A 72089-nucleotide genomic window follows, 5' to 3' on the forward strand; every position below is an offset into this window, starting at 1 on the left:
AGCTGCTGCCAGTATTCTGCTCCCCCTCCCCACACACACCATTTTACAACCCAGATCATCAGTCTGTGAACATCCTAGCCAGCCATTGGTCTGCTTGTCAGCCTGTGAACATTCTTGGCAGTCATTGGTCCAGATTGTTAGCCCGAGAACTCCCTAGTCAGTCATTGGTCTGTTATTAGCCCGCAAAATTCCACTGAAGAATAGCTCCATCACCATTGTCTCTCTCTCTCCCTCACTCACTCTCTCTCCTCAGTCTCACTTGCTTTCTCCCCCCCCCCCCCCCCCCCCCCCCGCAGGCATACACTCTGCCTGTCTGCCTAATAAAATCTCTTGCATGAGTTCCTGCATCTGGAGTGGTTTTTTGGGTGCTTTCAGGGTGTGTGTCCATTTTTGCAACTTTACTCAGACAAGAGGCACAGTCACAGCATGACACAGTTGTTGAAGGTCTAACAGAAAACCAACCAGGCTTCTGGCCTTGGAAACCAAACTAAACCAGAAATGGGGATAGAGACAGACGCTGAAAATTGAGGAAGGGAATTGGCTTAATAGAAGGTTGCATATTTCTACATAAAGAATTGTTTATAATATCATTTCATGGGGGCATAGCTAAGTGGTAGAGAGCTTGCCTAGCATGTACCAATTCCTGGGTTCAATCCCCAGCAATGGAAAACAAACAGGTGACTTAAAATAGAAGTTTTTTTTTTTTTTTTAATCTTTAAAAGGTAGAAAAGAAGAAGCGAAAAACAAAATCAATAAGATAACAAATAATAAAATGGGACAGCTAAATCCAACCATATCAATAATTACATTAATTTTATTTATCTATTATTGTACTTCCAACATCTTGATCTTGAACTCCAGTCAACAGAACTATGAGAAAATAGATTTTTGTTGTTCAAGCCCCCCATCAGTGGTATTTTGTTATGGTGAAACTAGCTAATTAATATGTATATATTCAATTCAATAAGCCTAATAGTTGAACTCAACAACTCTTTATTGAACATTCCCTATAGCACTCAACTGTGTCCAATGCTGGCAGACCAATTAAGGCATAAGCTCTTGTCCTTCAATGGCCTCTATGTTAGTAAGCCACACACATTGTGGTAAGGAGTGGTTATGCAGAAACTCAGCAATCTGTATGAGTCACTGAGATACATTCCTCTCCATACTTTACTCTGCAGAGGATTGGCAATGTGCATACACTATTAGGGCACACTTTTCTCCATAATTTACCTAACAGGAAGATATGTTTGACACAATTTTTGCACCTGACTGAATGACCATTATTTTAACAAAGGTTTTTTAGTTGCAAGTAACAGAAACTAACACAAAATTTGAAGAGAAGGAAGTTTTTTTGTTTTGTTTGTTTGTACCTTTTGGGACTACAGCTGGACCACAGAAATACTGAAACCAGTTCCTGGAGAGTCATCAGGAATCAAAACCACTCCTCTCTTTGACTGGGGTCCCTCACCCTTTATCTACCTACAGGCCTGTTTTCTTCTCATTTTCTGTAGCCCACATTCTTTGTTTCTCTGTGGAAATGGTGAAAATTGGTATCACCCCAGCCCTATTCTTCAATACTTCATATTTCCCAGACACAGAAGCACTAGCAACTGGCTAGTGACATTGTCCTGGCTCTCGTTTGAGAGAGAGTCTAGTTGTCCACTTAGACCAGATGTCCACTGTTTGTTTCATTGACTTTGGTTAGAGAGGTAGGATAATAGTCACACAGGTCCACTGGAGCTGCAAATAAAAGGAAAAAAAATCTCCCAGAAGGGCAGTGTATATAGAACCTATATCCCAAGAAGTTCCTTTCATATTAGTGTTGCTGAAAGTTGGGTCATTGTCTCCAATGCAAATCCAATAAGGAGGACATGGTTTTAAGAAAAAGGAAAAAGACTTATTGCTTTGCTAGTAAAGGAGAAATACAGGGGACTCCTGTCCCAAAGGCTGTGATTCTGCTTGTCAGTAGGAAGATATATATATATATATAATATATATATATATATATATAATATATATATATATAATTTCTAAAAATTTGTTCTAATTAGTTATACATTATAGTAGAATGCATTTTGATGCATCATACATAAATAGAGTACAACTTCTCATTCGTCTGATTGTACATGATGTAGAGTTACACAGGTCATGTAATCATATATGCACATAGGGTAATAATGTCCAATTCATCCTACTATCATTCCTACCCTCAGGTCCCTCCCCTCCAAATTACCTCTAGTCTCATCCAAATTACCTCTATTCTCCCTCCTGCTTATTGTGAATTAGCATCCGCATTCCAGAGAAAACATTTGACCTCTGGTTCTTTGTGATTGTCCTATTTCACTTAACAAGGTATTTTCCAGTTCCATCCATTTATCCACAATACCATAACTTCATTCTTCTTTAAGAATGAATAATATTCCATTATGTATATGTACTACATTTTCTTTATGAATCCATCTGTTGAAGGGCACCTAGGTTGGTTCCATAGTTTAGCTATTGTGGGTTTTTTTTTGGGTGGGGGGGTGCTGGGAATTGAACCCAGAGCCTTATGCTTGCAAGTCAAGCACTCTACCAACTGAGCTATCTCCCCAGCCCCTAGTTTAGCTATTGTGAATTGAGTTGCTATAAACAGTGATGTGGGAGATCCAAGATGGCTGATTAGAGGGAGACTGCATTTCTTGTCACTCTGTAACTTGGGATTCAAGCATAGGAAATACTGTTTCTCTGTGAGGTAGTCGTCCCTGCCTACTGATCCTCTGCTGTTTACCCCCATTTATCCACTGTGATCCCCCACACTGTGCCAGCAAAAGGTCTGCCTTTTGAGTGCAAATTGCTCACTGACCACTGCCTATCACCCGCCATTTGCCTGTTTGTCTTCTTCTTGCCTGCCCATTGCCTGTCTTTCACCTACCCACCACCCACTGCCTGAAGTGCACCCACTGATCATCCTCTGTTAGCCTGAAGATCACCCGCACATTGGCAGTGGATCACTTGCTGCCCATTGTTGCCTGGAAGTCTATTGTCACAGTACATGCAGGTTTGGTTATACCTTGGTCTGGGGACAGGCCAGGGCCTGGGTATATATTGGGGTGCCTGCAGGTCTGATTGCACCTGAGGTCTCTCTGCCTGGTGTGGTAGTGGCTGCCATCTGGCTACCTCATTGCAGGTTTGCTCCTTTGTGTGAGCACATCCCTAGTGGTCTCTCTGCAAGTTGGAAGGGCATTGGGATCTTGGGACTACAACAAGACATAGGCCTGGGGAAGTTGAAGCCCAAGTCCATCAGATTGCAGCTGGGTTTTTGTGGGCCAGTCTGGGTCTAGAAAGCCTGTGGAAATCCGGAGCCTAGGGGCAGTTCCCCACGGGGAGCACAGTTTGAAGAAACTGGAAATAACTAGGCTCTCTCCAGCTCAGTCAGTCCTGAAGTGTGCAGGGATGGAAGGGGCTGGCTACTATGGGTGGAAAAACTGGAAGAGGGTGTGAGGGCATTTTGCTATTGGCTCACTCACCCAACTGGCCTGGCACCCACAGGACTGGAGCTAACATCAAACTTCAGACATTCCCACCAATCGGCAGAAAAGGGAAGCTGAGAAAATTTTTGAAAGCCAATGGAAGCAATCATTCAATTTTCCATTCAGACTTTCCTTCTTTTTTCTTTTTTCACCCTCTCTCTCTCTCACCTTTATCATCTTTGAATCCAAATATTTTTCATGCATCAATTTATTGAAGAATGAAATGTCTCAATAGTTTTGTTGTTGTGCATTCTTATATTTTTATTTTTTTTTAAATTTGTATATATTTTTTTGCTCACCTGTCTCCCTGGACTCTCTTTCTCACTTCTCTCATACTAACAACCAATCTCTATTAATTCCTCCCTCACTCTTACTATAAATTTTTACCTGTATCTTCTTTCCCTCTCCCTCATAAACATCACATCTTACACTACTTCTGTTCTCTCATTGTTTATCATTTGAAATGGTAAACCCTTTTAGCAAACTTACTGTTATTGTAGACAATAATTGCTTAAAGCGACAAAACTGTAAATGCCTTAATAGGAGCCATTTGGTTTAAGGTGGTGTATCTTTTGCATTGGGTGCTGCTAATATTGGCCTCCCCTCACCTTAAAGGTGAGATATTGGAAGGCTTCAGGGACACTATGAGACTACAGGGTAGAATCTGTACTGCCTCAGCTCCATATCACTAGATGAGAAGATACACAAACATGAAAAAACAAGGGAACAAAATGCCTCAAACAAACCAAGATGTTCCAACAATAGAATCAATCCACAGACAACATGGTAGAAGAAATGTCAGAGAAGGAATTTAGAAAATGCATAGTTAGATTGATCTTCAAAATAAAGGATGGTATTGGAGAGAAAATGTAGGAAATGGAAGATCACTTCAATAAAGAGGCAGAGATTATAAAAAGAATCAAGCAGAAATCCTCAAAATGAAGGAAACAATAAACCAAATTAAAAATTCAATGGTAAGTATCACCAACAGACTGGCCCACTTGGAAGACAGAACCTCAAACAATGAAGACAAAATATATACTCTTGAAAATAAAGTCAACCACACAGATAAGATAGTAAGAAACCATGCACAGAACTTCCAAGAAATATGGGATAACATGAAAAGACCAAATTTAAGATTTACTGGAATAGATAAAGATCTAGAGATACAAACCAAAGGAATGCACAATCTTTTCAAAGACATGATGTCAGAAAACTTCCCAAATCTAAAAAGTGAAATGGAGAATCAACTACGAGAGGCTTACAGGACCCCAAATGTACAAAATTACAGCAGACCCACACCAAGGCACATTATAATGAGAATGACTAACACTAAGATAGCATTTTAAAGACTGCAAGAGGAAAAAATAATCAAATTACATATAGGGGAAAACCAATTTGGATCTCATCTGATTTCTCAACCCAGACCCTCAATGCCAGGAGGTCCTGGAATCACATATATTAAAGTCTGAAAGAAAATGTATGTCAACTCAGAAGTTTATATCCAGCGAAATTAAACTTCAGGTTTGAAGATGAAACAAAAACCTTCCATGATAAACAAAAGTTAAAAGAATTCTCAGCTAGAAAGCCTGTGCTATAGAACATTCTCAGCAAAATAATCCATGAGGGGTCTGGGGATATAGCTCAGTTGGTAAAGTGTTTGCCTTACAAGCACAGGGACCTGGGTTCGATCCCCAGCACCAAAAAAAAAGAAAAAAAAAAATCCATGAGGAAATAAATTAAAAAAAAAAAAAAAAACAGCAAAGGGAAGAACTACACTAAAGGAAAGGTCAATCAAAGGAGAAACTTAGTCAAGTTAAAAAGCAAAAATAAACCAAAATGATGGGGAATACAAATCATATATCTATAACAACCATGAATGTTAATGGCCTAAACTCATCAATCAAAAGACAGACTGGCAGATTGGATTTTTAAAAAAGACCAACAATATACTATCTTCACTCTTGAAGTTCTAGGAAAAGACATCCACAAGTGAATGGTTGTGAAAAAACACATCACTCACATGAACTATGTAAACAAGCAGGGGTTTCCATCCTCATATCAGACAAAATGGACTTTAAACCAAGGTTAGTCAGAGGGATAAAGAAGGACATTTCATATTGCTTAAAGGAATCATATACTATCAAGACATAATAATGGTCAATATATATGCCCCAAACAATGGAGTATCTACATATATCAAACAAACACTTCTCAATCAAGAATCAAAGTGGCCGCAACACAATAATACTGGGTGACTTCAACACACCTCTCTTACCATATATAGACCTTCTAAACAAAAACTGAGCAAAGAAACTATAGATTTAAATGATACAACCAATGATTTAGACTTAATGGACATATGTAGAGTAATTCATCCATCATCGAGGGAATACACTTTCTTCTCAGCAGCACATGGATCCTTCTCTAAAATAGACCATATGTTATGCCACAAAGCAACTCTCAGCAAATCAAAAAAAATAGAAATAGCACCTTGTATTCTATCAGATCATAAGAGAATGAAACTAGAAATCAACGATAAAATAAAAAAATAGAGGTGCCACTTCAGGACCCTGGCCCACTGATGCCCCATGTGGACTCAGTGCCCACACTGCCAGTGCAGCCATCTCTGATTATCACTGAAGCAGAAGCTATCATCTTTAGGTGGGGTAAACTCCCATCCTGCGACTACTGCTGGAGACTGGAAGCTCATTGTCAGGTACCTCTCATGCATCAAGCTACTAAAGACTTGGGGGGTTTGAATAGTATATGACTGTTATATTGTAGATTTTTTTCCTTTCTAAATTTTTAATTTTTAATTTTTTTATGTTTCTTACTCTATTTTCCTTTTGTTTACCTGTTTCCTCAGAGTCTTTTTCTCCCTTTTCTCATGCTAAAAACCAACTTCTTTTGACTCTGCTTTCACTCTTCCTATGATCTAGTACCTCTGTATACTTTCTTCTTATCCCATTAACAGTTACATCCTACACCCCTCCCCATCCTCTTTGTCCACCATTAGAAATTATAGACATCATTGCTATTGATTATAGCAATGATGATCAATGATGATTATTGATCATAGACTACTGATTATAGTGTAGATAATAATCAAACTCATCCTATTTATTATGACAATACTGTTAATGTCTTTGAAGGGGCTATTTGGCTTAGAGCTAAATATTATTTGTACTGGGTACTGCTAATATTGATCTCCCCATTAAAGGAGAGGTATTGGAAATCAGCAGGGTCACTATAAGCCTATGGGGGGATATTGCAATACTTCAGATCCACATTGCTAAAGGGGAAGTTACAAAAACAACATGAAAAAACAAGGGAAGAAAGTGTTCCAAATGAACCAAGATTCTATATTAATAGAATCCAATGACAGCATGGTAGAAGAAATGTCAGAAAAGGAGTTCAGAATGCACATAATTAAAATGATCTGTGAAGCAAAGGATGAGATAAGAGAGCAAATACAGGCAATGAATGATCACTCCAATGAACAGTTAAAAGTGCAAATGCAAGAAGCAGAAGATCATTTCAATAAAGAAATAGAGATTCTGAAAAAGAAAAAACCAAAACCAAACAGAAATCCTTGAAATGAAGGAAACAAACAAAATTAAAAACTCAATAGAAAGCATCACCAACAGACTAGATTACTTGGAAGACAGAACCTCAGGAAATGAAGACAAAATATTTAATCTTGAGGGCAGGGGAGATAGCTCAGTTGGTAGAGTGCTTGCCTCACAAGCACAAGGCCCTGAGTTCAATCGATCCCCAGTACCAAAAAAAAAAAAAAAATTTAATCTTGAAAATAAAGTTGACCAAACAGACAAGATGGTAAGAAATTATGAATGGAACCTCCAAGAACAATGGTATGTCATGAAAAGACTAAACTTAAGAATTATTGGGATTGAGGAAGGCACAGAGATACAAACCAAAGGGATGAACAATCTGTTCAATGAAATGTATCAGAAAATTTCCCAAACCTGAAGAATGAAATGAAAAATCAAATACGAGAGGTTTACAGAACACCAAATGCACAAAATTACAACAGATCCAACACAAAGGTACATTATGATGAAAATGCCTCACATACAAAATAAAGATAGAATTTTAATGACTGTGAGAGAAAAGCATCAGATTACATATAGGGGGAAACCAATATGGATGTCAATATATTTCTCATTCCAGACCCTAAAAGCTAGCCTGGAACAACATATTTCAAGTTTTGAAAGAACATGGTTGCCAACCAAGAATCTTATACTCTGCAAAACTAACCTTCAGATTTGATGACAAAATAAAATCCTTCCATGATAAACAAAAGTTAAAAGAATTTACAAATAGAAAGCCTGCACTACAGAACATTCTCATCAAAATATTCCATGAGGAGGAAATGAAAAACAACATCATAATCAGTAAAGGGAGGAACTACCCTAAAGGAAAAACCAATCAAAGGAGAAACCAAGTCAAATTAAAAATAAACCAAAATGATCAGGAATACAAATCATATCTCAATAATAACCCTGAATGTCAATGGCCTAGACTTATTAATCAAAAGACACAGACTGGCAGATTGGATTTAAAAAAAGACCCAAAAATATGCTGCCTTCAAGCGACTCATAAAAAAAGACATCCACAGATAAAAGTGAAAGGATGAGAAAAAATATACCACACACATGGACTCAATAAAAAAAAGCAGGGGTTTCTATCCTCATATCAGATAAAGTGGGCTTCAAGCCAAAGTTAGTCAGAAAGGATAAAGAAGGACATTTCATACTGCTTAACAGAACTGTAAATCAACAAGATATAACAATTATATATATTTATGCTCCAAACAATGGTGAATCCATGTATGTCAATCAAATCCTTCTCAATTCTAGGAACCAAATAGACAACACAGTAACACTTTAACATACCTCTCTCACCACTGGATAGATCTTCCAAACAAAAACTGAGCAAAGAAAACCATAGAACTCAATAACACAATAACTTAGACTTAACAGAAATATGTAGAATATTCCATCCATCAAAAAGTGAATCCATTTTCTTCTCAGCAGCACATAGATCCTTCTCTAAAATACACCATAAGTTATGCCACAAAGCTACTGTTAGCAAATACAAAAAGATAGAGATACTATCTTGTATTCTATCAGATCATGATGGAATGAAATTAGAAATCAATGATAAAATAAAAAACTACTCCAACCCCTGGAGACTAAATAATACACTATTGAATGATGCATGAATAACAGAAGACTTCAGGGAGGAGATAAAAAATATTCTTAGAGGTAAACAAAAATGACAGTACAACATATCAAAATCTCTGGGACACTATGAAAGCAGTACTAAGAGGAAAATTCATTGCATGGAGTGCATTCAATAAAAGAATAAAAAGTCAACAACTAGATGACCTAACATTACATCTTGAAGCCTTAGAAAAAGAACAGAACACCAAAAGTAGTAGAAGAGAAGAAATAATTAAAATCAGAGCTGAAATAAATGAAATTGAAATGAGAAGCAATTCAAAAAATTGACGAAACAAAAAGTTGGTTGTCAGGGACTAAAAGGAAATTCTTCTCTTAAGAACAGCCTGACCTTTACAGAGAAATAGTCTAAGGAACATCTTGTGGTTGGCTAGTTTCATATGGCGCACCCCCTCCCACCTCCCGGCTAATAGTTCTGACGATATGGCGCCGTCCCTGCTTCTCTTCCGGGATTTTACCTTCCCGCCAGTGCGAACTTGCACCCTATCAGGAGCCCAATAGCAGAACACAGCCAACCAGCCTGCGCCTCTTCACACCCCTCCTTCCCTCAGCACATAAATACCCCAGTGTGAACAATAAAAATTTGCAGCTTGATCAGAACTCCTGTCTTGCTGTCACTCCTTGTGTCTCTTGTCCCTTCATTCTTTCTCTCTTAGGTTCGCCGTCCTCATTGATGTCCCGCAGGTCGGGACAGTTGGTTTTTGAGAAAGTAAACAAAATAAATAAACCCTTAGCTACACTAACGAAGAGAAGGAGAGAGAAAATTCAAATTACTAGAATTTGTGTTGAAAATGGAAATATCACAACAGACACCATTGAAATACAAAATATAATTAAAAGTTATTTTGAAAATCTATACTTCCAACAAAATAGAAAATCTCGAAGACATCAACAAATTTTTAGATCCTCCCAAATTGAATCAGGAGGACATACACAATTTAAACAGATTAATTTCAAGCAATGAAAAAGAAGAAACCATCAAAAGCCTACCAACCAAGAAAAGCCTGGGACCAGATGAATTCTCAGCTGAGTTCTACAATACCTTCAAAAAAGAACTAATTTCAATAATCCTCAAAGTATTTCATGAAATAGAGAAGGAGGGAACCCTTCAAAACTCATTCTTAGTATCACCCTGATACCAAAACAAGACAATGACAGATCAAGGAAAGAAAACTTCAGACCACTACCCCTGATGAACACAGACGCAAAAATCCTTAATAAAATTCTGGCAAATCACATACAAAAACATACTAAATAGGTAGTGCACAATGATCAAGTGAGGTTCATCCCAGGGATGCAAGGTTAGTTCAACATCTGGAAATCAATAAATGTAATTTTCATCACATTGATAGACTTAAGATTAAGAATCATATGATTATTTCAATAGATGCAGAAAGTGTTTGATAAATTACAGCATCCCTTCATGCTCAAAACACTAGGAAAAAATAGGGATAATAGAAACATACCTCAACATTGAAAAGGCTATCTATGCTAAGCCTACCGCCAACATCATTCTAAATGGAGAAAAACTGAAAATATTCCCTTTAAAAACTGGAACAAGACAGGATACCCTCTTTCACAACTTCTATTCAACATTGTCCTTGAAACACTAGCCACAGCAATTAGACAGTCCAAAGAAATTAAAGGAATATGAATAGGAGAAGAACTCAAGCTATCACTATTTGCTGATGACATGATTCTATATTTAGCAAATCCAAAAAACTCTACCAGAAAACTTCTAGAACTAATAAATGAATTCAGCAAAGTAGCAGGATATAAAATCAATGCCCATAAATCAAATGCATTTCTATTCATCAGTGATAAATCCTCTGAAGGAGAAATTAGGAAAACTACTCCATTCACAGTAGACACACACACACCAAAAAAATACTTGGGAATCAATCTAACAAACTGTGTTTATTTATTTTTTCAGTACTAGAGATTGAACCAGGGTGCTCTATCATTGAGCTACATCCTCAATCCTTTTATTTTGTATTTGGAGACAGGGTCTTGCTAAGTTGCTGAGGTTGGCCTTGAACTTGCAATGCTTCTGCCTCAGCCTCTGGAGTCACTGGGATTATAGGTGTGTGCCATTCTGCCTGGCCCAAATTACTTGTTCAGATGTCATAGTAGTATAACTTAAACTTCAGACTTTATGATTTCATATTTTGTTCTTTTTTAAGTTTTTTTTTCTTGTTTCTTTGACGTTTCTTACAAATCCTTTTGTCGAGGGCTGATTTTCGATAGATCACACAAGGGAGCTGCTGTGCTATGTAGGAAATCCTGACCCAGAAGCAGGTCCTCTACGAATGGTTTACACCAGTTCTCCACAAATGTGCGTTGTATGTCCTATTTTATTCTTTGAGAATGTGTTTCAGCTAAAACTTATGGCAAAATTATTATAAAGTATTTTGGGGAGAGAAGAGCTTCCTCTAGGAGGATTGTATTAATTTGAAAATAGCTAATAATGTTTCTGTGTGATTGGGCTGTGAACAAGTATATCATCAGATTGCTTGGAACTTAACTGTCTTCTGGAATAAGAAACTTAGTGCCAAAGGAAAAAAATAATTTAAAAAGGAAAGAAACTTAGTGTTTCCCAAACATCCATGGGGTCTCTGCAATGGAAACTGATGATGTTCTCCACTATCTTTTCAGCTTCCTAGTACTGTTTCTGTGCTTTCCTCTGGGTTTCCACGTGCTGTTGCTTCCAAGGTCCACATCTGGGACTTTTGCTGGAGACTTTCTTTGAGCAACTAAACCTTTGTTTGCCCAAGAAAAGAAGCAGGAAATACATGAGAGTCCACTCCCTGTGGCCCCACCTTACTGCACCCCACCCCTTAGACTAGCAGGAGAGTACGGGAGCCAGGCTCCCTAAGCAGCTCTCACTGTCAGGTTTCCCTGCAGTTTCAGGGTGAAACCACCCTTTGTCCTTCAGGGTTTCTGTCCTACTTGTAAAATAAATCACTTATATGTATGTGAAAATATATCACAATGAATCCAAGTATTATGTATAATTAAAATGCATCAATAAAAATCAGGAAGAAAGGAAGGAAGAACTTCTATATCAATTCTGGTCACAAGTATGCTTCAGGGAATCTCAGTCTAAGACAGTCATCTTTATACAATTTTATTCCTTCTGTCTATATTAAAATTCAACACACACCTGTTGTCCAAGCTACTTGGGAGGCTGAAGCAGGAAGATCACCAACCTGTGCAAAGAAGCCAGACCCTGTTTCAAAATAAAATAAAACAAAAAATGGCTGGGGATGAAGCTCAGTGGTAGAGCACTTGCTTAACATGCTCAAGACCCTGGTTCAATTCCCAATACTGTAAGCAAAATTAAAATAAAACTCAGTATGGGGCTGGGATTGTGGCTCAGTGGTAGAGCACTTGCCTAGCATGTGTGAGGCACTGGGTTTGATTCTCAGCATCACATATAAATAAATAAAATAAAAGTCCATTGACAACTAAAAAATATTTAAAACACCTCAATATGACTTTTAATAATACTATTTTATAATGTTTGGAGAGTGGAAAACCAAGACTTCGTATAATGCCACTCTTAGAGAATAGGGAAGTACCTCTTACTAAATCACTGAGTCTGTTTCTCAGGAAACTTGGGAGTTCCTAGGGAGCAAGAGTTTGGTGGTGTGAAGAGGTAAGTGGGGCAGTGGCTGACAGGGGGATGTAGCTCGGTGGTAGAGCCTGCCTGGGTTCAATTCCCAGTACCCCCCACCCCGCCACACACACAAAAGTGCACTATATAATAAAATTTGAGACAGGCTATATGTAGTTTTCTGGCTGCACAGAATTCATGGAGGCAGGCGTGACGGCGCCACAAGGTGGTGCTCTGACTACATTCACAGCCACAGACTGACTTTCTGGGTGCTTTGCATTTCCCCACTCAGGCACTCAGTCTTTCAAGGGCTCTAACTAGAGGTCTGTCACACTCCAGCCACAGTCAGCCAGCCTATCATTAGTGCCAAGTCTTCCTCCTGGAGCAATGACAGTGTAAATTTCGGCAATGGCAGAAAGGGGACAAATACAGCTGTTGTGCATTTTAGAATAATTGCCACAGACCATTTGGAGACAGTGTTATAATCACAGCCCTTATACAAACTTATACAATATTTCACTTTCCTATTTTAGACCCCCTGAAAATTCTGTATCATTAATTTGTGAATCTATTCAACACACGGGAGTCAAGAATTATCTGCCCCCAGTTTTACAAAGTGAGACTTGTACTCCCCTGGAAGTCACCATGCTCTTTCATCTCACTATCCTGCCATTACTTCAGTTGGCAACTCTTCTCACCCCACTGACTGAGCTCAGCACAAATGCCATTTGTGAAAAGGCTCTTTCTACTCCTACCCCAAGTCTGGGCTCCTTTATTCACCTTCATCTTCTCCAGTTCATCCATGTGTTGGCATTTCTCCCGTGTATTCTAAGTGTTTCTTATCTGTCTCTTCTACCCCAAGTCCCTTGAACTTTCTTTTTATTTTTTGGGTACCAGGGATTGAACTCAGGGGTACTTGATCACTGAGTCACATCCCTAACCCTTTTTTGTATTTTATTTAGAGACAGGGCCTCACTGAGTTGCTCTGCACCTCGCTTTTGCTGAGGCTGGCTTTAAACTCTGGATCCTCTTGCCTCAACCTCCTGAACCACTGGGATTACAGGTGCACCACCATGCCAGGCCCTTGAACTTTCTTATCTTTATATCTTCAGTGTCTATCACAGTCCTCCAAATTGTGATGGGTGGATGAATGAATAAATGAATTCTAAAAGATCAAAGACCCAAAGCAGAGATGGAAACATCCCGACACTGAGATGGCAAACCAGAATGTCTTACTAGCTATTGTGATTGACTGTATCTAGGTCTGTATTTAGAAAACTCTTAAATGGCCCTAAATGGAAAAGTCCAGGCGTTACAGTGAGTCACAGATCAGGAGAGATTTCCCATTAAGACTCCATAGTCCCCAATCTGCATGTAAGTTCTGAACAACACAGCTTATGAAGTGAGACTATCTGCCATATACTGTAGTCAAATAGCTTCTTAGAATGGATATAATTGGAAATATAATAAATAGAAAGACAAACTTCGTGTTCCTCCTAATTTCTTGTATATTCTGTCTTTTTCTGGTTTTGTGGGGGACATCTTTTTTTTTCCATATAGTAATGTGGTTTTTGCGTTACTGGGGATTGAACCTAAGGCCACTGAGCTATATCCCCAGCCCTTTTGTTTTTATTTATTTTGAGATAGGATCTCACTAAATTGCCAAGGTTGACCTTGAACTTGCAATCTTCCTGCCTCACCCTCCTGAGTAACTAGGATTTCAGGAATGCACCACTGTTCTTTTTTTTGGGGGGGGGGGTGCTGGGGATCGAACCCAGGGCCTTGTGCTTACAAGGCAAGCACTCTACTGAGCTATCTCCCCAGCCCCTACACCACTGTTCTTGGTAGTGATGTGTTTATTTTTAATTTACTTTAATTGAAAAAATAAAATTGTATATTTTTGGTGTGCAACATAATGTTTGAAGTATGTAACATTGTGGAATGACTAAATCAAGCTAATTAACATGTGCATTACTTCATGTAATTTTTTGTGTGTGGTAAAAACAATTAAGATCTATTCTCTTGGCAGTTTGCAAGAATATAATACACTGTTATTAACTATATTTATACAATAGACCTCTTGAATAAATCCTAAGTAAAATATATACTTTTTGACCAATATCTCCCCAACTGCCCCTGCAGCCCCTCAGCCCCTGGTAATCACTATTCCACTCTTCAGCTTCCGTGAGTCTACCTTTTTTAGACTTCCCATATGAGTGAGACCATACTGTATTTGTCTGTCTGTGCCTGTTTTATTTCACTTAACATAATGGGAGGCATCTTATTCCCAGGGACTGCAAGACCCCTGAACTTAGAGCAGCCTCTGAGAAAATCAATGGGAGGCAGGACCCACCTGTCCCTGTATCTTGGACTTGTCCTTTCCAATGGTTGCTCAGTGGTCCTGGAGACTATCAAGCAGAAGCTATCCTACTCTGAGCCCAGGCTGTCATTCTCACCCATCCTTGGTGAGGTAGGTGGTGAAAGGATGGCATCTGAGATGTGGTTGTGAGAAAGTTGGGCCCCCTTTGGTGTCCTCTTTCTTGTATAAGCCAAAATTATTTTCTGTTTATTTGTTAACTCTGCCTTCCATCCTTCTGAAATGTTTACTAACATTCAATAGGTGCCAAGCTCTGTGCCAGAGATAAAAAGATGAACATGACAATAGCGTTCTACCTTCATGGTACTCGCAGAATTCTTAGAGGAGACAGAAAAGTGAACAAATGCCCACAATACTCTTGAGTATGAGTGGTAATGGAGGCGTAGATCAGCCTTGTAAAATCAAGGGAGTGGCTGTGGTATATTATTAGATATTTAGTAACCAGCTAGTGGGAATCACCCTGATTTATAGTGTTTGCTGATCTCCATGTAGCAAATTCTTCCATCATGGCCAATTTTAACCCATAGGGTTGGGAAGAGGTGTACACAGTTTGCTCTTTTGATGCCATCCAAGAGCTGGCTCCAGCACATTCCCAAGATATTGGTCTTGTGTGTCCCTGAGTAGAGAATCCACCTAAGTCGTGCCTGGACTTCTCACCTATAGAACTGTGAGCTAAGAAGTAGGTTCTGTTTTAAGTCACTTAAGTTTGTCATAATTTGCCACACAGTCATAGAAAATGAACTCAGTGCTGATTAAACTCCTTTTACAGATGTGAAAACTGAGGCTTAGAGACAGTAAGGAATTTGGTCAAGGTCATGAACATCTAGCAAGTAAGGCTTGGAGACAGTAAGGAATTTGGTCAAGGTCATGAACATATATAGCAAGTAAGGGAGCTGAGAGACAAAACGAGGTGTGTCTGATTCCAAGGCCTGGGACTAAGCTCCTTTGGTCAGTGACTTCCCACAGAAAGCCATGAAGAATCAGAACCATGGGAAACTCTTCCTTCATTCATTCATTCATGCATTTATTATTTATTTAGGACCAGAAAATAATGAACATTATTATTAAACATGAAATTCTGATCTAGAAGAAAATCATATGTTGAGTGTGGATTTGAACTTTGAAGTGCCACCTTTGTGGTTAGCTTGATATTTATTTCAGAGAACAATGCTACAGAGTAACAGAAATTACATATGGGACTCTACTCATTAAATGTTTGAGTTTGGCTAGAGTGTCCATTTCTGCTTTTCTCCTCCAGCCTGACCAGATGTGCTCAGAAAATTCGGTTCTTCCTGAATATGTACATCTGTCAAAACTCCTGTCAATTTTAGCACGAGTGCCAAGGGAGTGAACAAAGAGAGTTAGCGATTAACTTCAAAGAACTTTGTTGGAGAGGAATAAAGATATTTAAGGCCTATTTTGTGAACTAATTGCATTTGCATATTTATGGGATTTACTGATATAGCAGTAATTAAAAACTATTTAGTAGTCTTAAAGGACACATAACTCAGTTGCTGTTTGCATAATAAACACTTCCTTATTATGTTTGCATAATAAACCCTCTCCCCCGGCTTCTTCCAAAAGACATTGGTGCATCTAAGAGATGCCATATCTCACTTGAAAATAATGAAGAAATATAGTGCAGTGCACAAGCTCACAGAGCTGCGGAGAGGAGCTACTGAGAGAACTATACTTCTAGGTATGCTTAGCCATAGGCCTGGCCTGGGCTGCTGTTAGAGAATGCAGATTCAAACCTCAGATGAAGTCTCTTTTTATTTTGCCCAAGTGACATACCTTAAAAGGCCTGAAAGCATAGTCCCTCATGACTCCAAGTTTTTGTCTTAGATATACTAATCTGTTTGAAAGGCCTGAATGAGATTCACTCCAATACTCATCCTTCCTAAAAAGATGTGCAAGGGAATGATCAGACACAATGTGAATAAAGGAACTTTCTCTGGATGAGAAATGCTGCATTTAAGGAGAGTGAGAAAAGGCAGATTTCATGAAAAATTAAAGGTTGCGGTGAGGGAAGATACCTAATCAAAAAGTACTGAATAAACAAACTAAACCCAGGCAGAACAATAAGATTAGGAAAAGAGAGCTGAGCCAGCGGATGGTACAGAGCAGGGCCATTAAGAAAGGACCAGGAAGCATCTGAAGACAAGTCACACAAAACCTTTCCCATCCGGGCAGGATTAATCAGCCATGAGCTGTAATGGGCAGGATCACCAGACTGTTGTTAAATTAGCTAATGAAGGTCGTAATGTACCTGTATTACACATCATTAGCAATGGCCTTCCAGTAGCAGATGGGCATATGAGAAAGTGCGAAGAAAAGGGAGGGGAAGCATGTCCTGGAAGGTTTGACTTAGAGTCATAGCTTACGAAAATGCGTGGCAAGAATACCTTGTCGATCATCGTCTCAAACTTTTGCATAAAGAGAAGCTTCTGCATTCTTTTCCCATAAAAGCGCTACCTACATAGCTTTGCTGCCTGGAATTTGCCTTTATCTTGTCTTGATTCATCTCATAGGTAGATGCTGACAATTTGGAGAACTGATACAAATGCCGGGACTTTGGGGACCAGATCAATCCTTTGTGAGTTTATCTCTTGATGAAGTCCCATTTATCTGCCCACTATCTCTAAAGGGAATTTCTCAAATAAATTTCCCATAACTTTGTATCAAAGTTACTCTACCAGGTTACATTTAAATTTCTTTTTCACCTGAAATATTTTCAAATGTACAGCAAAATGAAAAGAACAGTAGAAAGAACTCCTGCTTCCCATTCCTCCCTGTACAACCATTTGAGAGTATGTTCCAAATAAGGACATTCTTTCACATAATCTCGATACAATCAAAATCAGGAAACCAACATTGTCACATTATATTATCTAATTCACATGCCCCATTCAAGCTTCGTCAATTCCTTCCATAGTGTTCGCTGTAACAAAAAGATCCAATCCAGAATCACATGTTGCCCTTAGTTGTTTTCCAGTCAGTTTTTTCACTGCTGTGACTAAAGGACTCAACTCAACTGTAGAGGAGTAAAAGTTTATCTGGGGACTCAGGGTTTCAGAGGCTCCATTCCTCAAGTCTCGAGGTGAAAGAGTGTGGCAGAGGGAAGCAGCTCACATGGTGATCAAGAAACAGAGAGAGAGAGCCTCCACTCAGTTACCACTCAGTTAATCCCATCAGGGATTAAGTCACTGATTAGGTTAAGGCTATAACCCAGTCATTTCTCCTCCAAACCTTGCATTGTCTCACAGGTGAGCTTTTGGGGGACAGCTCACATCCAAATCATAACAGCTGTCTTGTTTTTTTGTTCTCCTTTTGTTTGACAAAATTCCTAAGTCTTAAATTTCACAACCTTAATTTTTAAAATATTTCATGCCTGATTTTTTTGTAGAATGCCCCACAGTATGGGATTGGTTTGTGTTTCCTGCCAAGTAGATTCAAGTTAAGAATTTTGGGCAGGCCTGCAACAGAAGAGCTCCTGTGTCGACTCAATTCATTCTGCCTCTTGCCACACATGACCAACTGTTAATTTTCATCATTTGATTAAGGTGTTGTCTGCCAGCTTTCTCCACTGAAGAGTGTTGTTTTTTAATCTTTGTAATTAATAAGTGTTTGTATGAACGTGCCATTCCTCATCAAACTTTCCACCAACTAGTTGTAGCATCCATGGAAGTTTCTTGGTTGAATTAACTATTATCACAATTCCTTTATGCCTTTTACATTTATTAATTGGCATTCTCATCTAATGGAGTTATTTCTCTTCTTCCCATTCACTTGCTTATTTAAATCAGTATGGATTTGTGGATTGTAGTTTTATCTAGTGGGTAACAATATGTTATTATCATTTTTAATTTTGTGCTCAAATTGTCCCATATTTGGTCAGTGGGAGTTCTGTCAACTGACTTTTATGTCATTTTGTTATATCCCTATCATTCTTTTAGTACTTTTTTGCTTTCTGGCACATAAGATTTTTTGGGTTCCTCTTATGCTTTTCTTGCATCATCTCAGGCATGAGTCATTTCTCCATTTTTTCCTGTGAGTATGGTATTTAGAAGCTAAGATCTGGGTACCAAGTGTGCTCATTACTCTTGAGGTGTCACTGCTCCCAGGGCCTCTAGTGCACAGAGTCAGGGAATATATATGTGTATGAACATGTGTACATATATACTTACATTTGTATTTATTTCTATGTTTAGCTAAATATATACACTGAAAATCATCAGTTCACACTGATACTTCCAAAACCAACTCAACTCCATCATATTCCTTTACTCTCTTTCATCTTTGTAACTTCCTTCATCAATCGTAGGAAGCCTGTCAGGCTATATTTTATTGGTAGATAAAATTAGGTAGAGAACCTCATGGATTCCAAAAAATGGACTGAATATTAGAAGAACAGGAATCCAATATATTCTGCCCCACCCCTCGTTTTGCTCTATAAAAATTTAACTCAAATTTGTTCCTCTACAATTCCATTTAAAATTAAAAAAACAGGCAGATGTTGGAAATGGTATGAAATTTGTTGTTTCTAGAGCATTAAGTAAGTCTACCAATGGAAGACAGAGTTATCATATATAATTATGCATTCTTTTCCTTAATAATGAAGTCAATGAATATTCAATAATTTTTTAAAAATCCTTTTATTGAATGATGTTAAACTTTTATAGTTCTCATCTTCAATAGGCCTAGAAGCATCCTCTTCTAAGTTGTTACTCTCTGAATTGTGGTCAGTGAAAACATAGAAAGCACTCCTATTTATCAAAAGTCAATGTTTCTTTTAATTAAAGGGGCTTGGGAAAAAACAAAAAGCACTTTCACCATTGTAATGTTTGCAGTTGTTCCTCATTAGACAATAGCAGGTTTCCATTAGCTTTGTGTAATTCAGGAGTCTAATAACCACTGTCAAATGCTGAAGATGTTACTGTATAAGTCTGATTTAAGAGAGCTATTTGGATCTCAATTATTAATGAAATTAGTGTCCTGAATGTCAGCAAGAGCATTGCCTTAGGTAGAGGCTGCAAAGGAAATCATATTAGTGTGGAATTTCCTCTCCTTAGGGGCTCCTCCTATATTGCATTACTCACTTAGCTGTCTCTTGTCAGGGAGATGGAACTGTTGGCCATCATTTGATCTTGGGGCGGGAACCAAATGGAGAAGTTGCAGGGTTTCTGGTGTCATCAATTCCAAAATCTTAGTGCGGTGCTGGTGTCGCCTTCATCCAATTGAATGTTTATAAAATAGCGTCAGGAAGTATAGTACACACTGGCAAACAGAGAAGAACAGAGAACTCTGCCACGAAAAATCGAGGAATATTTTATCCTGTAGGCAAGTTTGCCTTTATCCTTTTTGGGACTTGCCCAAGAACATTGGCAAGTATGATGGCTCCTCTGTGGCCCTGCATCCTGGTGGCTGCCACAGGTGAGTCCTATTAATGATTTTACTAGGCATGAATATTAATGATTAGAGAGACAAGGGATACAATGTGCTGTGAACTCCTTACAATTGTTCGTTTTAATTCATTCTCTATAAAATGTCAGTCCTGTGAGGTTACAGGAAGAACAATGATTTGTTTCTAACTTTGTTCCTATAATCATATACATGTGTATACTGTTACATGATAGGGCTTTTTACATATAAAGTATACTCCAAAATGTTATAATTATTTGATAAATCTCTCTTCTTCCAGAAATCAAGCTCTCTGCAGAAATTTATATTGAGTTTGGGGCATTCATTTTCAGATTCACCTTTATGTATGATAATATATTTTAGTTATCCAAAATGTTCTTGGGTTCATTATAAGTTTTTAGCATCCCAAAGAAAGAGTCCCCTGGATTTGTCGTGGCTACAGATGCTGTGTATCATTTCAGTATTATATTATGTATGTAAACATCCAGTCTTATAAAATCTACATAGAGATGAGTTTATCTCTAAAGATGGTACAAGTTCTGAGTATACAATTCCTCTTAAAAAGCACTTAACAAACTAATATCTCTTTTCTAAATTTCTCAAATTATACTTCCCTGGTAACATTAACTCTACTGTTTTGAACTGTTTAAGTTGTAATACAATAGATTCTTTGTATGTGTACACAAACCCAAGAATTTGTTTATGCTGGTGTTTTCCAGCATTCCACTTTCTTGAGGGTTTTCCTAGAGCTTGTGTCTGAATTTTCAAGTTTTAACAAGTAACTGGAAGTGAAATGAGTCAATTACAGAGATGAGTAAGTAAGTAGCCATGAAGCTGGAAATTTAAAAAAATAAGCTGGGAATAGTTTTGCTGTTGGTTAGAGAAGAAAAATAATCTCATGAGAGTATGAAAATTCTGGATGTTTAACTTAAATGATAAAAGGACATCTCAATTTAAAAAAACGAAACAGAGGAAATTTCACTGAATGCCAAATGGATTTCCTAGCAAAAAATAGCTGTTAACATTAAATTAAAATTAAGACAAAATAGAAAAATGAAGGAAAGAAACAGAAGAAATTCTTCTTGATACTTCTTTGTAATCTATTTCTTTGTATTTATGCTTAATTTTTGTTCTAAATATAGCAGAAAAGTGTTTTAATAGTAGCACTCCTATAGATTGTGGAATTCCTAGCTCAAGATTGTTGTGGATGTTAAATGAGATCACTCATAAGATTTAGCCTACTGCCTGCCATACAGTAAGTATTCAGTTAGCACTTGGAAGACACGAGAACCATATACCTAAAACTCTATTTCCTTGTAAACTTTCAGTTGTATGTGTAACTCTCAGAATCCTAAAGAATATACTAAGTCAAGAAAATCTCTTTTCCTTAAAGTACCCCAGACAGTTTAATATATGAGTGCATGTGAGGGAGTAACTCATTAAAAAAAAAAAAAAAAAAAAAAAAAAAAGAATACTTCTATTGTATTCTTATCTTCTTTTTAAATCTCTTCACTGTAAGTGCTTCACAGTTCAATCCCCAACACATTCTACTTTCTAGATATCATACAAGTGAATTATTTGAAGTGATTATTAGCATTCAGTGTTAGCGAGAAATCTTTCCTGGGTCTGTTGATAGCTTCCATCAGTGTCTGTTGAAACATCACTGAACTGTGAGTCATTTAGTGCTTGTGTGAATGTCACATTAGCTTTCAAGGGGCATCATTTACTGTTAATTAATGGTCACTTAAATCCTTAATCTTTCTCCTATAATTGATCTTTCTCCACAGGCACATTTGCATTCATAGTAGAAATGTAATTTATTATTTCTTCTCATCTTAAACAAAGAACTCTTTCTCTTTTGGTTTATTTAAACTTACTTCCATTGCTTATTATTTTTCTCTTTTCATTACTTGTTTCTCTTTTGTTCTGAGTCCTAGCTTCCAGAACTTTCTCTTTTTACCCAAAGATCTTGACACATTTTTGAAAATGTATTTATCCACAGGGGACCCATGGATTGTTTCCAACAAAAGACAGCAGAGGGAAATTTGAGTCTTTATGAGCAGAGGGTAGAGGGAACATGCACACATTCATTTCTCAGAATTATGTTTTAACTCTGTTTCAGATAGTTTCCTATATTGAATCATGTACATTTCAGCATTTCCCCAACTGAGACTTGAATTGGGAGCTTCCAAGCGAGGTAAAAATGAAGCTGCCCAAAGCAAAGTTTGTAGGAAGAGCATCAGGCCAGCTTTGCTTTATGTTCCTGACTTCCCTCCCCTGGGGTACGCCAGTGAGAAATGTTCTCAGGTAGAGAGATTCACAGCACACTTTTTGACAATAACCGTTCACAAAAACCCTAAAACTGAGGCCCGATGCAAACCACCCACCTTAGTCCTGCATGCCTCAATGACTGATGCCATTTTAGGCATCTTATTGGGTGGATAGTTAAGAAGTTAAAATGCTCATTAGAGTCTCCATTCTGATGGTAATGAAAGTGAATATTCCACTGCCCACGGTGAGTCTGCGATTGTACCTCCAGCATTGTTGTTAGCATTTTGGTCACACTGACATTGATAAATCATAGAAATTGCTGCCTGTGGCGGCAAGTGACACAACATCATTCATAAAGAAATGGGCATAAACAGGATTGTCGCACAGGGAGAAGCGATCTCATTTACAGTTTCCTGCTGGATTCCCTTATACTTTCAGCAGCTCATCAAAATAACCATCAAAACCACTGAGAGCCCAGGCAAATTCACACGCAGGACACTACAGATAGATTTCATCACGCACTGTGTCAGGAGGTGTGCAATTTGCTTCAGTCCAATGACTTGGCGAAGGTTTGAATTCCCTAAGGGCTGGTGAAGCTTGTGAACAAAATATCTTTTTGCAATTCAGTGAGAGCCCTCACAAATTTGTCACTTCCAATTGTTGGTGTTCATTTCTTTTGCTTTCTGTCCCCTGGCCTCCCTTACCTCACCACCAATCACTGCTCCTCTACAAATCAAGATTCCTGGGCCAGAGGAAATGGTTGTTTCCTGGAACCAGAGAGAATTTTCCCAAAACAAAGATCTCATTTTCTGACAAGTGCATTTTATTTAAAGACCGATAGTGTGAGGAGAAGAGATTTTTGAGGCTAAAAGTATGAATTGAAATCTCACTCATTCCATTATCTAAAAACTCATACATATTTCTTTGGGTTCAATGGTTTGTCCATTATAAATGGAAAATCAAAAGCAAAACACCAGGGTGGGAGTTAAATTTTGGCTATGCATATAGGTGGGTGTCTGCTGTATGACAGGAGCCAGTGATACAGGAATAAAGAAAGAATTCTGTCTCCGAGATGCATGATTGCTATAAAATGGAATTGTGGGTACAGTTTGCATTCTTGGAGATGGGGTTGATTTATTTATCTTTTATTTATCTTTACAGTGAGATTTCTCTATTGGGCACTTAGGAAATCCACTTACTTTAAATAAGTTTCTGCCAAAGAGACCACCAGCTAGCTGTGAATTTATGCAGACCGGGTTGAGCTAAGTACTATATTCCATTAATAGCCAAGTTCTGAACAATCTGAAATCTCCTAAAGATGTTTCTTAATTTCATTTTCATAATGATCGGAGTTTTTTTTTTCCACCAGGAATTCTAGCTACAGATACACCTCATCCCAGGGATTCTGCTCTGCACCATCTCACCCAACACTTATTACAGCAATATCACAAGGAAGTGAGGCCTGTTCACAACTGGGCCGATGCCACCACCGTCTACCTGGACCTATTTGTCCAAGCTGTATTGGATGTGGTAAGGACCATCTTGCCATTTCTTATTTTTGTTTCCCTCTTGTAAAATCACCTGTGATTTATGCAGGAGCCTAGATGAGGCCTTATTCTTGAGACGGTGATTGAACTGTTAGGGAAATTGTTAGCATTTAGCATAAGGTAAACTATTTATTTGATAAATCATGCTTTCTAGACCCCTACTTATATTGTAAAAGGCAAACAGGCTAGAAATACAAGTTTCATGGAATTAAGATTGTTTAGGAATCGTGGTCATAGATCACAGTATGTATTTATGAATATTGCTGACACTAAAAATGGTAACAGGTATCTTCCTGTGGTTCAGATTTGCTAGTGATAATAATATATTTATGAAAAGATCCACTACTTATTACCTGAAATTTGAAAGAGGGGAGAAAATGCCTAGGTATGATGAGTTTATAAGAGGGCTTTTATATGTAAAGTTGTTTGCTAAGGATGAAGGGAGGACTTGCTTATTAATGCATTCTTTTTTAAAAATATTTTTTTTAGTTGTAGATGGACACAGTATCTTTTTTTTTTTTGGGGGGGGTGGGGAGCTGGGGATCAAACCCAAGGCCTTGTGCTTACAAGGCTGGACACAGTATCTTTATTTACTTTTTAATGTGGTGCTGAGGATTGAACCCAGTTCCTTACCCATTCAAGGCAAGTGCTCTACCACTGAGCTATTAATGCATTCTTTTCTTCCTGTTTCTGAGAGATATGTCACGGGAATGAAATGAGAACATGCATGTAAAGCAGTTAGCAGAGTTCTCAGTAAGAATTGACCTTTCCTTCCTCTTCCCTAATTACAAAGTTTTAATACCAAGAGAGCCCAGGTTTATTCAGATTTCTCTATTTTATTTATTTATATATTTACTTAGGTGAGTAGGTATTGGGAATGGAACTCAGGGGTGCTTTATCACTGAGCTAAATCCCAGTTCTTTTCAGTTTTTATTTTGAGAAAGGGTCTCATTAAGTTGCTGAGACTGTCCTTGAACCTGCAATCCTTCTGTCTCCGTTTCCTAAGTCGTTGGGATCACAGGTGTGCGCCTTTGCACCTGGCTAGATTCCTCTCAAAAAACAGACATTAGTTACAAAGCTTTGCTCAAGCAGTTTAATACTGTTTTCCAATTTACTTCTCGTAACTTTTATATGTCCGTCTTTCCTTTTGTCCTTCTTTCCTTCTTTTGTGTGGTGCTGGGAATCAAACCGAGGGCCTTGTGCATGCTAGGCAGGCACTTTGCCACTAACTAAATCCCCAATCTACTTTTTAAAAGTCCAGAGGTGTAACATGCTTGTATTGGAATGTACAGATCCTAGGTGTAGAGTTTGATCGAAGGTTTTGATAATTACAAACTCTTATAATCCATAGCTACATTAAGATAGCAAAGATTCCTTTCGCCTCAGGAAGGCATCTCATTTCCGTCCTAGTTCATCCCACACAAATATTGTTCTGATTTCTTTCATCAGTGATTAGTTTTATCAGTTCTAGAACTTCATAGGACAGATATTCGGTTTTCAATTTTTTTCTTGAGTAGGCTCTTATTTAGGGGAAGGGAGGCTGAGGATTGAATCCAGAGCTACCCAGATGCCAGGAAAACACTACCTGGCAACATACCTTACCAGTCCAGTAATTTATAGGGGTTTTTTTTTCCCGTTGTAGTTGTTGTTAAAGGAATTTGATTATTTCTCATCCAGTTTGTCATATTTATTGACTTAAAGTTATTCATAATTTTCCCTTTTCATTATTTCAAATGTCCATAGAATTTCTGGTGACATAGCGTTTCATGCCTCATATTAGTAACTTGTGTTTTATCTTATTTTCCCTTGACCAATCTTGCCTAAAGTGTATCAGTTTTTTTTTTCCCAAAGAATCAATTTGAGCTTTGCAATTTTCTCTATTATTTGTTTTCCAATTTTCTGATATCCGCTCTTTATTTTCTTCTACTTACTTTGGGTTTAATCTGTCCCTCTTTATGTAGTTCTTAAAGTGAAAACTTGAATAAATAATTTTATACATTTTTCTTTTCTAATGTGAGCATTTGAAGCTATAATTTTCCCTCTAAACACGACTTTAGTTGCACCCTACAGATTTTGATGCATTTTTAAATTTAAGATCACATAGAATGAAATTCATCTTTTTTTTAAAGTACTTTTTTAGTTGTGGATGAACTTTTATTTTGTTTATTTATACGTGGTGCTGAGAATCAAACTCAGTGCCTCACACATGCTAGGAAAGCACTCAACCACAGAGTCACAGTCTCAGCCCTGAAATTCATCTTTTTAAAGTCAATCTCGTTTCTCTAATCCCTGTCCCTGGCGATCACTGGTTTTATTTTTTTTTCCCCTATAATTTTGAGTTCCAAGAATGTCATACAAATTGAATCATATAGTATTTTTTCTTCTGAATATGATTTCTATACTAGAAAATTGACATTGGTACAATCCACAACGATTGTTCAGATTCCTCCAGTTGATGTATATCAGTGTACATTTCTATGTTTACTTTTAGGTACTTTTATCATATGTGTATATGTGTTAAACAGCTTTCTGTCACTATTCACAATATCTGAGATAATTAACTTATAAACAGAAAAGGTTTATTTTGGCTTATAGTTTTGGATGTTCCAGTTCTTGATTGTTTGGCCCCATGGCAAGGCAGCACATCATGCAGGTGCACATAGTGGAACAAAATCACTCACCTCATGAGTGGGAAGCAAAGAGTGAGGAGAGAGCTGGGGTCCCCTAATCCCCCATAAGGGCATGCTTCCAATGGCCCCGCCTCTTAAAGATCCGCCACCTCCCAATAGGGCTACCCGGGGAACAAACCTTGAAAACATGTGGGAGCCATTCAACCTCCAAAGTACAGTGGTCTAACTTTGTGTAACAACCACCATAATCAAGTTATACAACTCTACTCCTTTGCAGCTGCATCACTTTCTCCCCCCTAATCCCTAACCTATAGCAACCATTTATCTAAATATTTATGCTTTTTCAAGAATGTTGTATAGGGCTGGGGAGATAGCTCAGTTGGTAGAGTGCTTGCCTGTCAAGCACAAAGCCCTGGGTTTGATCCCCAGCACCGCCAAAAAAAAAAAAAAAAAAAAAAGAAACAAATGTTGTGTAAAAAATGGAAGCATATAGTATATAACCTTTGAGATTGACTTCTTTCATTTAGCCTAGTTTCTTTAGTTCTTCCATGTTGGTGTGCATAGCAGTAGTTCATTCCCTTTTATTGCTGAGTAGTATTCCTGGCTGTTGCTTCATTTAACTGGTCTGAAAATCTATGCATTTTAATTGAAGTATTTAGTTCATTTGCCAACACCATCTTGTTGTTTGTTTTCTAGTTACTCTGTTATTTTGTTCTTCTGTTCTTTATATCCTGCCGTATTTTGAGCAAATTTAAAGATTTTAATAAATATTGAAAATAAAATATTTTTTAAACGTTTTCAACCATAGTTCATCTGTTGGTTTTTTAAGATTTCCTTCTTCATATTATTATTATTTTCATTATCATTGTTTTTAGAGTTTGCCTTTGGAAGTTCCATATTCATCATTGATTTATTCCAGTGTACTCAGAATTAACATTATGATACTTTTCAAAATGTATGAAACTTATAATAATAATCCATTAACCTGTCCCATTCTTTGTGCTACTTTTAGCTTCAATTTTATATTCACATACATAATATACCCCACACTATAATGTTAGTGTTTTAATGTACTTTGTTAAAACAATTTAATGATTTCTCTTTAATTTATTTTAATGGAATTTTTTTGTGTTGATATCTTAGTGCTATATGGTGAATAATAGCATCTGGATTTTTTGACTGATAATTAGGCATTGGAATTGATGAAAAATAAATTTGAAGCAGAGTATAGTGTTTAAATTTTCTTTTAACTGATTCAGATTGCTTTAGTGTAATTTTCCTCCAGTTTAGATAAGTACCTAATCGTTTTTTAGTAAACAGGAATATTTAAGTGGTACTACCCAAATTCTCCCTTAACAACAAATTGTGCTTTTCTTATTTTTATTTTCCCACTCACGCTAGTAAAAGTACTAGCCTTAAGATCTTAGAAAATATTGTTTAATTTAATGCTAAGAAATACCCCCACTAAAAGGCCTAGTCTCACACATTTTAATAGAAAATTCCTTTAGTCTCTTTTTAATTGAATACTGAACTAGAATTTTGGAGACTCAATTTCCTGAGGCTGATTCTTCACCTGGCTAAAAGCGATATTATTCCTTGCCATCTAGCTAGTTGGTTATCATGACTGTTCTGCTCACCTGAGGTTGTTCAGTGGTGAAGACATTTTGAGTAGACATGCAATATGAAGTGTGTCATGTGAAACCCCAGGGTAGAGGGGTAATCAGCCTTGAGCTGGAGATGAAGACAACCTATAGGGCTCTTCTTATCCTTTTACTATCTGCTTCATGTTGATTAAGATAAAATAGAATTGCTTAGGTTTTCCTTTAGAGCTTATTTGGAGATAAATATAGGAAAGAAGTAAAGTCTTCATATTAATATTTTTCCCTGGAAGAAGTGTATCAAATTGAAAATTTTTATCTTTCTTCCTATCTTGATAAAAGAAATCAAAATCAGATTCCATATGGTAGATAAGGAGAACACTATTGTTTTTTCAAGAATGTGTTTTTTCTCCTGTTGTAGAATATGCTTGTTACTAGAATATGTTAGATATTATATTGTATATATTGTGTATAGCAGTGCAATATTGCTATATACAATATGTATTTATTTCTTCTTTTTTTTTTTTTTTTGTGCAGTGCTGGGGATTGAACTCAGGGTCTGGTACATGCTAGGCAAATGCTCTACCACTAAGCTACATTCCCAGTCCCTGGAAAACTCTTGTATCCTATCCTTAGAGTTTCATTGCTGTATATTATCTTATCTTTTACATATACTCAGTATTACAAGGAACCGGGACCCATCGTTGTGTCTTGCCTATATGCTTTCATTCCGTTTCTTCCATGAGCATCCTCCTCTTCATTCTCCATCTGTGCAATATCATAGTCAAATCTCAGCTCCTAAAAGAAATTTCCTCAAGATAACAGTGATGTCACCTTCCTTGTAGTTGGCTGAAATCCTTTTTTTTTTTTTTTTTTTTTCAGTACTGGGAAATGAATTCAGGAGTACTTTACCACTAAAATGCATCCCCAGCCCTTTTTACTTTTTGAGATAGTCTCATTAAGTTTCCAAGGCTGGCCTTGAACTTGCAAATTTATGATCCTCGTGCCTCAGTCTCCTGAGTCTTTGGGATTACAGACATGTACCACTGTGCCCAGCTTTTAAAATCTGTTTATTTTGTTTGTTTGTTTCTCTCTTTCTATGCTGAGGATTGAACACACATAGTACTTGTTAAAATGTCACGTTCCCTAATTTATTATAAACTACTGGAAGGCTTCTTTTTTTATTTTTATTTTTCGAGTACTGGAGATTGAACCCAGGGTGCTTAATCACTGAACCACAGCACCAGCCCTTTTTATTTATTGAGACAGGGTCTCACTAAATTGCTTAGGGATTCACCAAGTTGCTGAGGCTGGCCACAAACTTGGGATCCTCCTGCCTCAGTTTCCTAAATCACTGGGATTACAGGTGAGTGCCACCAGCCCTGGCTACTGATATTCGTATTTCCCAAAACATGCAACCCGGTATATTTTACTCCCAAGACACTGGATCAATACTTGTTATGTGAGCAAATGCATTTAAAAATACAATATCAATTCTAGTATTACTTTTATCTCAGGCTTGTTTACTTTGAATATGCTTTGCGAAGTTCTCCATTTCATTTAGGTGGGCTAAGCCTAAAGTGAGTTCCAGAGGCAGGGACAGTTTTGAAGGACTTGATAAAATCATTCTCAGATTCTGCAGAGACAAGGACACTCCCGACGTGAATAGATAACTTGTTGGACACATCTGCCAGCCGCTGAACTGCTGGCAACTTGTATCTGGAATGAAGAGCTTCCAGGCTCGCTCTCATCTCTGCTCCTCACTTCCATTATAATGTTTTGCCTCCTGTTTTGTTTATATAAAAGACTACAGTCTAGTCTTAGAATTTCTGGGTATTATGAGTACCTTAGGGAAATCTGATTATAGAGATAATCTACTCAACAGTGAAGAGTTTCAATTTGTTTCTATTGAGTTTTGTCAATTCCGAATCCCAGATACCTTTGTATTCCAGTCCATTGACTAGAGCCTCCCAGCCAGACGTTGAGGCATCTGTTTCTATAGTCTCCGGAACTGGGAGAGATAAATAAGAATGTGGGGGAATTATCTGTATATTTGCTAACCACCAATTTAGATCTAAATAGACTCCCTCTGTTAGGAAGACTAATGAATTCCAATTCTCTGAAATATCCTTTGCTTTTAACAAGCAAGATGGAAGGTATCTAAAGAAAAAGAGAGAGAGATACACAGAGGGAAAAGCTGTGAATAATGCCACCAGAGAACCAATTATGTTCACCAGCTGGCATTGAGAAACTTGTTTCCTTTGACAAAAAAAGATTTTAGTTTTAGCCTCAAACTACTTTTTGACACTGTGTTCTTTAGGGCTGAATGACGAATCCCCCCAGCTACCCCAATAAGATGTTAGGAAAAAAAATTCTTAACATTATTATTATATATGATATGACAGAGAAATGGGTGAGCAGAGAAAGGCATCAATATGGCAGTTCATAAGAACGAACTGGATAAGACAGTAAGTGAAAACGCATCGTTAAAATACAGACCCTCTTCCCAACCATCTGACAGAATCAATGAGAGACATCCATAGCTTGGTAGGACAGTGATAACAGAACTGGTGAGGACAATGAATAGATATAAAGACATGCTTCTTTTTTTCCTTTTTGGTGCTGGGGATTGAACCCAGGAGCACTTTACCCCTGAGCTATATCTCTGGCCCATTTTATTTTTTATTTTGAGGCAGGGTCTCACTAAATTGCTGAGGTTGGTCTCAAATTTGAGATTGTCCTTCCTCAAGCCTCCTGAGTTATTGGGATTACAGACACACAACACCATGCCTGGGTTAAAGGTACAATTCTTAAGCATAGTTAACTGCTAGATTAAGTAATGTAACTGCATTTTGGACCCATTTTCCTCCTATTTGTAGGGAATTCTCACAGATGGTAACTAGCCAAAAACTGAACCTTTTGTACTTTGGTGAGAGAAACATGGTATATCTCATGAACTCTCAGCTAGTAAAATTTGCAAAGCAGTGGTGTCCCCTAATCTTAAACTCTCAATAGAGAATTTTTTTTTCTCCACTGCCAGGACCCCTGCTGAGCCAGTTTTGGCTGGGAGTCTCCTCTGGTCCTCCTTGAGGTGTTCCTTAGGGAAATACTTGTGAATTCAGTCTTTTCACTTTGCCTATCACTTTAAAACCTGCCTTTCCCAAGTATCTACGTAAAGTCCATAAAAATCTGTAGAACAAGTTCATTGAAACCTCCTTTTGCTCAGCGACCAAAGCAGAGTCACTTCACATTTGCTCACCATTTCTTTTTCTTTCTCAAGGTAACTAGAAATGCACATACAGTAGCAGGCAGCAATTTGGTTTTTTATTTTTATTTTTGTTGTACTGGTGATGAAATGCTGGGTGCTTTCCCCCTGAGATACATCTCCAGCCCTTTTTATTTTTTGTTTTGAGGTAAGTTTTCACTAAGTTGCCCAGGTTGGCCTCAATCTTGTGATCCTCCTGCCTCAGCCTCCTGAGTTACTAGGATTATAGGCATGCACCACCATGCCCAGCTCAGAATTTTCTTCCTAATGTTGAATAATATTCCAATTTATGTATATAAATTTTGTTTATTCATTCATTGATGGACACTTGAGCTGTTTTCCGCCCCTCGGCTATTTGTGATTAATGCTTCAGGGAACAGGAGTTGTTTTAATCAGCTTTTTCTCTGCTGCGACTAAAAGACCCAACCAGAACAATTGTGGAGGAGGAAATGTTTATTTGAGGGCTCATGGTTTCAGAGGTTTCAATCCATAGACAGCTGGCTTCATTACTCTAGGCTCCAGGTGAGGCTGAATATCATGGTACAAGAGTGTGGTGGAGGGAAGCAGCTCACATCATGATCAGAAAGCAGAGAGACTCCACACAGCAGATACAAATATATACTCCAAAACCACACCCTACCACTTCAATTACCATTCAGTTAATCCCATCAGGGGATTAATTCACTGATTGGGTTAAGACTCTCACAACCCAATCATTTCTTGCATTGTCTCACACGTGAGCTTTTGGGGGACACCTCACATCCAAACCATAACAGGAATGTACAAACACATTTGTCTGACTTTGCTTCATTTCTTTGGGAATATGTACAGAAGTGGAATTGCTGGGCCATATAGTAGTTCTGCTCTATTTTTAAATTTTTCTTAGGAATACCATACTGTTTTCCCACAGCAGATATACCATTTTATATTCCCACCAATAATGTGCAGGGGTTCAGATTTCTCCACTTTCTTGCCAACACTTGTTATTTTCTCTTTTTTTAATAGTAGTCATCCTAATCACCTAATGATTATTAGGTGGTAGCTCATAGTGGTTTGGATTTGCATTTTCTTACTAGTGATTGTCTTAGTTGGTTCAGCCTTCTGTAACAAATGCTACAGGTGGAATGACTTACACAGCAGAACTTTATTTCTCACAGTTCTGGAGGCTGGAAGTCCAAGATCAAGGCACTGACAGATTTGGTCCTGATGAGGGGTTTGGGACTGACTTGCTTCATTTAGCATGATATTCTCTATCCATTTACTGGCAAATGCCATAAAATCATTCTTCTTTATGACTAAGTAATATTCTATTGTGTATATATACCACATTTTCTTTGAAGGGCACTGAGTTTGGCTCCATAGCTTGGCTACTGTGAATTGTGCTGCTATAGACAGTGATGTGGCTGCTGGTTTTAAATCCTTTGGATATATACTGTGGCGTGAGATAGCTGGGTCACATAAGTGATTTCATGCCTAGTTTTTTGAGGAAACTCCATACTGCTTTCCAGAGTGGTTACAACAATTCGCAGTCCCACCAGCAGTGTATAAGTGTACCTCTTCTACATCCTCGCTAACATTTATGGTTACTTGTATTCTTGATAATTGCCATTCTGTCTGGAGTGAGATGAAAACTACTCAGTGTAGTTTTAATTTGCATTTCTCTAATTGCTAGAGATGTTGAACATTTTTTCAGATATTTGTTGACTATCTGTATTTCTTTCCTTTGAAAAGTGTTTGTTTAGTTCCTTTGCCCATTTATCGATTGGGTTATTATTATTATTATTATTTGGCATTAAGTTTTTTTGAGTTCTTAATATTCTTAATAACTTGGATATTAATGCCCTGAGAAACAGGTAGCAAAGACCTCCCATTCTATGGGCTCTTTCTTCATGCTTTCAATTGTTTTCTTTGCTGTGAAAAAGCTTTTTAATTTGATTCCATCCCATTTATTGATTTCTTTATTTTACTTCTTATGCTTTAGGAGCCTTCTCTTTAAGGATGTCATTTCCTGAGTCAACATGTTGGAGTGTTGGACCTACATTTTCTTCTAGCAGGTGCCAGGTTTCTGGTCTAATTTAGTCCACTTTGAGTTTTGTGTAGGGTGAGGGATAGTGGTTTAATTTCATTTTGCTACATATGGATTTCCAGTTTTGCCAGCACTTTTTGTTGAAGAGGCTATCTGTTCTCCAATGAATGTTGTTGGTATCTTTGTCTAGTGTCAGATAATTGTACTTATGTGGGTTTGTCTCTGTCTTCTATTCTGTATCATTGATCTATGTGTTTGTTTTGGTGCCAGTACCATGCCATTTTTGTTACTAAGGCTCTGTAGTATAGTTTAAGGTTTGGTATTTTGATGCCTCCTGCTTCATTTTTCTTGCTAAGGATTGCTTTGATTATTCTGGGTCTCTTATTTTTCCAAATGAATTTCATAACTGCTTTTCCTTTGTTCTGTGAAGAATGTTATTGGAATTTTGATGGAAATTGCGTTGAATCTGTATAGCACTTTCTGTAATATGGCCATTTTGACAATATTAAGTCTGCCTATCTAACAACAACTTGTTTGCTATTTTGTTTTTTTGTACCAGGGATTGAACCAGGAGTGCTTAACCACTGAGCAACATTTCCAGTCCTTTTTATTTTTTTAAATTTTTAGACAAGGTTTCACCTAGTTGCTTAGGGTCTCACTAAGTTGCTGAAAAATAAATCCCATATCTGTAAGTTAAACAGTATAGTCTCTTTCAGTGTCAAACTAACTAGAGAATGGAGAACATATTCAACTCAGTTTAGGAAGTTAGCATAACAGTATACACATAAAAACCTGTCAACAACAGTAAGAAAAAGAAAAATATTACAAACTCATACATGATCACAGAAATGATAAAACAAAATATTAGGAACAATTCAATAATTTTATTGTCATTCTTTTTTTTCCCCCTCTCTGGGTACCAGGGATTGAATCCATGGGCACTTTACCACTGTGCTACATCTCCAACCCTTTTTATTTTTTATTTTGAGACAGGGTCTCACTAAGATGCTGGGGCTGGCCTTGAATTTGCAATCCTCCTGTCTTAGCCTCCTGAGTCACTGAGATTATAGGTATGCACCACCACACTCAGAATTTTTCAAGATATTTTAAAATTTCTCTTTTGATTTCTTTATTAACTCATTGGTTATTGAAGAGAATGAATATAATTTCCATATATTTGTACCAGTTTTATAGTTCCTTTTGTTGTCGATTTCCAATTTTATTCTATTGTGGTCAGAGAAGATACATGCTATTAATTAATTTTTTAAATTTTTTGAGACTTGTCTTATAGCTAAATATATGGTCTGTCCTAAAAACATTCCCTGTGATCCTCAGAAGAATATGGGTACTGTAACTATTGGGCGAAATGTTTTATAATTGTCTATTAGGTCCATTTGATTTATAGAATAATTTAATTCTGATATTTCTGTGTTGATTTTTTTGTCTTGATGATATGTCTGTTGATAAAAGTGGGATGTTTAAGTCCCCAGTTTATTGGATTAGTCTATCTCTACTTTTAGATTAATAGCATTTGCTTTATATAATTGGGTGTTCCAGTGTTACATGAATGTGTGTGTGTGTGTGTGTGTGTGTGTGTGTGTGTATTTTTATTTACAATCTTTATTTTCCGCTTTTGAATTGATCCTTCTATCATTATATATCGGCCTTCTTTATCTCTTTTTATAGATTCTGACTTTAACATCTATTTTACCCAATATAAATATAACTACTTCAGCTCATCTGCTCACTTTTGGTTTCTATTTGCATGGTATAGCTTTTTCCTTCTCTCCAGTTTTAGTCTTTACTGGTAAAGTGAGTTTCTTGTAGGCAGCAGGTTGTTGGGTGTAGTTTCTAAAAATTTTTTCCTTAATCCATTTAGCTGATCAAGATATTTTAGCCAGGGAATCTAATCCATTTACATTCAAGGTTATTAGTGATAAGCAAAGACATAATCCTATCATTCTTTTGATTTTCTTGTGGTTGTTTTGTATATCCTTTACTGTTAGTCAGCTTTTTCTATTGCTGTGAAAAAATACCTGAGGAAAACAACTTAAAGGAGGAAAGATTTATTTTGATTTATAGTTTCAGAGGTTTCAGTCTTTGGTCAGCTGACTCTATTGTTTTTAGGTCTGTGGTTAGTCAAAAACATCATGGTGGAAGGGTGTGGCTACTCATCGCAGGGCAACCAAGAAGGAGAAAGAGAGAGAAGGGTGGGGAAGGGCACAGGACAAAATATACCCTTCAAAGTCACACCCTTAGTGACTCACCTGTTCCACCTACACCCCACCTCCTCAAGTTTCCACTGCCTCCCAATAGTGCCACCAGCTAAGGACCAAACATTCAACACATGAGACTTTGGGGCACATTCCAGACCCAAACTATAACACCCCTTTTCCTTTCTTCCTCTTTTGTTCACTGTGTAGTATGGTAGTTTTCTATAGTGATAGGGTGTGAGTTCCTTCTATTTTGTATATTTGTTCTGCTATTGAGATTTGTATTTTGTGTGTTTCCATGAAAGTAGTCATCATTGTTTTATGTCTAGAATAGGACTCCCTTAAGCATTTCTTATAGGGTCAGTCTGGTGGTGATGACTTTCTTGCTTTTGTTTGTCTTGTCTCTTCTTTTTTGTGTGTGGGGGGAATGTTACAAGGGATTTAAATCAGGGATACTCAACCACTGAGCCACATTCCCAACCCTTTTTTGTATTTTATTTAGAGACAACATCTCTGAGGTGTTTAGGGCCTTGCTGCTGCTGAGGCTGGCTTTGAACTCTCAATCCTCCTGCCTCTGCCTACTAAACCACTAAGATTATAGGCACTTGCCACTGCCTGGCTCTTCCTTTTGTTATTAAACCGTTAATCCTATAAGATTAGGGCCTATCCTTATCACATCATTTAACTTTAATTACTTCTTAAATGTTCTGCCTTCAAATCTACACCAATTATTAGAAATTTGGTGTATGGGCTGGGGTTGTAGCTCAGTGGTAGAGTGTTTGCCTAGCACGTGTGAGGCACTGGGTTCGATCCTCAGCACCACATGAAAATAAGTAAAAATATAAAGGCATTATGTTCATCTACAACTGAAGATTTTTTTTAAAAAAGAAATTTGGTGTAAAACATTGTTTTATGGGGCTGGGAGGCACACAGTTCGGCTCATAGCAGTGATTTTAGGCATCTATTCATGTTCTTTACTGGCAGTTCATGTATCTTCTTTGGAGATATGTCTATTCAACTCCCTTGCCAATTGTTAAATAGGGTTCTTTATTTTTTGTTGTTGAGTTGTAGAAACTCTTTTTATAGTCTGCATACAAGCCCTTTATAGATATATGACTTATAAATATTTTCTTCCATTCTGTGAGTTGTTATTTCATTTCTTGATGGTGTCCTTCAAAGCACAAAAGGTTTTAATTTTGATGAAATTCCATTTTTTTTCTTTTATTTCTGTGCATTGTTATATTTAAGAAAACATTGCCCAGGTTGGGAATATAGCCCAGTTGGTAGAGTGCTTGCCTTGCAAGCACAAGGCCCTGTGTTCAATCTCCAGCAACGCCCCCACCCCCCCCCAAAAAAAATTGCTCAATTCAAACTCATGAAGATTCAATTCTATTTTTTTTTTTTTTTTTTTTTTTTTTTTTTTTTTTTTGTGGTGCTGGGGATTGAACCTAGGGCCTTGTGCTTGTGAGGCAAGCACTCTACCAACTGAGCTATCTCCCCAGCCCTCAATTCTATTTTTACCTTAAAGTTGCATGGTCTTGCCCCTTTACAGGCATGATCCATTTTGAGCTAATATTTGTATATGATGTGAGACATTTCTTTTCTTTTAATCCCCAAGAACATCCTAGTTTTGAAATGTTCTTTGCTAGATTAACTACAAAATAAATTGGTAAAGAATTTTTGTTGTTGTTGTTTTGTTTTGTTGGTTGCTGTTTTTGGAGATCTTTAACAAAAATCATCAAATCACTGCAGATATAGGAAATCACACCTATTATGTATCATGCAAAACATACCTCACTCACATTAAGCTCATTCAGTCTTTTTTATAAGCAGAGAAATTTAAACGCAAGGTAAGTTAACAGAACTGGTTGCCAGCATCAGTAGAGATAACACTCATTGGAAGATTCTGAATAATATCTTGATTACAAATAAAAGCTTGGTTTCATCTTTTTAGCTTGGAATTGACTAAGACTATATATCATTTTTTAGTTTGATTAATGAAAGAGTAACTAATTAGAGTGGAAAAGAGATTAGCAAATCATTCAAGATGTCAAGTGCAGTCAAAGTGTAATTTTGTCATCGATAATTTAGTAAAGCTCAAAGCGACAGGTGTATGTAATAAATAGGAACTGAGAATACCAAGTATTGAAGACTCAAGGTAATGATCTTAAAATCAGCATTATTTGGTTAGATTGGATTTTATTCACCTGAATTGTCATATTGTTGAATTTGCCTTTGACTTATTGACATCCTAAGGTTTGGTGTGCATTTTCTTTTTGCTTTGCAGGATATACAGAATCAAAAATTAAAGACAAGTGTATGGTACCGTGAGGTAAATGATTGTTTCCTTCTATGCATGCTGGATTCCTAATCTGCATCTGCTTCAAAATATAATTATTCTAAGGAATAGATACTATCTTTTCATTTATACTTCCTTAGGTCTGCGCAGACATAAATTATTAGAATCCATGCAAGATGAATGGCCATGGTTTCTGGTTGGAGCTACCACCTTAAGTCCTTTTCCCTAACAGAGAGTATGAACAGAGGCTGATAAATTGGATCATTAATCCAAATTTTTCATCATTTCTTTAGTGGGGTTGATCTTGTCCCACTTTGATAAGTTTCCTTTTTGACTACTCCTCACAGGTTTGGGATGATGAGTTTTTATCCTGGAACTCCAGCATGTTTGATGAGATTAGAGAGATCTCCCTACCTCTCAGTGCCATCTGGGCCCCTGATATCATCATTAATGAGTTGTAAGTGTGCAGAGTTATATTTATGTGGGGTTTTAGACTGCTGACATTATTGATGCCAGTGGCTGCTTACTTCCAGTCATTGTTGCTGGTTTTTATTTCTTAAGTGGAATTGGGGCATATTGTTCGGAATATTCAAATTTGAAATGCCATGAATTGACATTTAAGATAATATTTGATTACTGGTACTTCAGATTACTTTTGTTGTTGTTGTTTTGGGTACCAGAAATTGGGTACCACTGAGCCACATCCCAGCCCTTTTTATATTTTATTAGAGACAGGGGTCTTGCTGAGTTGCTTAGGGCCTTGATAAGTTGTGGAGGCTGGCTTTGAGCTCATGATCCTCCTGCCTCAGCTCCGAAGTTACTGGATTACAGGCGTGTGCCAACACACCCGACTTTCAGGTTACTTTTTACGTCCAGGTCCATGACGGTAGCAAATGAGTTAATGTATGAGGCTATCACTGCTGAGCCCATTTTTGCCATGGTAAATCATCTCATAGGAAATGGGATTCTGTCTCTGTAGTGCTAGGCTAGTCCTGGGTCTCATGATCATTACTATCCTTTAGTCAGTTCTGCGTATGTTTTGAAATGACTAATGCCTTCTCTGTAACAAGCTCTCTTGTGTTTCATATAGTGTGGACATTGAAAGATCTCCTGATATTCCCTATGTTTACGTGAACTCATCTGGGACCATTAAGAACTTTAAACCCATCCAGGTGGTCTCTGCTTGCAGTTTACAGACATATGCTTTTCCATTTGACATCCAGAATTGCAGCCTAACCTTTAATAGCATTCTGCACACAGGTAAACCATGAGAGAAACAGTCCATTAGTTGGAAAATCTAATTATGCTGGGTTGGAAAACATAGGTGAAACTATAATTTCATGTCTGTGTTATTCTAGCAAATAATATAATTGACTATTTAAAAATCTAAATCTCTTCTGATAGTCATGTGGCTCCTGCTACATTTCAGATCAGGTACAATGTTAAAGTCCACTGCTGCCATTAATTTGTGATCACGTTAGGACTCTGCTGCCATTGAGAATGTTAAGAAGTTGCAGGACAAGCTCCACTATTCTGTAGAGAGTGGACTCCAAACCCTAAATTCATAGTATTTTTTTAATGATTAGAAATATTTTATTCCCCCTAATTCAATTAAGACCAATTAGGGAGGGCTGGGGAGATAGCTCAGTCGGTAGAGTGCTTGCCTCTCAAGCACAAGGCCCTGAGTTTGATCCCCAGCACTGCAAAAAAAAAAAAAAAAAAAAAAAAGACCAATTAGGTTGTGCATGTAGTGGCAGGAAAAAAAGGAAAGATTTGAATTGGGAGTGGAAAACTGGGTTGATGTTGGCACCTCTTTGTCTCCTGGGAAGTCAACTGTTTCTGTTCTTTCCAGTGGAAGATGTAGACCTGGACTTTCTGGGGAACCGAGAAGACATTAAGCATGACAAAAAAGCATTTTTGAATGACAGCGAGTGGGAACTTCTTTCTGTGTCCTCAACATACAGCATCCTGCAGAGCAACGCTGGAGATTTTGCACAGATTCAATTTAACGTAGGTTCTTCTCCTTCCTGCCCCTGTAGCCCACTTATCTACAGTCCTTGGCCTTTTCTTCTGGTTTGAGGAATCTTTACTCCCACTACATATTCTCATTCATTATGACCCAAGAGAAGTTGGTTCAGTTGATTCTGAACATCTACCTGCATTCTGCTATTACAGGAGGCAGAGGTCCAGTGAGAGATCCTGGGCTTCTGCTGTAGATATTCTACAAGGGAATGTAGAGAGGAATGATATTCAGGCATCAGAGACCTGAATCACCCACTACAGCAGAAGTCCTCAAACCTTTCAGCACATACTAGCATTATCACTTCTAATTGCTACTGAAAACAACAAAAAAACCCACACTGTCACTACAACAAATTGGGAAGACTGTCTCATCAACCTTATTGTCCTGTTTTTAACTGAGTAAATTATTCATTAATTCCAGATGCAGATGCATAAAATGATCATATTATTAACTTGACTTTCTGAAGGAATTATCCAGTAGTTACCAGCAGGGCCCGCAGAAACCACTGGTGGCTTCTGGATTGGAGGGAACAACTGCCACAAATGGGATGATGAGAACCCACATTGCTCCGATGCAACCCTGAGACGACTTTTGGCTGCATTATTGTGTCTGTGGGGGATTAGGGGGTGATTCGTACAAGGCAGTGAAACCTACTGCTTTGTACCCCAGAGGTAGCCACTCTCTCTTTTCTGGTTTTCCTGGCAAACCATCCAGACATGCGGTTCGCAACAGATTCACATAACCAGTAGACTCAGGGTTAGTATTCTACAGTGTGCTCTGCTTTTCTGCACAAAGTTGGTTAGTGGAGGTGATTTGGGGGCCTTCATGCCAAGAAATGGATCCAATCAAAAAATAGAGACTAACAGGCAAGTCAGGACTGCCTTGAAATGAATTCTCCTAGAAACGCAGCTTTGGAATTAGAAAGTACCTTTAGACTACACTAAGGTACTGTGGTTCTGTGGTTACAATGGATATACTAAGAGTTGGTGGTGAGAAAGGCTATTATCGAGGGCACAAGTGTCCCTTGTTTGGTTGAAAGGTGTTACATGCAGCTTTCTGGCAAACTCTGGTGAAATCAGGACCCCTTAGACACAGTTGGAGTTTGACCCTGGCTAGCAGCTGATTGGAACTGAAGCCTTCCTATACCTTCATAGCAGTGTGTGTGTGTGTGTGTGTGTGTGTGTGTGTGTGTGTGACGGGGGGTGTTTGGGTTCTTGCCTAAAATCTTCTGGTTTTTAGCAAAACTTGTGCTGTGGCCTGCTTGTCCACTTTTTTTTTTTTTTTTTTTTTTTAAGTGAGAGAAAGGGAGGAGAAAAAAAGAAGACCGTTTCTTCTTCTTTTTTTTTTTTTTTAATTTCAATGAGCTTCTTGGCTAAGAGTAAACACCTCATTAATTTTAAAGATATCAGCCTGCAAACATTATTAATGCAGCCCAAATAACGGAGAGCATTAAAGGAAATGTGAGGGAGTAGCACGTACAAGGTGGAACATAGTCACCTACCAAGTACTCGGGAGAAAGCTGCACACACCATTACCTACACTGCACGGAGGAGACAGACAGGCAAGAGACAGGGCAGGTAACAGGAGCACGAGTGCACACATGCACATGCGCATTCGCACATACACACACACGCACACACACTCTCTCTCTCTCCACAAAGCTGCATGTCACCCTTCACCTTAAATATTAATTTGTTTTCTCAACAGTAGCTGAAGTTTTCCTATAGACTACCACCAGTTTGAATGTGATGAACAGAGATGGTAAAAGATTGTGTCATGGTGTGTGTGAGGTCTTCCCTGGATCTAGAATCTGTGGTCCAGTTCCTTTGCTCTGTTTACTGCCATGTTCCTTCCCTCTTATGGAAGCAGGCTAGAGGCAGGTAGGCATTTGATTTCCTGCCTTTGAAGCTTTTCCCTGGGTCTTTGCCTTGGGGGCTAAGGTGCGTATGTAGCAGAACTGGCTTCCACCTGGCCCTCAGAAACAGTAGGGAAAGAATCCTGAGTAGTCACAGGTCAGATTGTATTAGCCAGACTCAGGAGTGATTCTGTGGCTTTGGTTATGACTTAAATTAGGCTCCATAACTACCAGTTTTCTGTCTCTTTCAACCTCTCTGCCTCCTTGCCTCCCATTCCTGCCATGTACCCCATGCCTGGATTCATAATTCTCTTTCTCCATACCATAACACCATCACAAATTCAGCATCCAAGGCATCTGGGTATCCTTCAGCAACCCTTGGTCAGTGGTTTAATGCCTCCACTGAACCTACCAAGGTCCTGACAGCAAAGGACCGTCTCCCTCCTAATCTAATCACTTGCTATCTCAGCCCAGGCTGCTCATCAGGAGGTGGGGGACAGGTGGAGTGGGCAGAAAAGACAACGACCTATTCTAAATACATCATCATCCTAGGCTGATGTACACTGCTGCCATTTACACTAAATCAAATGCTCCAGATGCTCCGTTAGTTCCAGCTAATGCACAATCATAGCTGCTGGCTCTGGGACACGTACTGTTTATCAAAGGGCACCGTTGATGTTTTGGAGTCAGGCTTCATTCCACAGGGGGCCCAGAACAAGGCACTTCACCCTACAAAGATGTCTGTGTGCAGCCTGGGACCTGATCCAGCAGCTTTGGGAGGGTAGATTTCTTCCAATACATGATCCGATGTGCTGGTTCCCAGAAACAGCAGGGTGAACATTTGATTTCTGAAAGGCAGCGATTTTTTTTTTTTTTTAAATAATAAGGTTAGAAGTGGGAGTAGGTAGGGATAAAATTTAGAAACTCATGTTGGACAGAAAAGGGTGGGCAGCTGTGGGAACTATACCAGCCCAACCCCAGAAATTCTCACACTGAGCAAAGTGTTCATTCAGGTAGGATTTGGGGTGCCCACAGAGCAGTCCTACAAAATAGAAAGGGGCATTTGAGAAAGAGAGGTACCTTCCCTAACCTCTTTTTCCATCATAATTTTTCTTTCTAGATTAGGGTAATTTTGTTGAGATGTCCATTGAATGCATACCGTAAACTTGATAGAAGATCCTTCTCAGCACCGTCAGAGAGAGAGAGAGAATGAATTTAAAATCCTAGAAATCCTCAAGTAATGTGAGAATCATAGACTTCCTGTTAATGCAGCCCAATCCACAGTCCAGATCCAAGAAGCCCTCAGTCTGGCACAAGGAACTTATTTAAATGGCAGCAACTTTCCCATTTTTTTCTGAACTGGGAATGTTGGGAGGGGCTTCAGAGAGGAGGAAAATGGGCTTCTGTATGAAGCGTGAGTCTGGGCGTCAAAATTCCAACTATGTCATAAAGACGGTCATGCAAAATTGAGTACTGGTGGGGTCTACCATCAAGGAGGCAATTAGAGGCTAACCTTGGGGCCTATTCCATCTCCAAGGAGCTCTCCACATACACATTCTGAATTAGATTGATCTCTTTCATTAACATCAATAGGCTCCAAATACCTTTGTGTACTTATTATTACCTGGCTTTAATGGATAATGAAATTGTGGCATAATATTGCTAACACCTGAAGGGTGTCTAATGGTGAACACGGACTGAAACTAAAGTGCTTTTTCTTCCCTTTCTGTGGAATTTAAAGGCACCAGCTTCTTTAGTCCATTAAAAATGATGGGCTTTAGGTAGGGGCAGTTTTGTAAAGAGCGGGAGACACCAGCAGAGGCAGGGGTTACTACAGGAGGTAGCCCTCAGAAAGATTAACCTCAATAAACCAGCCTCCATTTTGGCTAACTTCACATTCCTGTTCCAGTGAAACTAAAAGTAGCATTATTAAAAGACTCCAATACAATTCAACAAATATCTTTTTAGTTCTTAGCATGTGTGAACCTCAATGGTAAACACTTGAGACATCATGGTGAATAAAAAGCCTCTTTATATCCATCACAGACCTTGCAAACTGCACACGGAGACATAAAAATAACCCCAAAATGGAGCACTTCATGTCAGGCACCATTTTAAGAATTTGTACATGGTGCCAGGCACGGTGGCGTACACCTGTAATCCCAGCGCCTCAGGAGGCTGAGACCGGAGAATCCAAGTCCAAGTCCAAGTCCAGCCTTAGCAACTTAGCAAAGACCTAAGCAACTTAGTGAGAACCCGTCTCAAAATAAATAAAAGATGATGTGGCTCACTGATAAAGCACCCCTGGATTTAATCCCCAGTAACCCCACAAAAGAGTTTAAATTCATCAGATGGGTGCTCCATCTTTACAAATGGATGGATTGAGATGCAGAGAAGTTAAGTAACTTACTGGAAGCTTCAGGATGACTAGTGCAGCCTGGACTAGAACCAGGCAGTCCAACTCCAGAAACTATCCTAATCCTACATCATGCTGACACACAACTAAGTGTAATGCAGTGTATTCCAGACCATTCTTTGCTATCTACATAGTATATATTACTGGGAAAGTCCCCTTTATTAGTTTCACAAGGCTGCCCGAAGTGAGTAGTTTAAAACAATGGAAATTTGTCCTATTGTTCTGGAGAGCAGAGGTCTGAAATCAAGAAGGACCCGACCTTCTGGGCCCTCCAGGGGAGGCTCTGTTCCGTGCCTCTCCTGGTATCTGCTGGCTGCCAGCAATCACTGGTGCTCCTTGGCTTATAGATGTGTCACTCCCACCTCTGCGTCCATCTTCATGTGGCCGCCTTTTGGCATGTTTCGTCTCTTCTGAGGACACCAATCCTACCCTGGTATGACCTCCTCTTGTTTTGTTTTGTGGGTGCTGGGCCTGGAACCTGGGCCTTGCACAGTATACCAGGCGAGCGCTGTACCACTGAGGCAGACCCCCACGCCCTCGTCTTAACTGATTACATCTTCAACGATCCTGTTTCCAAATAAGGTCACATTCTGGGGCTCCAGAAAGGAATGATACCTTGGGGACAGTATTCAACCCAACAGAATATTGCCCCCGCCCCATTCACATCTGCCTCATTTGCAAAATACATCTGCCTGTCCCAACATGCCCTAAAGTTATCCCTTTCTAGCATCGACTCCAAATCCAAAATATCATCTTAATATAAACTAGAAATTCCCAAGAGCATCATCCAAATCAGATATAAAGTCTGGTTATGGCCTATTCTGGGACAAAATTCCTCTTTGATCACAGACTTAATAAAACATCCAACCACCAGAGTCTGGTTCCTGAACCACAGGAAGGACAAGGGCAGAGACCTGTCCTATTAATGGGACAAACTTCAGTCCCTAGGATAGGACTTGGCAACCTGGTCATGCTAATTGATGTTTGTTGGACAAGGAATAAATGCTCTAAAGATCACATGAGATAATGAAAACATTTCTGAAAACTGTAGGAGTAAACTAGTTCTTTAGGCTGCACTGGGCTCATAGAGAAAATTAATCTAGTCCATCGATAACATTGTCTCTAAATGAACCTGAAGGAAAATGTGGGTCTGTTTTTCTTGTAGAGAACCCAAACTGTAGGTACTATTTGGTCTGTCGTAGGAATGGAAGCATGCTTGCTACAGGTAGGAGAATAAAGTAGATGAGGTGGTTTTGGAGGCTTTACAATTTTATAAGCCAAAGAGAGACAGGAAAGTTCTGTTATGTCATAGTAAAAGCTAAGTGTCTCTCCTTGTGCCTATGTCTTTCCCTTCTGCTTTCAGCTCCTGTTGATATCTAATGAGGAACAGCCTCCTGACAGGATCAGCTACCTAATTTGTAGGGCACAACAGCTCATCTCATTTGTACCAAGCTATATGTCGAGGCAAAACTAAATAAAAGTGTGTGGCAGGGGGGAGGTAAGAATTGAGCCACAGAGAGGTTTGCTACCTCATGCAGGATCACTTAAACTTGCTTATCTAAGCTACAATGGAAGCACTCTGGAACTCTGTGCCCTTGACTTTCAGTCTGAGCTCTTTTCACTAAACCGACATACCTACTTGTGCTTTTCCTTAGAGTGATACTGTTAGACTTCTTCCCTTTCACGTAATCCCTGCCACAGTATCTCTAGGGGGTGTTCACATTTCTACCCTCCAGAGACAGCAGGTGTGGTTGCCACCCCCTCTCACCCCCGCCATGAGGCCAGATCACCAATGGCCCCTGCCAGGTTACAACATAACCCCCCCCCACACACACACAGACTCTACCACTTGACCCCTTATCTCCTGTCTCTCCCCGCCATCTCAGTCACAGCATGAGGAGGGGAGCTAGAGAGGTGCAGGTTGATGACAGTTAATTCTGTTGTTGTTTTTCTTGTTGACTGCACTTTGGTAGAAATGTGTTTTAACCAAATTATTGCAAAGCAGTGAGTGTTGCTCTGGCTTAGAAAGTTGCAGCCAATTATGTTTAATGTGAAAGACAACAGCCAGACTATAATCCGCCAAGCAGCTCTGGCCTGCCAAGCTCCACTGAGTTGTGATGTGCTCCTGGACCCAGTAGCAGGGGAGCCCCGCTTTCACCACCAAGGTGGCATCTGTACTCCCTCAGCCACATTGTTCCCTGCCACCTTCTGCTCTATCACTAGCCTTTGCATATCATCTTGGCCTTGGCACACTTCTTTGTGATTCTCTACCAGAGCAGGAGAGCTACATGAGGGAGAAGGCTCCTGCACGCTAATCAGAGGTCTGGTCTGATCAACGGTTGTGGCTATGCTATGGGGGAAAGGAGCTTGGGGACACATCCAAGCTCTGCCACTTACTCACTTAAGGGGATGGAGCTTTAATTTTGGAAATTTATAAAACGGAGGATATTATCTACCAATGAGTTGGCAGTGAGGATTAAATAAATTACATCATATGAATAAAAGCATCCAGCACATTGATACATAGAAGACATTCCATTGTCTGGCAAATGCAAAAAATAAGAGATTCCAAGCATTATTTTTGTCTGAGTCCAGTAGCAAAGGGCCTAGGATGCTTGTTTGTTCAACAAACATATGTTGAATACACTCTCTAACACAAATCTTACTTTGGTTCCTTGGGGAATTATCACTGCCCCAGAGATGGGATGAGATGCGATCACAGTCGAGTGAAGGAGGCAACCCCTTTGGTTTGGTTTGATTAACCCCTTTGGGTTAATCTTTGAGAAAGATTAGAATATGTTTCTTAAGGACATCACCAGCCCAGTGCAAAATGGCAACAATAGTAGTGATTTTGTGAGATTCAAATTCCAAGCTACAAAATCCACTTGACCCCCACAGTGCAGGCTGAGTTGAGTAGGTTCAGTTGGTTCCCACTCCAGGGGACCCCGCTTCCCCCTCCTACCCCTTTCTCTGTGCTCCGTGAGACTGAGCTAGGGCCCACAGAGACGGAATCCCTTGTCATGTTTGGCCAGTGGGAGTAGGGCAGGAGCAGTGGCGGGAGATTGGAGAGAGGGAGGGAGGAAAGGGAGGGGGCACTTACCTCTTCATTTGCCTCTGGTGGAATCCTTGCTAGATTATTGTGTTCCTAGGAGAAAGTTAAGGCTCCTGTCCCATACAGCTTTCTCTCTTCTCAGGTTTGGCTACCACCCCTAACCCTTGGGCCCTTCAGGCATAAGAGTTGTATCAGTTCAGAAAGTCCTATATGGACCTTCACTGTTTTTTCTTCTCTTATTTTTCTTCCCCAGTCCCTTTTATTCCTTATTTTTAGACAGGGTCTCACCAAGTTGTTGGCCTGGCCTCACACTTGTGATCCTCCTGTCTCAGCCTCCCATGTGGCTGGGATCACAGGCCTCCTTGTAGTTTCTTTATACCCTGCCCACACCTTGCAAATAGTCTGTTGAGCCCCTTGCAATATCCCCTTTTTATTGTTCTCTTTCTTTGTTCTTACCCAGACACTGATAGATCCTCAGGTGCTAAGGAGCTCACATTTCAAGTAAGGAAAGAGGCTGAAAATAATACCCAATATTGCATAAGTGGCTTAAGAGAAGGAAGGTTTTAATTTTAAAGGAGTTTCTCACCAAGTATGTGAATTTGGACAAATAATTCAACCTCTTTGCACCTTACTTTCCTTGTTTGTAAAATGAAGATAAAAATACATAGCTCTTAAAGTTTTCAGGATTGAATATGATAAGCATATGAAACAGTCCAGTGCCTGGCACATAGCAGGTGGGAAATAAATGCTAACTACTTCTTCTTATAGCTATCATTAATATTAATATTGGCTATGTAAAAGCTTAAAGGATTTTCTCCCTCATTTCTAAACCACACAATAACCTTAAACATACTTCTAAGATAAACTACACAGACTTCACATGGCATATGAACACTTTGCATGTTGGGACTTAAGGAAGTATTCCTGGCTATGAATTTGGTCAAATGTTAGTTGATGAGCTTGGATTCAACAAACTCCTTGTTCCTGGCCAGGTGGTGATTCGCAGATGCCCATTGGCCTATGTTGTGAACTTGCTGATTCCCAGCATCTTCCTGATGCTTGTGGACCTGGGGAGCTTCTACCTGCCACCCAACTGCCGGGCGAGGATTGTGTTCAAGACCAGTGTGCTGGTGGGCTATACAGTCTTCAGGGTCAATATGTCCAATGAGGTACCCAGGAGCTCAGGGAGTGCCTCTTTGATTGGTAAGCAGCCAACGGGTCACCTGATGCTGGTGCCAAAGATTTGGTGTTGTGTTTCAGACTGGAGGAGGGAAAGACCCTAGAGACTGCAACTAACTCCACCTTCTCTGTTCTGGTGCCTTCTCCCAGGGGTCTTCTTCACAGTCTGCATGGCCTTCTTGGTTCTCAGTTTATCGAAGTCCATCCTGTTGGTCAGATTCCTCCATGATGAGTGGAGCAGTGGGCAGGAACTACTACCCCTCTTGTGCCTTCAAGGGGATACTGACACTGGTGGGTCTAGAATGGACCTAAGGGCCCAGCAAACTGGAGTAACAGGTTTGTGAGAAACCTTGACATCTCTCTAGGTCACCCTCAGCAACAGTGCCCATCAGCAAAGGACCAGGCCATTTGTTGGACTTTGTGGAGAATCTGAAGCACCTGCTTCTTAGTCCCAGCACCATATTTTATATTACCTCTCTGGGGACTGAAGGTCACCTCCTGCTGGAAGTCATTTTAACTTGTTTAATTTTCCAGTTTCAACCAATTACCTACAGTAACTCAGTCATTTACTCTAGAGTAGTAAAGTTCTAGCATGTAAGCTTGCTCTCTACTTGGATTTACTTCCCCTACTTCAAAAGAAAAAGAAAAAGTATAAGAATCATCCCAGTCCCTAAAAGTTCCAATTGAGTCAACCTGATCTGCTCAGTATGCACACCCTACTTACACACTACAGCTCTGCCATGTTCTCCCTCCTTCAGTATAGCCATGCCTTAACAAGAAAATAGGGTGATAGTCCCAACCCACCCAACCCACTGCCTGATTTTGCCCATGACTTTCCTTGAAGGATGAGACTGTCAGATTCAACTGAAAATTCAGGTGGACCTTGGCAGCCCTAGGCTCACTTCAAATATTTTCCTCTATCACGTAGAGTCCCCAGTCTGTCAAGAGCACCAGGCCCAGTCAGGAACCCTGAAGGAAGTCTGGTTCCAGCTTCGATCCATCAACAACTACCTTCAAACTCAGGACCAGGTGGACCAACGGGGAGTTGAGTGGCTGGCACTCCTGTACCGCTTTGACAAACTGCTCTTCCGAAGTTACCTTGTCATGCTGGGGCTCTATTCTGTCACCCTGTGTTCTCTCTGGGCACTGTGGAGTGGCTTGTGAAAATTGAAATCGCTGGTCTCAATCAATGCATGGTCACAGTACTTAGGGAAAGCTGTGAGAAGATCAAAGGGGGAGGAACAGTAGGTCTAAATGATTCCTACCCACCATTGCCTCTTTTCATTGAGTCCAGGTACACAGCCTATGGGCTACGCAGCATTATATTCATGATGAAAATGTATAGACAGAATAAGATATGTAAAACAAGCAAGTCTTCCCTCCCCAGTATCCACTGTGGGCCTTCTCAGAAAAGAGATCTGAAAGCACATACATGCACATATGTATATTTAAATGGTTTTTTAAAGTGTAAGATTACTCCATCTCTCAGTTCTGTCTTGGTTATTTATTGTCATTCACTCAACAAAACCTTTATTGAGTGTTGATTAAGTCTAAGCATTATGTTAGGAACACCAGAGAATATGAAGTCAGTCACAGAGCACTCTTGATTTGATTCCCACGGTCAACTTTGAACCCACCAGAACACAAAACTCCCACCATACCTGCATCCTTCTGAAGCTCATGTTTCCACTCATAGCTGACCCAACTCCCTTCCTCTATCTTCTTCCTGTGCTTTGGAGATCCCAGGTGCCAAAGTTTACCAACCCATCTAACACAATATTTAGTGAGCACACACCATGTGTAAGGCTCTGAGATAGGACATATGTCTAGCCTGTGCTCCTGGGAGTCAAGGAATTTATTTATTTAGCAGCACTGGGATAGAACCCAGGGGTGCTCTACCACTGAGCTAATCCCCAGTCCCCCCCCCTTTTTTTTTTAATTTTGAGAAAGAGTCTCAAAAGTTGTCCAAGTTGGCCTTGAACTTGAGATCCTCCTGCCTTAGACTTCCAAATTGCTGGGTTTACAGGCATGTGCCACCATGCCTGATGAGTCAAGAAATTTATACTCTATAGTCCTTGTATTAGTCAGGGCTGCCATAATCAAGTACTATAGAGTAGGCAGCAGCTTGAATGCACAAAGATTTATTTTCTCACCATTCTGGAGGTTGGAAGTTTAAGATCAAAGTTTCTTTTGTAGACTTCTGTCTTTTCCTGTGTCTACATGTGGTCCTTCCTCTATGCATACACACATCAATGTCCAAATTTTATCTTTTTTTTTTTTGCTGTACTGGAATTGAACCCAGAACCTAGTGTGCACTAGGTAAGTGCTCTACCACTAAACTACTTCCTCAGTCCATTTTTTATTTTCTATTTTCAGACAGGATCTTGCTAAGTTGCCCAGGTTGGCTTCGAATTTGGGATCCTCCTGTTTCAGCCTCCTGAGTAGCTTGGATAGGTGTGTGCCACCACACCCTGCTAAATTTCCTCTTCTTGTAAGGATACCAGTCATATTGGAGCAGGGCCCATCCTGATGCCTCCATGTAATTTTTTTTTTTTTTTTCTTTTTGGTACCAGGAATTGAATGCAGTGTGTTTAACCACCGAGCCACATTCCATGCCCTTTTTGATATTTTATTTAGAGACAGTGTCTTGCTGAGTTTCTTTAGGATCTCATTAAGTTGCTGAGGCTGGCTTTGAACTCATGATCCTCCTGTCCCCGCCTCCGGAGCTGCTGGGATTACAGGTATGCACCATCACGCCCAGCATCTCCTTGTAAGCTTAATTACTTCTTTCAAGGCCTCATCTCCATATACAATCATATTGTGAGATACTAGGGTTAGGACTTCTGCATATGACCTTCAGAGGAACACAAGTCAGCCTATAACACACATGTGATTATGGAGACTTGGCAAGTACAAAATCTTCAGGGCAGGCCATCAGAAGAGTTCTCTGGAGATCCAGAGGACAGCTATCATTTGAGTCCAGAGGTCTACTCTTGGGAGTATCTCTTCTTTAGGAGAGGTATTTTTTTTTTTTTTTTCAATGCCTTTAACTGATTGAATGGGGCCCATCCACATTTTGGAGAGTAATCCAATCTACTTCAAGTCTACTGAATACCTACACAGAAACATTTAAGATAACATTTGACCAAATACTAGGTTCTGTGGCCTAGACAAGTCAACACATAAAGTTAACTGTCACAGTCCTGATGGCTCCTTAGTTTCCCATCTATGCCACAGGCACTTTCTAGAACAGAAGAACCCTGTCTCCTGGTACTTGGGTAACTAACCAACTTCTGGTTCAGAATCTCCAGTAACCAAATCTATAGTAATTATCATATCTATGGAAGTTCCTGTGGCCTCAAAGCTGAGTTTGAGTAAGATTAGAATTCAAGCCTTCCATAAAACATCCTTTCTTTTGTATTTGATTTTCTTAGTTTCTCATCATTTCTCATTACAGAACATTCAGTCCAACTAAGCCATCCTGCCTGCTGTCCTCCTCAGGATGGAGTTTCTCATCTAAGCTTCTACTTCTTTTTGACAAATTCTTCTTTTACTTTATCATGTGTCTGTCAACTCTGGGCTCAGAGCCCTGCTCAGAATGGTCTTATCCCCCACCATTCCCACCCCAGCACTCCATGACTCTGTCCCCTCATCTGTCTTTAGTCTTAAATTATCCTGTATCTTTCTCCTTTTAAATGTTTTGTAGTCTCTATTATACATGTACATGTGTGTGTGTGTGTGTGTGAGAGAGAGAGAGAGAGAGAGAGAGATAGAGAGAGAAAGAAAGAGAGAGAGAGAGAGATTGTTTTGTCACATAGGTCACATACTCCTAGAATAGTTGCCCTGTTTTCTCTTTCTGCTTATCCCCCATCTATGTCCACATCACTGAGGGTTTTGCACACAAGGGAGTCTACCATTTTGCATGTTGAATCTTCTACAATGTAATTCTCGCTAGCTGGATACTGGCAGTGGACATGTACCTGGTGTGTTTTCAAAATCTCCCAGGATCAGACACCCAGTCCCTGGACATTCCTCTCCCTCATCCAGGGTAGCCTCAGGAGGCTTGTGGACAGGACACAGAGGATTGCAAGACACTCATCAGTCCTAATGTTGCCAGCAAAGGACACAAAAGTCTAAAGCTGTTTGCTAGGAACTTTTCCTGGTACTAAAATTGCCTTTAAAAAAATCTGCCCCCCTCTGTCCCCCCAAAGAAAAAGAATTTAAATTCAAACAGCCTTTACCTGCATCCTCCCTCTCTCATTACCTCCCAGTTAGTGCTCAACGCCAATTGTCCATGAAATTCCACTGCTGCTGTTAATGAAATGAGGAACATAAGAAGTTTGTGAACAGGAAGGAAGTGTCCATGCAAAGCTCCACCTGTTTCCTGCTTCACTCCCTACTTGGTACTACTGGCCTCCGCTGCCTCCATGTACTCTACAGCTTCTGTTTTGGTTCCAGTTCTCTCCAGTTAACTGAGGAAGAAAGGAGGAAAGGTGTGCAGTGAACACATGGCTGTGGGGTGTCCCTCCTTCCTAACTGTATGCTGGAGAAAGTACCAGTCAGTCCAGAGAGCTGCTCTGGTCCTGGTTCCAACACTATCTACCCAAGGGACCTTGAACTTAACTTCTCAGACTTTTACTTCACTTATTTAAAAATTGGGACTGTAAATATTTACTCTTATTCCTTTAACAGTTATGTGCTAAAAATGAGCAATGTATTCAATAGCATTTTGAAAAGTAAATATAGATCAAAAAATAAACAAAAGACCTGCCTGCTATCAACAGATGGATTCCAGTCTTGAGTTTTTGATGTGGGATCTGACTTCCAGCTGCCTCTATCAGAATACCATTATGAACTTTGGTTCTTCCCAGCAGTACCTTTATTATAGGATCGGAAGGTTAAGGGCTGAAGTCATCAAGGGCCTCCTTACAAAGGGACTTGAATGGGGGTCCCAAAGGGATTTCCAATTCCACTTCCTACGTGCCTCAACTTTGCTCCATGCCCAGTTGTCACTGCCTAGGTTCTTTATGTCGTCCGCTAAGAAGCAACCCTTCAGCAGTGAAGCCTGCTCACTAAATGGGCTCTCCCCTATCTAGTACCAAGTGGCCCCAATCCCAACCACAGCCAAGAACTCACTTGTAGTGTCAGGTCTACATCATTACATTATTGACATGTAACACGACAGTCTTCTTTTGGAAAAGTGCCTTCACCATTGGAGGAACACAAGGTACTGGTGGCCCTTAGAGTTGCTTTAGCCTGTTTCATAGAGGAAGCAAACCTAGGAACAGAGCAAAAATGGGATTCTCCCAGCTGTGAATGCTCCTACCATCTGCTGTCTCCCAGAATCTCAGGTAGTTTCGACATTCACCAAGAAATCACAGCTCCTGCTCTGGGGCCTTCACTGATGTCTAGAATACAGAGATGGTTAAGCAGTCCCAGGCCAGCTAGGCAGCCTTCATGTCATCACATATCTCAAGATAACTTCCAGGTGCTGTCATGAGGACCCCAAGAGCCTTCGTATCCTTTTGCATCACAAATAACCAGGTGATGACCTTCTTTCCCTCCCAAGATGCACTTACCACCTCTGCATTTGTCTCAGAACAGCAAGAGCCGCCAGAGTGAAGGAAGCTAAGCTTTCAACTCTTAAATCTCCAACACAGCAAGTCTCCTGTGGCCTGACTTTGAGCCTGGGTGGGTCAGAACCAGAAAGCAAAGGAAAAACCATGAGGGGAGCTAGCGGCAAGATGCCAAGGGAGTCAGCCCTGCTCTCAGCTCAACCTCAAGGCTTCCCCAGTTCCTCTCACTTCCAGTGATCCCATCATTCATCTAGCTAAAGGTGAGATGAGCACAACAGATGTTTACATTTTACTCAAGTCTGTTGTGTGGCTCAGAGGCTCCTAGAAAACCTCAGAGCTTGGTTTTAAGGCAGAGAGTTCCTCCACCAATCCCTGGTAGTGACTGGTCAGCAGAGGGCAGAGACCCCAGGTCCCAGGTTTCCTCTGGGAAGCCTGGTCCTCCCTCCCCGCAACCCCAAACCGTGCCTTTTGGATCCCACCTCTGTCACTTTCCTGTCCAACTCCATCTACCCCATCCTGTTACCCCACTCAGACTCCATTTTAGCAGCCCAAACCGCTCAGTCCTGAGTTATTTACCTGCCGAGACAGTAAGAGCTTCACAATTAGCCGAGCAACAGCACGGGGGCTTTTATGCGCAGCCACGCCCCCACCACACTCCGGTGTCTGTAATTGAAATGACCCACACCAGTGATTAGATTAGGGGGCTGAAGAAGCCCAGCATGTCACCCCAGCCCCCTCTCTCATCCTGTCGGGGAGGTGATGTAGTTAAGTTTGTGCTTCATTTGGCAGAGGCCATAAAGCAGGAATTGCAGGCAGGTTTTCTGCAGGAGCTGAAACTGCTGCTGGGCGATGGGCAGGCTTTGTGGCAGGTGACAGACTCCAGGTTTGAGGAGGAGGGAGCTCCTTGTTCTTCTCCAGTCACTATAGTGCTGGGCTCCAAAGACTTGGGCCCACATGAGCTAGCAGGATTATCAGCCCACCTGGGTGTCACAGAGGACCAGCCTGCAATTGGGTAGGCAGCCCTTGATCAGATCCTGCTCCTGGTCACCTGCTTGTCCTCTTTCGAGAGCTCCAGGCTGAAAGCCAGGGAATCCAGGTGTTGTTGGCAGTTCTTTTCTCCCCCCTCCCCATCCAACCTTGGCTTCTCAGCTTTCTATACAGTTCTAGCCCCTTCTCTTCCCTAGGCCCATCCACAGTAGCCTCCTCCTCATATCTGGCTCTTGCAGCATCGACACTAAATTTGGTCACGTTGTATAATCGCTAAGGTTTGTCTAAGTTTCCTCTTGCTCATTCCTTCTCCCCACCCTGTCTACCCCAGGCACCTCTGTCACCACACTGCCCAAAGGATCCTCACTGCTGTGCTCTTGCTTCCCAAAGCTACCTTCCTGAGCACTGTGCACTAAACTGGTGGAACTCCTTCCTCCCATGCCAAGCACAAACTGGTAAAGAAATTCATGGCAAACTCTCTAGCTGGGGTACAAGAGTCCCTAGAGGGCCTCAGTAGTGCGCCAGGTACACTCAAAGCCTCAGAAGGAAGATGGTTCCTCTTCTAGAGCATTCATTTTGCTCAATAGTGTTTTGGTAGGACAATTATTTACTCCCCTATGAAAATAAATGCTGGCATATTTTGGTGAAGAAGTAAAAATTTAGGGGCTGGGGAGATAGCTCAGTTGGTAGAGTGCTTGCACTGTAAAAAAAAAAAAAAAAGAAAAAAGAAAAAAAAAAAGAAGTAAAAATTTAGAATAAGTTGCTAAGATAAAACTTTAGAATTCATGGACAGGGAGGAGACATCTTTGGTTTTGACCTTGCTTTAAGAGCATACTAATAGAAAGTTTGAGATATAGTAAGGCTAACGATCTGGAGATGATTGCAAAAATAGGCAGTTTATGATTTACAGTTCTCAAACCTAGGGGGCATAAGCCACACCACATCACGGTGAGGAGGGGGCCATGTGCACACCAGGAAATGCTGAGATTGACCCAGGGACTGGATGCAGAGGGAGGCACTTGATTGATTTCTGCAAGAAGGATTGGCTGCTTTGAATAATTTCAGTGGGTCCTGGGATATAGGGACTCTCCCTTATTGTCTGATACCTGGCCCTGGGTGAATGGGCAGGTAGGTAATAGCCTGAAATATGAGACCCCAATAAAGGAGGTTGTCGGGAGTAGGGTATAGGCTCTGAATCAGTTAGTTTGTATTTGAAAACTATGCTTGCACAGGTGAGTTGTTTATTATTTCTAGGAATTGACTAATCCTGGGAGAGGCAGTCTCTGCAGGGTGAGTGGGACCCCAAGTATCAAAGTATCAGAAAATAGAAAATAACCAGGTATGGTGTGCCTACCTGTAATCCCAGCAATTCGGGAGGCTGAGGCAAGAGGATCACAAGTTCAAAGCTAGCTGCAGCAACTTAGCAAGACCCTGTCTCAAAATTAAAAAAAATAATATAAAAAGGACTGGAGAGGGCTGGGGATGTAACTCAGTGGTAGAGCACTTGCCTAGCAGATATGAGGCCCTAGGCCTCCCTACATTCAATCCCAGTACCCACCCTGTTACCCCCCCCAAAAAAACCCCAAGAAAACAGCAAAACCAAAAACAAGAACACAAAATATAAGACATGATTAATTCAGCTTCCTCTGAATCCCAGCTATGCTTCTTATTTTCTGAGTACTACAGTGGAAATGGACCACATAACTCAAAGGACTGACTCTAAAAGCGAGAAAGTTGGGTGTTGGGACAAGTGTGCAGGCAAAGGTGAGGAGGGCAATACCCAGCCAAGAGTCATCCGTACATCCATTCACTCAGTCGCTCAGCTCAGTGGTAACCTACTGAGTAACTCTTTGCATCAGGGACCTGGCCTATGCCAGAGGAACACCTGAATACAACACAGCTCTCAGCCTCAAGGAGCTTTGAATGAGCGGAAGTGGTGTCACAGAAAGAACACAGGGGTGGGGTCAGAACCATGCATTTGAATTCCACTACAGCATGGTTACTTAGAGCTGACAGATTTCCTCTGAGTGCAAATCTGCTGGCTTGGCAGAGGTTTCCTGGAGTGCTGTCTTGAGACAGATTTTTGGGTTGCAGGCAGGCTTGGAGAGAAAAAATGCTGTAATGAATTAGCAATGTCTGACAAAGACAAGAGAAGTGTGGGGAGAATGGTCAGAGTTAATGCTCATGGGGTTCTGTCATGTACCAAGCACTGAGCTGAGTGCTTTGGGTGATTTCATTGAAGTGTCAGCCCCAGGAGACCAAGGAGGTTATTTTTTGTTCATTGCTGTATTTCCAGGGCATATACTAGAAAGATAGGTAGATACTAGGACTATTGTTAATATTAGGGCTATTATTTATAAAATCCCAGTATTATCATTCCCATTTCACAGTTGAAACCACTGAGGCCCAGAGAGGCTAGGAGAATTGCCCAAGATCACTACAAGTAACCAAACTAGTGTGTTCAACTTTCACCACTATAACAAACACCTAACATAATCAACTGATAAAAAGAGTAGAGGTTTATTTTGGCTCACTGTTGTAGAGGTTCCAGTCCATGATCAGGTGGACACATTGCTTTTAGGCCTTCAGGAGGGGATACAGAACTTCATGAGGGAGTGCGTGGTGGAGCAAAACTGCTCACCTCATGGATGGGAGGCAAGAGACAAAGAGGAAGGGAGCAGGGTCCCACAGTGGCCTGAGGACCTCTTAACAGAACCCACTTCTGAAAGCTTCCACCACCTCCCAAGGCACCCACCTAGGGACCAGGGCTTTAACACATGGGCCTCTGGGAGACATTCAACTGGGATTGGTCCAAACCATCAACTGGGATTCAAATCTAAGCTTTCAGAGTCCAGGTTGCACCTCTTAGACAGCCTGCCATGCTCAGGAGTGCTCGGACTTCAGAGCTTCGCCCCCCACACACTTTTTTTTAAATTTGGAGAATGGTGTGTTATCACTATGCTTGCAAGTGTTGAACGTCCAGAGCTTCACCCGTGACCTTTACTTCTTACAATGTTTTATATTTGCCGACTCTGCATGTGGATAGAGGAGGTGGCTAGTGTTAGAATATGTGAGTTTGATTTTCAACCCTACCTCTGGTTTTTCATTCTGATCAAGTTACTTAACTATCTCAGAATCTCATTCCATTTTGAAATTCTAGAAAGAGTTTTCTTTGCCACGTCATCAAGAGAACTGAATAAGGTAAGACTTGATAAATGTGGAGCTACCATCTGGCATTAGAGACATTGAGTGCCACCTTACCCTAGGACTCTTATGAGAGCCAGGAAGATCATATATGTGAGAAAGCTTTGTAAACCCTAAGTGTTTGCTACCCAAAGTGTGGTGCTTGGATTTCCAGCATCAGCATCCCTTGGGAACCTGCTAGAAATGCAGATGCTGAGGCCCCCCAGACCTATTGATTCCAATAGAACTATAACCACATCCCGGGGGGATTGAGTTGCACATCGAATTTGCATATTCATTTGCACATTGTCATTGAAGGAAATCTAAGGGACAATGAAGGTAAAGGGTGATAGTAGGGGCTCCTGGAAACCAGAGGAGCTGGGGGATGCAGGGGCAGCACAGCGTTACATGAACCCGCCCCTACCAGGGCAGCTGGACCCTCAGGCACCTGCCAATCACTGCACTCCACTCAGTAATCTCCTCCTCACAATCAGAGCAGTCAAGTACCCAGTGCAGCTGGGCGGCTCAATTATAGGCTGTAGGCAGATGGCGGAGATGGCTCTGTGTGCCGTCCAAGGAGAGAGCCAACCAGGGTAAAGAAGGTCCCTTCCACCAGCCCCCTTCCCCTGACAGCAAACACCCTTTTTCCCAGAGAATGAGACTGCCAGGCAGGCACCCCCTTTCCCCAGAGCCCATTAGCTGCCCTGGGCAAACCTCTGGGGCTTCCTGACCACTGAGTCATGGCCATAGTATCTCAAGGGACCCTCTACTTGGGCTTCTCAGTCATGAGTCCCTCTCCTTGCACCAGGAATTTCCTATGACTGACTCATCTCTGACAGAGATCATCCTCTTGTTCTCTGGACCCCTGCCCTCTCCTCAGCGCTTGAAACATCAGCAGGTCAGGTGGAGGCAGACCTGAGACTTGAGGACCACATTGTAGACATCCTTACTATGTGTCCAGCATCTGGTAGAAAAGCTGGCATGGAGAAGGACACAGAGGGTTCTGGATGAAGAAACATCTATTCCAGTTTCCCTGAAAGCCAGTCAGGCTGCAGTGGGTGAAACTCCAGGCTGCCATGTAAGCACTGGGTTCTGGGGAGCGAGAGGGGGACAATCCCGGGCAACAGAGTAGGCCGTGCTGCCATCAGAGCTCCTGCCCCTGCCCCCCAGGGTGCTGGTGCTAGAAGGAGGCACCAACACTCTTCCTATCCAGGTCCCCAAGGCTGCCAAGTGGCCTACACTCCCCGCCACTGTGTCTCAGCCCTGGTCCCTGGGAGGGATGAAAGCTCTCTCCATCTTCCAGACCTCCCTTATATAGGGGCGATATTTCAAACACTCATTAGGTTTTATGGGGCACCACTTCAAGGAGATGAGGAAGTGGCTCCAGACCTTAAGTGTCCCTACAGGTTTAGAGAGCCTTCTGATCCTCTGAATGCTGGGTCTGTACTCCCTGTCCCTTGCCCTTCAGTCTCTTACCCTGTCACCAAGTGCTTTCTCAATAGGCCTGGGGTCCCACGATCTGCTGGTTTGGGAATCAGTGTGTGTGTGTGTGTGTGTGTGTGTGTGTAATGCAGGAACCCAAAGTCGGAGAGGAATGAGAGCTCTCATTTGCAGATGAGGTTGGGAGGCCATAATATACTCAAGATAATGATGCGTATGATGATAATAATGTTGATTCTGGAGCGCTAGTACCCACAGGACACTTACTGCATGTCATGCCCTGTATGAGAACTTTCCATATTGTATCACGTTGAGACCTCATGGTGACCGTACACGGTAGGGAAAATTTATAGCTATGGAGACTGAGGCCCAGACAAATCAAGAATCTTGTCTACCACTAAAGAGTGAGTGAGTGGAAGAAAAGAGTTTGATCTCAGGATTATTTGCTTTAACATCTAGAGCTTTAGCATCTTCACATGAAAAGAGCAGGGCTGATTCCCTTCTTGTTCCAGGGAGCTGTGGTGGCAACACAGGAGCTCCTGTCAGGGTGACAGCTATGTGTGCAAGGGGTACATGCCACGCCCCGCTAGGGGCTATACCCTGCTGGGAAACAGGCCCCTGCCCCAGTTTGAAGATTCCAACTGTAGCCTTAGGCTACAGTTCTGAGGACCCCAAGTGCTCATTGCTAGACTGAAGGAAGCAAGTGGAGGGCAGGGGACAAGCAGGTCAAGCCAGGACACGCAGGGTCCTGATGGAAGGAGCAGGCTAGACAAGACTGGCATGTTGGAGTCCTTGCCAAGTGGAGCTGGTTTGAGAAAGCAGTGCGCTTGGTTGGAGGGCAGAGCGGAGGAGGCAGAGGTTTGGGAGTGAATGATATGCCCCACGCTGGGACAATTCTCCTTCAAGGAAGATAAAGAAAAGGATTGGGAGAGAGGCATCCAGGCCTAAATTCAAATCCTGGTTCCACTATTTAATGACAAGTTAGATAACTTCCCTGAGTCTCAGTTTACTCATCTGTAAAACAGGGATGTCAAGGGAAAAATAAAAATAAAATGGGAGAGCATTGGATTGAAGTATTGAAAATGGAGTCTAGAGGCCATTCTAATGAGATCTCAGACACACACATCCACAGCTGAACCTCTGGACCTTGAGCCAGGCTGCAGACACAACCCTCACCCCATGGGAGTTGACCTTGGAAACACTGTTAACCTCTGCTGACCTTCTGTACCACGGACCCCTTCCTCCGAACTATGCAAAGACTGAGGCCACACCCAATACCGTTCAAGACAGCTTAACTTTTACCAGCACCAATTATAATTCCTAACTAATACGTGACATAATCTCCAATCCCCTTGTGATTTTAAACTATAAACACAGCTGCCATTTTGTAAAACCTCAGAACATATTTTCAAGATTGTTAAAACTGTTTTCCCAGATTACAATTACAATTAACCCCAAATAAATGTAATTTTATTTGTTCTAAATTGACTTTTTCTAGGTCACCAGGGGTAATTTTATCTAATACCTAGAATGAAGATTCTGTGTATATAAGACATATAATAGTTGTTCAGACATTCAATTTCCTTCCCCTTCCTGATCTCTGTCAATCACTTCTAACTAGAGAATTCTGGGAAATTCCTTAATTTCCTTTGTAATACCTGTAGTAATGATGACAATAGTGACTACAGCTTCCACTTGCCAGGCATTTTTATTGTGCTAGGGGCAGCACCAAGAATTTTCCTTCTGCTCTCAGTAATCTTACCCAAGGCTCTATGGTAGATGCCATGCCTCTTTACGCTCAAGCCCCAGAGAGTTAAACTGGTTTGTCCAAGGTCACCTAGCTGGAAAGAGGCAGAGCCAACACTGAACGAGGTTAGGTAGCATAGGAGAGGTTATCCTTTGTGATGATGACCCCAAATCCCTGTGGCTTATGACAGTATGCTGTGTGCTGCAGGTTACTGCGGGTCAGCCCCAGCTCTGGTCCATGTGCCTCATCTGAGGTCCAGACCAAGGGAGCTGCCTCCATTTAGAACATCACCAGTCACTACAGCAAAGAAAGAGACCTTGGCGTGGTCTCTCCTGGCCTGAAAGACTTGCCTGGTCTTCTCCTAACAATTCATTGTCCTTGTCATGCCAGAAAACAGGATTCTTAAAAATGTCCAGAAAAGGGGAGGACTGACATATTTGAAGATAGCACTTGTGATTATCACACGCAGTTACCAATCACCACGTTCGACTGATTCCCTCCGTATGCTGAGTCTCAGTTTCCTCATTCCAAAGGTGGGAATAATAAATCTACCTTGCAGGACTGTTGTGGTGAATAAGTGACATAATATCTAAAAACCCCAAGCCTAGGAACACTGAATTGTAGTAATCTATGTTCATGCGTGAAGGTCAGGAATTCTCTAGGGTCGATCTGTTCGAACTTTGTTCAGTGGAATGACAAGGTAAGCTAGAGAATTCAGAAGATTCCTTGCGAAACAAGAGGACATTCTTTGCAGCTCTCATGTGGGCCTGAAACCACCTTCAGGAAAGCCGGAGGGGAAGGAAAGTTTCCAGGACAACAATCAGCGGCAATAGCAAATGTGCAAATGTGATTATGTCAGCAAATATGCAAAGTGCTGTGCACTTTTGGAAGACTCTTCATTTGGGACTAATTAAATGCTTGGAATCAGGAAGATTGAGAGGGTCCTCTCAGGGAAACTACTTCAGGTCAGCAAGACACTTCAGGGTCTATTTACAGACCCTGGAGTGGAAAACTCCAGAGGAGGAGAGCAAGAAGATGGCTCAACCTAGAACACAACGGAGTTAGAGCTCAAAGTTTTAAGGGCTGAAAATCACCTGGGCTACTGTAGGGTCCTGTGGCTCCAACCTGGGTCTCTGAGGGTCTCAACTTTTGTGTCATGAAAGAAAACGCAATTGGGATTGGTGCTACTGGTTGTGAAGTGGGTGTTGCCTCCAGAATGGAATGCATTATTTTCCCATTGCTGTTGTGACAAATTGTCACAAGTTTAGGGCTTCAAACAACACTAACCTGTTCTCTTGAGTAGCTCTGGAGATCAGCAGTCCTAAGTCAGTTTCACTATAGTCAGTACTAATTTCTTCTGGAGGCTCTGAAGGAAACTCCATTTCCTTACTTTTTTTTTTTTTTAGCTTCTAATGTGTTTTAGTCAGTTTTTGTTGTCGTGACCCAAAGACCCCACAAGAACAGCACAGAGGAGTTTATTTTGGCTCTTAATTTCAGAGGTTCCGTCTGTGGTCAGATGACTCCATACCTCTGGGCCCAAGGTGAGACAGAACATCATGGTGTAAGGATATGATGAAGGAAAGTAGCTTAGGACACAGAACCACAAAGCAGAAAGAGTTCTGCTCACCAGGGACAAACTTATAATCCCAAAGGCACTCTCCCAGGGACCCACCTTCTTCAGTCAGGTCCTACCTGCCTACAGTGACTGTCCATATTATAGGATTAATCCACTGCTTAGGTTAAGGCTCTCATAACCCAATCATTTCACCCCTGAAAAAACCTTTTTTTTTTTTTTTAAAGCAAATAGCTATTTTTATTCATCCATTTAACAAAAGAGAAAATTATTGAACATTTTGTTTATCAGAAACAATTAATTAGGCCTGAAGAAAAGCAGATCCATAAGGTATGAACACTTCCTTCCTAAACCCCAAAACTGAGGATAAATATAAGTGAAATTAATAATGAGAATGTAATTATGAAGGCTAGAATCCAGCTTTACTCACCCACATTGTTACAATTCCACTCATGTCAAGACAAACACCTCCATGATGCTAAGTCCAATGGTCAGTTTTCATTCCCCATCTTACTACAATTTTGTGTAGAATTTGATACAATTATTAAGTTTTTCTTCTTTGACAAATTTTCTTCATTTGGCATTCAGGTCCCTTAGACTCTTTGTTTCCCTCTATGTCACTATTCTCTTTTTATTCTCCTTTGCTGATTGTTTTCTATCCTCTATCTCTTGAACCTCCTGGTTATGTAATGTTTGAACCCCCTGCAAACCAGTCTTGGTGCTCTTTTATTACTATCCCTCTATTTACCATGGTCTGCACTCAGTTTAAATTCTGTACATATTCTGGTGGCTCCCTAGTATGGATTTCCAGTCCATCCCTTACTTCTAGACTTCCAAACTTATTTATTCAACTGTTTCCAACAGCCTACTCAGTGACAAATAGCTGCCTTAAATCCAGCAGACCACTTACCTCTGTAAATTCTTGCATTGTCTTACACCTGAGCTTTTGGAGGGACACTCATATTTAAACTATAGCCTTCCTTGGTTGGTGGCTCCTCCCTCCATCTTGAGGGTCAACATTCCAGTTTCCAGTATCACCACATGACCTTCTCCTCTTCTGTTTTCAAATCTCCTTGTGCCTCCCTGTTATAAGAACACTTGTGATTATAGTTAGGACGACTCTGACAGTCTAGGATGATCCCATCATCCCAAAATCCTTAATTTAATCACATCTACAAATACCTTTTGCCATGGAAGTTGACATCCATAAGTTCCAGGGACTAGAACTTTGAAGTCATTGTCCAGGATGCCACTTGGAGTGTCAGAGATGGATTGAGTAGCAAGGGAGACGACCATGAATCCATCTACCTCCCTGGGGCCTGGGCTAGGGGACTCCCTCCCTGACATGGCCACAGTTGGGACTTCTGTGGTGAAGCCAGGAGAGCCTGGGCACACGTTTCCCTTTTGCTATGTAGCCAGTGCCCCAGAATACACAGTGCTACAGAGCGGCACACGTGTCATATGATAAGCCATTTATAAATGTCTTCAGCATCTATTTTCCTGTGGGTAGTGATCAGACCTAGGGCCCTGCTGGGTTCTCTGAGAGGGAGATTCTTTCCAGAAATATTTATTAAGGCCTAATATGTCCAGTACTGTCCTAAGCACTTGGGATGCAGCAGTAACCAGTACACCGAGGTCCCTGCCTGCACAGAGCTAACATGTGGAGATGGCAAGGGAGAATCAAGTCATAAGAAATCAGTCCTGTGGAACATTAGGAGGCGATGGGGTTGTGGAAAAAAGAAAAAAGTAGACCAGGGACGGGAGATGGAGTGTGCCAGGGTGGGGTGGGGAAGGTGCAGGTATTAAATGGTGTGGTCTGGGTAGGTCTCATTGAGAGGTGAGATTTAGGTAGCCTGGGAGGAGGGGAGGGTATTCACCCAGTGGACATCTGGGGGCCGGGATCTCTGTAGCTGGAGCATGGTGGCTGTGAGGTGGAGCATGCCCAGTATGTCTGAGGAACAAAAAGAAGGCTGGTGATGTGGGAAGAGACAGAACAATGGGGAAAGTCCCAGCAGGTGAGGACAGAAGGTAACAGGGTCCAGGTGAGCTCTGGGGGCCTCTGTGCAGCTCTTTAAGTCAAACCCAAAAAGAAAAGAAAAGAAAAGCAAAACAAGGGCTCCATGCCCTCTGGCACTGCTTCTGACAATTCCTCTGAACAGGGAGCCATTTCCTGTGTTGGGATCTGTGTGACCGGCGCTGGTCACTTATCCTTGCAGGGAGGAACTTTCCTGGCTTGTCAGAGGAGACGCTGGTACTGCATTCTTTCGTGCGTTCACCTACTCGACAGGTCCAAGAAGCACCTATGTGGCCCCAGGCACGTGATACAGTGCCATGGACACAAAGGGATCTCTCAGTCCTTTCAGCTCTAAAACTCTGAGCCGAAAAAACTGAGGCGTTGGGGCTCAGGAAGAGAAGGCATGATGGGGTATGGATTTTGAGGTAGAAAAGGAGTAGTCTCAAAGGGTAGAACTGGAATGGTAGAAGTTTTAGAGAAACATAAGAACGTGTTCTCCAACCATAAAATGGCTGTCGCGAGAGGCCTGCTCACCATTGGAGGTCTGCATGCAAAGGCCAAAAGGCCCTTTGATGAAATGTCACTGAGATTTGAATGCTGGGTGGAGGCTGGACTGGAGGGCTTTTAAGGACTGGGGTTTTCTCCGAAATCTCTTATCTCTGGAGGACTTTGATAAAAAGGCAGGTTGGTATCTGTTGGGATGTGCTAAGGGTCTTGCTTTAGGCAGAGGGACAGTCTGCTTTCCCATAAATGTGGAGGTAAATGAGACAGTGAGACAACTTAGAGGCCTAAGTGTCCATCAGTCCAAGAAATATATTAAAGCATAGGCCATCCAGTGGCCATTGAATCCTATCACATCACTGTCCAAGAGAACAGCAGAGCAATCAAAGGGCAGTTAGACCATGACTGTCTGCTTAGTGTTTCTAGACCCAGAGGAACAAACAAGTTTCTTGGCTCCAGAGCTGTGTCAGCATCCTCCCTGCCTCAGGTGACAGGCTTACCCAGAGAGCAGGGAGAGCCCCAGAGCACAGATAGCACAGATGGATTTGGTTGGCTCCTCCCACTACCCTGTTGCCAATGACATTGATTCATTCATTCATTCACCCAATGACCATTTATTGAGCGACAAGTCTTCTAAGTCCTGAGACTTCGACAACCAAAAACATGGATTAAAATTCCTATTTTGTGGAGCTTACATTCTAGAGGAGGAAAAAGCAAAATATATAGCATATTTGATGGTGACAAGTGTTGTGGAGAAGGAACATAGGGGTTTAATCTAGATAGGGGGTCAGAGAAGGTCTCACTGAGAAGGTGATCTTTGAAGAAGATAATGGGCACTTGGGTCACACACAAATGTTCCTTTCCAGTTCTTTGCATTTTTCCAGGCCCTACCCTTGGACCACTATGGCAGGCGGCTCAGGAACAAACCCTTTGGAATTGTCCTGCTGTATTTAATTCTTTTAGCATGTTTATGACTTAATTCTTCCTTTATTTATTAATCCTCTCAATCCCTTTTATTTGTTGAATATAACTGTGTTCCAGGCACTGTGCTCTCTTTCGTATACAATATATCATTTGATCCTTCCTGCAACCTATGAGGATAAATATACTTATGTTCAACTCAGACATGAGAACACTAAGGTTAGATGCTTTAGGTATTACTGAAGGCAGGTTGTTTGTATTCCCCCAACCTTCTCATTCTGGTGAACTTAACCCCCAGTGTGATTGTATTAGGAGGTGAAGCTTTTAATTAGGTCACGAGGTCTCTGAGTTAGATCAGTGCTCTTACAAAACAGAATCCAGAGAGCTGTGAATTATGGTTTTCATAATTTCTCTGATGGGAAAGAAGGGATGGGAGAGAGAACATGTGTAATTTGAACCAGGTCATGCTGTATTGCTTTTCTAATTCCAAATTAATAATTATTGAACTATAGTACTCTCAAAAAATCTGGTAAATTTGATAGAATTTAGTAGGCAGGACAATTATCTCTCAATAATTATCTTTCCATTTTTTTTTTTTTTGCACTTAACCTCTGAGCCATATCCCCAGCCTTTTTTTATATTTTATTAGAGACAGGGTCTTGCTAAATGCCTCAATAAGTTGCTGAGGCTGGCTTTGAACTTATAATCCTCTTGTCTCAGCCTCCGGAGCCACTGGGATTACAGGTGGGTGCCACACATCTGGCTCAATTCCCATTCTATAGGCATGAAATCAAGGCAAAGGCCATTTCTCTGATTTGCCTAAAGTATGCAGACAATTTATGATGGAACCAGAATAGGAACTGGGCTGCATTCCGTTCTCCCCATTGCTCCTTCTTAACACCTCATTTAATGTTCTTAATAGATGAATATATTTATAACTTAAGGGCATAACAAGGTGGAAAGTGAGAAGTCAGTCTTCCTCCCCACCCTGCCCCCAAACACATATCCTGTCCCCAGAGACAATGACATTACACAACCATTGAGTTTTCTTCCTCTTTGCATTTATCCCAGTGGAAAAAACAGAAGATAGACTCAGAGCTTCAGGAGTACGTCCTGGCTTGATTTAGGGATAGAAACCAGGCTTGATCACCCATCGGCTGAGTCACTAAACATCTCAGAGTTGTAGTTCTTCATCTATGAGAATTGCATCTCCTACCTCAGAGTGTTGTAGTTCAGAAAGAATGTGCACGAAAGCACATTTAAACCATGCAGTGGTGTATGAAGTCTGGTCAATGTTATTTTTGCCTATTTTCTTCTCTCTGGAGGAGCCCACAAACCACCACAATGCTTCCACTGACTCTCAGAGACTAGAAAGGACACATCATCGGATATGAGACTCATTTCTACAGGACAAAAGGAAATTATTCAAATTGTACCAAGTGCAATTAAACTTAGATATTAGAAGAAACTTTGTTTTGGAATCCCAAAGGGGGTTTTGAGGTCTCTGTCTTTGAAAATTTCTCAGAAAATACTAATTACAATACATTAAGTCTCTATTCTTCCCAGAAGTAAGGGGATGGATAAGATAACTTCTCCAGTCCCTTCCTCTCTAGAAATTAGAATTCAAGTAGGAGAGAAATTTAAGCCAAGCTACTTTTGCCCCCCACAACTCCAAGTCTGGGGTGACCAAATGGATGAATAGCCACTCCCAGGAATAAGGTAGCCTTCATGGACCCTTCCTCCCTGGAATTCATTAACTCTTGAACTAGACAGAAATTTAAGCCAAATGACCTTCTGCCCCCAGCTTCAGCTCCAGGGCGACCATATGTGCTAATGACCCATCACCCATTAAAGCTTGGCCTTTCTACCTGCTTGCTAATTTTTGATTCATTTTCCAGAATGACCTTCTATTTGGAGAGCACCCTACAATTGGCTGGAGAGGGGACACAGAAGAAAGCTTCCATCCCCAAGGAGATGAAAATTGTTAGAATGTGGTGGAGATTTGCGGAAAGGGGTCAGGGAAAGCTTCATCTTACAGGAAGGAGACATACCCAAGAGGCTGGGACACTCCCTTTTTGGACACTTGTAAGAATCAGAGTGAGACCTTGGTCCTTCTGTGCCAGAAAGGAGAAGAAGGGAACAAGGAAGGACAGAAGTTGCCTGCTCTGAATTTCTCATATTGTGCCTCTGAATCCTTTATGACTTGCATGAAGCATTATTACCTCCTTTATGAAAATAAGTCTCCAAATCTCTACAGTTGAGCACCAGGAGGCTGTCCAGGCAGGCTGGCAGGTACCAGTACTCCAGGTGGTTCCTTGGGTTTCACATTCCCTGGAGCTTCTCTCTCAGACCTGTCATGGCCACCACCACCACATTGGCCTAACCAGGGACACACTCCCCTTCCTTCTCTTCCTCTTAGTGTGGAGGACACATATTGGACATCTCAATGTGAACACATAGTAAGGGAAGAGACAGGGCAGTAAGCAAAAAGGGTACGTAAAGACTGAAAGGACCTGTGAAACCCAGTGCTCTCAGTTCTTCTTCACTGTCCAACTCTTCCTGTGACTCTGAAACAACCTCATAGGGTCCCAGAGGAACAGCACAACTTCATAGGTCTCATGCTTGGATTTTGCAGTTCTTTTTTTTTTTTTGGCAGTGCTGGGGATTGAACTCAGGGTCTTAGAGCTTGTGAGGCTAGCACTCTACCAACTGAGCTATCTCCCCAGCCCTGCAGTTCTTATTTTTGCCTGTGATAAGAAGCAACATGAACACCCACCTCCAAGGAACAACCTCTCAGTCATCTTGACATTTTAGGGTCAAGTCCCACATTGACACTATGTCAGGATCTATAAGCTGTCCGATTTGAGGTTTAGAAAAGACCTCTTTCTCAGGCAAGAGGAGACAAAAAATAACCTCATCCTTTAGATGAAGTCCCACCCCTTTCACATAGATCCAACAGAATAATACACTGTCAAAACTCTAGCGTCACTTCCACACCATGGAGAAGGGCTACAGGGTCCACCAGGCCAAATTTACCACGAAGTGCCATACCTAACATTTTGACATTTGCCCAAACAAGTTTTGCTAGAACCAGAATGGCAGAGGACAGTATTTCTGAACTCACTTTGTACTGGGAAAAATACCAAACTTTATGTCCATTAACTTATAATATATTCTTATGATATCCTTCAATAAAAATATCTTTAATTAGCAGGCTCATGTTGAACCAGTCCAAATGAGCCTGCCCTTTCAACTAGAGCAATCGAGGTAAGGATGGGGTGCCCCAGGCATTGCCAGCATGAAGGAGGCAGCAGTGTAGGGGTCAGGGTCCAATCAGCCTTGATCTGTATCTGAGAGAATGCTCTGGCACTATGTAATCAGACGGGTAAGAGCCCAGGCTTTGAGTCTGAGTCCTACACCCTCCTCTTATTAGCTATTTCACTCTGCACGATTTGCTTAACATCTCTGCTTTAATTTTATCATCTGTACTATGGGAATAATGATAACATCTTCTTTGTAGGTAGCAGAGAATACATAAGCACAGTGCCTGACATAGAATGAGCACAGTGCCTGACATAGAATATGCTCAGTAAATGCCGACAACCATTGGTTGTGTGCTGCAGAACCAGTCATTCCAAGGATCCAGGGCTTTGGTGGCACAAAGGTCAGAGTCACACATGATGGGGTATCAAGGAAACAAAGACCAGGAAGGAAGAGTCCCTCCTGTATGTCAAGGACACCCTGTGCCTCTCTCCTTCTTATAAAGTCCACTGCTGCCTCTTTGGACAGGGGAACTAGGACATTTGTCAGGCATTTCCCATCTGACTGGCTTCTAACCTCCTTTGAATAGATAGTCCCTAAATCTTCCAGCCTCTGTGCTAGATATGTCAGGTGCCTGCAAGTGGATAGGGTGTACCTGTCTGTCCTTCCTGTCTGACTTCCGGTATAGTCTGAGGTGGGTCCTTAGGGACGTGGCATGAGCAAGCCTGGGTATGGACCCAAAGGCTGCGTGGAGTCCTCTCCTTGAAGTGATGGTGAGGAAGAAGATATATCTTCTATTTAGCTCTGTGATGACAAACCAGAAGCTTCTTCCAGTCCTTCCAGGGCAGGTGGGCCTCTACTGGGACCGGATGTTACTACAGGTCACAGAGTTTTTGTAAGTTTATAGGTTTTAAAAGGTCAGCCTTTTAGGTGATAAAAGTTTTACAGACCAGTAAAAATTTATAGCAGAAGATGGGAAACACAGCTGTAATGGTTGGAGCCAGGGACCTCGACGATCTCAGCTCTATTTGTAACTGGCTCCTGGAATTAAGGCAAGTTGGGACGGCTCTTCTGGCTCTGTTCTAAGTTGGAAAATGGGAGCAAGAACAGTGATAAGAGGTAGGACGCTGTGCAACAGCACCTGCCAGTGGGTGTGTGCACACACCTGCTCAAGGTGTGTGTGTGAGCACAGACCTCCCAGGGTCACTGGGAGCAATGCACCCAAGGAGAAGGCCCAGCCTGTGGGTCCTGCAGTCTTGGAGCTTTTCATTACCCAGGCTGGATCGCTGCCATGTGTGTGTCTGCCTCCCCTCCCAGGGAGGAGCCTGGCCGTCTGCAGGCAGAGCTCAGGAATCAAATTAGCCAGGCTTCTGCTGTTCCTTGTCCCCATGGGCCAAGGGAAGTTCATCAAGGCCTCGCACTAATTCTTATCTTGTTTAAAAGGGGCAAAAGTGACTCCACAGTTTCATCTGAGGCAATTTACACCCCGCCACTGCTCCTGGCTCCAACTCCCCCAGTCTGTTGTGCCATCAAATCCATTAATACAAAATTTCTTCAGGGGAAACTTGATTGCTGCTCCATCAGAGAGCCACACAGGCAATACGTCTCCAGCCAAGGCTGTGGCCTGCCCGGCTCCCTCTAATCCTGTTACCTAAGGAGCTAATTCTCTAATGCGCACACTGCATAGAAGCCATCCTCTTTCCTCCTAACCCAATTGGTCTGCCCCGGAGGATTCCAGGAGCTAATGCAGAAATAAAGGCTTGGGGCCCATGGGACAGTCTGCAGGCTTTCGCACTGCCTCTTGATGGGTCCTAACACACACATGGCAGGCACCGAACTCCACAGTGTGGGGTGCTCACTCTCCAGAGTGGCATGGTGGGAGGAGCCAGCCATATTCTGACCCCTTGGGCTCCAGTTCAGTCAAACTCTGCCTCACCTTTCCTTCTCCGTTTCCTTTTCTCCCTGTTTCTCTGTCCTCCTTCTCTCCTTGCCTTGTCCTCTTATCTTCCTTTTCCTCCTGTCTGTCTTCTTGCCTCATCTTTCTTTTCTTCTTGCTTCTCCCGTTTCTACTTGCCCAGGATCCCCAACTTCTTTTATATTGTTTTACCTTCTGTTTCTTCTCATCTCCCCTCCCCTCCAGCCATGGTAGGACCCTCTTCAGAGTAAGGCTGGTTCCTAACACTTCTTCCAAATGACTCAGCTCTGGAATGAGTGAGCCCTGGGACGCAGTGGGCTGAGCTTGGAGCAGGAGATAGGGCCTCGTGGAAATGCACGAGGGTACACAGTGGAGCATCTGGGAGTTGTGGTTAGGGTGTG

General features: G+C 41.0%; 1 protein-coding gene, 1 long non-coding RNA gene and 1 other non-coding gene across 3 annotated transcripts in view; all 3 read left to right on the forward strand.

Moving 5' to 3' along the window:
* LOC124958245 (uncharacterized) overlaps positions 1-10 on the forward strand; it is a 23405-nt gene extending 23395 nt beyond the window's left edge. Inside the window, exon 3 of the long non-coding RNA XR_007103852.1 lies at positions 1-10. This exon is cut by the window's left edge and continues 105 nt beyond it. This is a non-coding gene — a long non-coding RNA (uncharacterized LOC124958245).
* Positions 11-5145: 5135 nt separating this feature from the next.
* On the forward strand, positions 5146-5221 carry Trnav-uac (transfer RNA valine (anticodon UAC)). Its single transcript has one exon. It is a non-coding gene; the product is annotated as a tRNA-Val (tRNA).
* Positions 5222-20162: 14941 nt separating this feature from the next.
* Htr3b (5-hydroxytryptamine receptor 3B) lies at positions 20163-49734 on the forward strand. Its single transcript, XM_047519469.1, has 9 exons — positions 20163-20208; positions 23837-23997; positions 38034-38078; positions 38393-38502; positions 39136-39305; positions 39898-40055; positions 48384-48594; positions 48721-48906; positions 49499-49734. Exons 1-9 carry the CDS (start codon positions 20166-20168, stop codon positions 49732-49734), a joined length of 1320 nt encoding a protein of 439 aa, XP_047375425.1. The 5' UTR covers positions 20163-20165.
* The last annotated feature ends 22355 nt before the right edge of the window (positions 49735-72089 follow it).

Source organism: Sciurus carolinensis, chromosome 11, assembly GCF_902686445.1.
Source record: "Sciurus carolinensis chromosome 11, mSciCar1.2, whole genome shotgun sequence".
Taxonomy (NCBI): domain Eukaryota; kingdom Metazoa; phylum Chordata; class Mammalia; order Rodentia; family Sciuridae; genus Sciurus; species Sciurus carolinensis.

Excerpts from the sequence above, each read along its gene's own strand:
- Htr3b (XM_047519469.1), top strand. The coding sequence starts at position 20,166 with ATGATGGCTCCTCTGTGGCCCTGCATCCTGGTGGCTGCCACAG. Across the intron at positions 20,209-23,836 it reads CATCCTGGTGGCTGCCACAG|GAATTCTAGCTACAGATACA; the intron begins GTGAGTCCTATT and ends TTTTTCCACCAG. Across the intron at positions 48,595-48,720 it reads AGGGAGTGCCTCTTTGATTG|GGGTCTTCTTCACAGTCTGC; the intron begins GTAAGCAGCCAA and ends GCCTTCTCCCAG.